This window comes from Salmo salar, chromosome 24 (assembly GCF_965601325.2).
Source record: "Salmo salar chromosome 24, fSalSal1, whole genome shotgun sequence".
NCBI lineage: Eukaryota > Metazoa > Chordata > Actinopteri > Salmoniformes > Salmonidae > Salmo > Salmo salar.
The window spans coordinates 32,405,773-32,468,290 of NC_138314.1; the positions used below are offsets into that span (position 1 = coordinate 32,405,773).

General features: G+C 41.7%; 2 protein-coding genes and 1 long non-coding RNA gene across 3 annotated transcripts; 2 read left to right on the forward strand and 1 right to left on the reverse strand.

The window, feature by feature from the left end:
- The first annotated feature begins 12,530 nt into the window (after positions 1-12,530).
- On the forward strand, positions 12,531-13,726 carry cldn26 (claudin 26). The gene has a single exon (XM_014172054.3). The coding sequence runs from the start codon at positions 12,842-12,844 to the stop codon at positions 13,505-13,507; it is 666 nt and encodes a 221-aa protein (XP_014027529.1). The 5' UTR covers positions 12,531-12,841; the 3' UTR covers positions 13,508-13,726.
- A 3,591-nt stretch (positions 13,727-17,317) lies between these two features.
- LOC106585652 (apoptosis-inducing factor 3) lies at positions 17,318-51,619 on the forward strand. The gene is made up of 20 exons (XM_014172082.3): positions 17,318-17,773; positions 33,099-33,322; positions 36,494-36,713; positions 39,471-39,580; positions 41,321-41,430; positions 41,538-41,582; positions 41,681-41,774; positions 42,424-42,536; positions 43,045-43,131; positions 43,408-43,499; positions 43,631-43,761; positions 43,979-44,094; positions 44,852-44,923; positions 45,422-45,485; positions 45,890-45,966; positions 46,271-46,388; positions 46,541-46,639; positions 47,305-47,380; positions 47,590-47,694; positions 49,743-51,619. The coding sequence occupies exons 2-20, from the start codon at positions 33,292-33,294 to the stop codon at positions 49,783-49,785; spliced, it is 1,803 nt and encodes a 600-aa protein (XP_014027557.1). The 5' UTR covers positions 17,318-17,773; positions 33,099-33,291; the 3' UTR covers positions 49,786-51,619.
- Positions 20,089-30,723, reverse strand: LOC145863998 (uncharacterized). The gene is made up of 2 exons (XR_014382600.1): positions 30,251-30,723; positions 20,089-20,625 (listed from the first exon to the last, which is right to left on the reverse strand). It is a non-coding gene; the product is annotated as an uncharacterized LOC145863998 (long non-coding RNA).
- Positions 51,620-62,518: the final 10,899 nt, after the last annotated feature.

Consider the following 62,518-nt stretch of genomic DNA (forward strand, 5'->3'; position numbering starts at 1 on the left):
CACAGGCTAGCTATTTTGACACCCACCAAGTTTGGTACTCACCAAACTCAGATTTACTATAAGAAAAATTGGATTACCTTTGCTGTTCTTCGTCAGAATGCACTCCCAGGACTTCTACTTCAACAACAAATGTTGGTTTGGTTCCAAATAATCCATAGTTATATCCAAATAGCGGCGGTTTGTTCGTGCGTTCAAGACACTATGCCAAGGGTAACGAACGGTGACGCGCCGACGCGTTTCGTGACAAAAAAAATCAAAATATTCCATTACCGTACTTCGAAGCATGTCAAACGCTGTTTAAAATCAATTTTTATGCGATTTTTCTCGTAAAATAGCGATAATATTCCGACCGGGAGTTGTTGTTTTCGTTCAAAGACTGAAAATGTAAAATGGCCTGTTCACGTGCACGCGCACACCCGTCTCATTGTTCTCAGATCGACCACTATCCAAATGCGCTACTGTTTTTCAGCCAGAGACTACAGAGTCATCATTCAACGTTCTGGCGCCTTCTGAGAGCCTATGGGAGCCTTAGAAAGTGTCGCGTTACAGCAGAGATCCTCTGTTTTGGATAGAGATGACAAAGAAGGCCAAGAAATGGTCAGACAGGGTACTTCCTGTACAGAATCTTTTCAGGTTTTGGCCTGCCATTTGAGTTCTGTTATACTCACAGACACCATTCAAACAGTTTTAGAAACGTTGGAGTGTTTTCTATCCAAAGCTACTAATTATATGCATATTCTAGTTTCTCGGCAGGAGTAATAACCAGATTAAATCGGGTACGTTTTTTATCCGGCCGTGAAAATACTGCCCCCTATCCATAACAAGTTAACAACCCTCCAGACGAGCTTCAATGCCATACAACTCTCCTTCCGTGGTCTCCAACTGCTCCTAATTACAAGTAAAACTAAATGCATGCTCTTCAACCGCTCGCTGCCTGCACCTGCTCGCCTGTCCAGCATCACTTCTTTGGACGGTTCTGACTTAGAATTCGTGGACAACTACAAATACCTAGGTGTCTGGTTAGACTGTAAACTCTCCTTCCAGACTCACATCAAACATCTCCAATCCAAAGCTAAATCTAGAATTGGCTTCCTATTTTGCAACAAAGCATCCTTCACTCATGCTGCCAAACATACCCTCGTAAAACTGACCATCCTACCAATCCTCGACGTAGGCGATGTCATTTACAAAATAGCCTCCAATACCCTACTCAACAAGCTGGATGCAGTCTATCACAGTGCCATCCGTTTTGTCACCAAAGCCCCATATACTACCCACCACTGCGACCTGTACACTCTCGTTGGCTGGCCTTCGCTTCATAATCGTCGCCAAACACATTGGCTCCAGGTCATCTACAAGACCCTGCTAGGTAAAGTCCCCCCTTATCTCCGCTCACTGGTCACCATAGCAGCACCCACCTGTAGCATGCGCTCCAGCAGGTATATCTCTCTGGTCACCCCTAAAGCCAACTCCTCCTTTGGTCGTCTCTCCTTCCAGGTCTCTGCTACCAATGAAAGGAACGAACTACAAAAATCTCTGAAACTGGAAACACTTATCTCCCTCACTAGCTTTTAAGCACCAGCTGTCAGAGCAGCTCACAGATCACTGCACCTGTACATAGCCCATCTATAATTTAGCCCAAACTACTACCTCTTCCCTACTGTATTTATTTATTTTATTTATTTTGCTCCTTTGCACCATATTATTTATATTTTAACTTTGAACTTTCTTCAAATAACAAATCTACCATTCCAGTCTTTTACTTACTATACTGTATTTACTCTGCCACCATGGCCTTTTTTGACTTTACCTCCCTTATCTCACATCATTTGCTCACATTGTATATAGTCTTATTTTTCTACTGTATCATTGATTGTATGTTGTTTTACTTCATGTGTAACTCTGTGTTTTTGTGTGTTGTCGAACTGCTTTGCTTTATCTTGGCCAGGTCGCAATTGTAAATGACAACTTGTTCTCAACTTGCCTACCTGGTTAAATAAAGGTGAAATAAATAAATAAAAATAAAAACATGCTGGTAGAAATTAGGTAAAACAAATTTAAGTCCCTGGCCCTTAGGAGAGCCGCCTCTGGATGAGCATTTTCCGGTTTGCTTATGGCCATATACAGCTCATTGGGTGCGGTCTTAGTGCCAGCATCGGTTTGTGGTGGTAAATAGACAGCTACGAATAATATAGATGAAAACTCTCTTGGTAAATAGTGTGGTCTACAGCTTATCATGAGATACTCTACCTCAGGCGAGCAAAACCTCGAGACTTCCTTAGATTTCGTGCACCATCTGTTGTTTACAAATATACATAGACCGCCACCCTTTGTCTTACCAGAGGCTGCTGTTCTATCCTGCCGAAAAAACGTAAAGCCCACCAGCTATATGTTATTCATGTCGTCTTTCAGCCACGACTCGGTGAAACAGTTACAGTTTTTAATGTCCCATTGGTAGCATATATACGTGCTCGTAGTTCGTCTGTTTTATTATCCAATGATTGTACATTGGCTAATAGGACTGATGGTATAGGCCGATTACACACTCGCCGCCAGATGAACATCTCCATCGGTGAGATGGTGCCCAGCATGCAGGCCTTTGAGTCCATGCTCTGCTACATGTACTATGGGATGTTAACTTGCCTCCGGAAGACTCTCTCTATCCTTCCCACTCAGCCAATACGTGGCGAGCATCTTCCACATCATCCATTTGTGTGCAATACAACAGTGTTTAACATACAACATTTCATGAAAAATATGAATTCCTATCACTTGGCAATACTGATATTTGTATGCAATGAATGAATGAATGAAGCCCTTGACTCTTGATAACAGCTACCTGTTCGCAGCACCATATTGCTACGGTTTCCTGAACAACAGACTACAGGCCTACTGCAAGCAGAACCTGGAGATGTATGTGATGGTGGAGAACGTCCTCCAGGTATTCTACACCCACCATTAATATCCTGTTAGTGTGTCATTGAACATGTGTGCATCACTCGTCCTCCTTCAGTTCCATGTCCTTCATTTGATCCTTCCCTTCAGATCCTAGAGGCAGCGGACAAAACTCAGGCCCGGGACATGAAGAAGCACTGCCTGCACATCCTCATCCACCAGTTCATCAAGGTGGGTGGGCTACTGGTGTCTGGAGCCATGGGGAGGTTTTGCCCCCCACTCCACAGCTAAACTAAACCCCTGAGGGCAAACTCTGTGGGGAAGCCTCTACACCAGTGGTTCCCAACCAGTGTAACTAGGACCCCTGGGGGTACGTGGCCTTTCCACAGGGGGAACTTGAGAAGACTCATGAGACCATAGGCTTACTGGTAAAATGCACATGAGGGGATACTTCTAGGGTACAGCTTGGTGGTACAGTAACCAAAAATGCTTGGGAACCACTGCTCTACACAGTGGTTAGAGGAGAGACAGTTTACAGCCAAGCATGTAGTAATATATGCCATTTAGCAGTAACAGCAACTTATCCTTCACTGTTGTCCACTCTCCTTACAGTGCCATGTGGGAGTATCTTTTGTCTTAACAAACCAAGGAAAATACTACCAGATGGGCTCCTACATCTAGGACCAGGCTGTTGACCTACTCTCTCTACCGAAGCCCTCCATGTCTGCTCCCTCCCTCATTAGTCATTCCATTACACCAGTGGGGGTTGATAAAAGGAGAAATGTGGAGGATGGGTTCTCTCCACCAGCCACCACTGCCTTATAAGTTAGGGTTAAGGCTCTCGAGTGGCGCAGCGGTCTAAAGCACTGCATCTCAGTACTAGAGGTGTCACTACAGACCCTGGTTCAAAACTGGGCTGTATCACAACCGGCCGTGATCAGGAGTCCCATAGGGCGGCGCACAATTGGCCCAGCATCGTCTGGTTTAGGGGAGGGTTTGGCCTACTTAAATAAAGGTTAAATAAAAAAATGCAAAAATAAGTTACTGTGGACCTTACATAACATTTCCTCAACCTTGTCCCAAATGTCCCTTTTTACCTATGCTGGGTTACTTTGGATCCGCTCTCTAAATGAATCATGTTTGAATGACCTGCGAGAAGAATACTGAATATTATACAATGATCACCTGAATGTGTACGTCTGGGCCAGTTTTGAGAATGCTGATATTGTGCTAGCATGAAGTAACCTCCCCCTCTCATTTAACATTTACATTTAAGTCATTTAGCAGACGCTCTTATCCAGAGCGACTTACAAATTGGTGCATTCACCTTATAATATCCAGTGGAACAACCACTTTACAATAGTGCATCTAAATCTTTTAAGGGGGGGTTAGAAGGATTACTTTATCCTATCCCAGGTATTCCTTAAAGAGGTGGGGTTTCAGGTGTCTCCGGAAGGTGGTGATTGACTCCGCTGTCCTGGCGTCGTGAGGGAGCTTGTTCCACTATTGGGGTGCCAGAGCAGCGAACAGTTTTGACTGGGCTGAGCGGGAACTGTGCTTCCTCAGAGGTAGGGAGGCGAGCAGGCCAGAGGTGGATGAACGCAGTGCCCTTGTTTGGGTGTAGGGCCTGATCAGAGCCTGAAGGTACGGAGGTGCCGTTCCCCTCACAGCTCCATAGGCAAGCACCATGGTCTTGTAGCGGATGCGAGCTTCGACTGGAAGCCAGTGGAGAGAGCGGAGGAGCGGGGTGACGTGAGAGAACTTGGGAAGGTTGAACACCAGACGGGCTGCGGCGTTCTGGATGAGTTGTAGGGGTTTAATGGCACAAGCAGGGAGCCCAGCCAACAACGAGTTGCAGTAATCCAGACGGGAGATGACAAGTGCCTGGATTAGGACCTGCGCCGCTTCCTGTGTGAGGCAGGGTCGTACTCTGCGAATGTTGTAGAGCATGAACCTACAGGATCGGGTCACCGCCTTGATGTTAGTGGAGAACGACAGGGTGTTGTCCAGGGTCACGCCGAGGCTCTTAGCACTCTGGGAGGAGGACACAAGGGAGTTGTCAACCGTGATGGCGAGATCATGGAACGGGCAGTCCTTCCCCGGGAGGAAGAGCAGCTCCGTCTTGCCGAGGTTCAGCTTGAGGTGGTGATCCGTCATCCACACTGATATGTCTGCCAGACATGCAGAGATGCGATTCGCCACCTGGTTGTCAGAAGGGGGAAAGGAGAAGATTAATTGTGTGTCATCTGCATAGCAATGATATGAGAGACCATGTGAGGATATGACAGAGCCAAGTGACTTGGTGTATAGCGAGAATAGGAGAGGGCCTAGAACAGAGCCCTGGGGGACACCAGTGGTGAGAGCACGTGGTGCGGAGACAGATTCTCGCCACGCCACCTGGTAGGAGCGACCTGTCAGGTAGGACGCAATCCAAGCGTGGGCCGCGCCGGAGATGCCCAGCTCGGAGAGGGTGGAGAGGAGGATCTGATGGTTCACAGTATCAAAGGCAGCAGATAGGTCTAGAAGGATGAGAGCGGAGGAGAGAGAGTTAGCTTTAGCAGTGCGGAGAGCCTCCGTGACACAGAGAAGAGCAGTCTCAGTTGAATGCCCAGTCTTGAAACCTGACTGATTAGGATCAAGAAGGTCATTCTGAGAGAGATAGCAAGAGAGCTGGCCAAGGACGGCACGTTCAAGAGTTTTGGAGAGAAAGGAAAGAAGGGATACTGGTCTGTAGTTGTTGACATCGGAGGGATCGAGTGTAGTTTTTTTCAGAAGGGGTGCAACTCTCGCTCTCTTGAAGACGGAAGGGACGTAGCCAGCGGTCAAGGATGAGTTGATGAGCGAGGTGAGGTAGGGGAGAAGGTCTCCAGAAATGGTCTGGAGAAGAGAGGAGGGGATAGGGTCAAGTGGGCAGGTTGTTGGGCGGCCGGCCGTCACAAGACGCGAGATTTCATCTGGAGAGAGAGGGGAGAAAGAGGTCAAAGCACAGGGTAGGGCAGTGTGAGCAGGACCAGCGGTGTCGTTTGACTTAACAAACGAGGATCGGATGTCGTCAACCTTCTTTTCAAAATGGTTGACGAAGTCATCCGCAGAGAGGGAGGAGGGGGGGGGAGGGGGAGGAGGATTCAGGAGGGAGGAGAAGGTAGCAAAGAGCTTCCTAGGGTTAGAGGCAGATGCTTGGAGTTTAGAGTGGTAGAAAGTGGCTTTAGCAGCAGAGACAAAAGAGGAAAATGTAGAGAGGAGGGAGTGAAAGGATGCCAGGTCCGCAGGGAGGCGAGTTTTCCTCCATTTCCGCTCGGCTGCCCGGAGCCCTGTTCTGTGAGCTCGCAGTGAGTCGTCGAGCCACGGAGCAGGAGGGGAGGACCGAGCCGGCCTGGAGGATAGGGGACAGAGGAAATCAAAGGATGCAGAGAGGGAGGAGAGGAGGGTTGAGGAGGCAGAATCAGGAGATAGGTTGGAGAAGGTTTGAGCAGAGGGAAGAGATGATAGGATGGAAGAGGAGAGAGTAGCGGGAGAGAGAGAGCGAAGGTTGGGACGGCGCAATACCATCCGAGTAGGGGAAGAGTGAGAAGTGTTGGATGAGAGCGAGAGGGAAAAGGATACAAGGTAGTGGTCGGAGACTTGGAGGGGAGTTGCAATGAGATTAGTGGAAGAACAGCATCTAGTAAAGATGAGGTCAAGCGTATTGCCTGCCTTGTGAGTAGGGGGGGAAGGTGAGAGGGTGAGGTCAAAAGAGGAGAGGAGTGGAAAGAAGGAGGCAGAGAGGAATGAGTCAAAGGTAGACGTGGGGAGGTTAAAGTCACCCAGAACTGTGAGAGGTGAGCCATCCTCAGGAAAGGAACTTATCAAGGCATCAAGCTCATTGATGAACTCTCCAAGGGAACCTGGAGGGCGATAAATGATAAGGATGTTAAGCTTGAAAGGGCTGGTAACAGTGACAGCATGGAATTCAAATGAGGAGATAGACAGATCTCTTTCTCCCCTGATCAGGGTCAGGGGAGAAAGAGAGAATGTCCACTTGGGAGAGATGAGGATTCCAGTGCCACCACCCCGCTGGCTCGATGCTCTAGGGGTATGCGAGAACACGTAGGCAGACGAGGAGAGAGCAGTAGGAGTAGCAGTGTTCTCTGTGGTAATCCATGTTTCCGTCAGCGCCAGGAAGTCTAGGGACTGGAGGGTAGCATAGGCTGAGATGAACTCTCATCCTTGTTCAGTTAGCCTGATTTCAGTTAGCATGGTTTATAAGTACCTTTTTCATCTACTTATTCCCTCATATATTCATTTTATAATTTCATAAATGGTATATAAAAAAACATGGATCATGGTTAAATGTTGATTCTCCTGCATAGTAACGCTACATACTGCAGGGTTACCCAACTGGCGGCCCATGGTTGATTTTATTTGCCCCCCCCCCCCCCCCCCCCAAGTTTTCTGAGCAAAAACATTACAGTCGTATGAAAAAGTTTGATCTATTAAATAACTGATGGACACAGTAATATTTCAGTAGTGAAATTAGGTTTATTGGATTAACAGAAAATGTGCAATATGCATCAAAACAAAATTAGACAGGTGCATAAATTTAGGCACCCCAATAGAAAAATCACATCAATATTTAGTAGAGCCTCCTTTTGCTAAAATAACAGCCTCTAGACGCTTCCTATAGACTCTAATGAGTGTCTGGATTCTGGATGAAGGTATTTTGGACCATTCCTCCTTACAAAACATCTCCAGTTCAGTTAGGTTTGATGGTTGCCGAGCATGGACAGCCCGCTTCAAATCATCCCACAGATTCTCAATGATATTCAAGTCTGGGGACTGGGATGGCCATTCCAGAACTTTGTACTTGTTCCTCTGCATAAATGCCCGGGTAGATTTTGAGCAGTGTTTTGGGTCGTTGTCTTGTTGAAATATCCAGCCCCGGCGTAACTTCAACTTTGTGACTGATTCTTCAACATTATTCCCAAGAATCTGCTGATATTGAGTGGAATCCATGCGACCCTCAACTTTAACAAGATTCCCAGTACCGGCACTGGCCACACAGCCCCACAGCATGATGGAACCCCCACCAAATTTTACTGTGGGTAGCAAGTGTTTTTCTTGGAACGCTGTGTTCTTTTGCCGCCATGCATAACGTCCCTTGTTATGACCAAATAACTCAATCTTTGTTTCATCAGTCCACAGCACCTTATTCCAAAATGAAGCTGGCTTGTCCAAATGTGCGTTTGCATACCTCAAGCGACTCTGTTTATGGCGTGTGTGCAGAAAAGGCTTCTTCCGCATCACTCTCCCATACAGCTTCTCCTTGTACAAAGTGCGCTGAATTGTTGAACGATGCACAGTGACACCATCTGCAGCAAGATGAGGTTGTAGGTCTTTGGAGGTGGTCTGTGGGCTGTTTTTGACCGTTCTCACCATCCTTCGCCTTTGTCTCTCCAATATTTTACTTGGCCTGCCACTTCTGGCCTTAACAAGAACTGTGCCTGTGGAGAGTCAAAGAGAACAACAACTTGCAATTGGCCACCTTAAATACCTTTTCTCATGATTGGTTGCACTTGTCTATGAAGTTCAAGGCTTAATGAGCTCACCAAACCAATTGTGTGTTCCAATTAATCAGTGCTAAGTAGTTACAGGTATTCAAATCAACAGAATGACAAGGGTGCCCAAATTTTTGCATAGCCTATTTTTCACATCTGATTTAATTTCATACAACTTAATATTGCTACACTAAAAATCTTTGTCTGGACAATACCCCAGAACTCAGCTTTTATTAGAAAATGAATGGCATGCCACTGTGATCATTTTCTGTGACGACAGAGTAAATTATTATGCAGCCTCAGAGGGGTGCCCAAACCTTTTCATATGACTGTATATACAGTGTATTCGGAAAGTATTCAGGCCCCTTGACTTTTTCCACATTTTGTTACAATACAGCCGTATTCTAAAATGTATTCAATTGTTTTTTCCCCTCATAAATCTACACACAATACCCCATAATGACAAAACAAAAACAGGATTTTTGAACTGTTTAAAATACGGAAACATCACATTTACATAAGTATTCAGATCTTTTACTCAATACTTTGTTGAAGCACCTTTGGTAGCGATTACAGCATCAAGTCTTCTTGGGTATAATGCAACAAGCTTGGCACAACTGTATTTGGGGAGTTTCTCCCATTTTTCTCTGCAGATCCTCTCAAAATATCCCTACAGCATGATGCTGCCACCACCATGCTTCACGGTAGGGATGGTGTCAGGTTTCCTACAGATGTGACGCTTGGAATTCAGGCCATCAGACCAGAGAATCTTGTTTCTCATGGGTAAAAAGTCCTTTATGTGCCTTTTTAGGAAACTCCAAGCAGGCTGTCATGTGCCTTTTACTGAGGAGTGGCTTCCGTCTGTCCACTCTACCATAAAGGTCTGATTGGTAGAGTGCTGCTGAGATGGTTGTCCTTCTGAAAGGTTCTCCCATCTCCACAGAGGAATTCTGGAGCTCTGTCAGAGTGACCATCAGGTTCTTGGTCACCTCCCTGACCAAGGCCCTTCTCCCCCGATTGCTCAGTTTGGCCGGCAGCCAGCTCTAGGAAGAGTCTTGGTGGTTCCAAACATTTTCCATTTAAGAATGATGGAGGACACTGTGTTCTTGGGGACCTTCAATTCTGCAGACATTTTTTGGAACACTTCCCCAGGTTTGTGCCTCAACACAATCCCATCTCTGAGCTCTACAGACAATTCGTTCAACCTCATGGTTTGATTTTGATCAATGGAAACAGGATGCACCTGAGCGCAATATCCAGTCTCATAGCAAAGGGTCTGAATACTCATGTAAATGAGGTTTTCTGTTTTATTTTTAATAAATTATTCTAAAATTGAATTTCCTCATCAATCTACACATAATACCCCAAAATGACAAAGTGAAAACAAGTTTTTAAAAAGTTTAGCAAAGGCTGTAATGTAACAAAATGTGGAAAAAGTCAGTGGGTCTGAAAACTTTCTCAATGCACTGTGTAAATATATATATATATTATTTATTATTATGGACATAAAAGACTGTAAAAACACCAGGAAATCAGCTCCAAGGGATTTTAATTGAAGAAATCTGTTTCTAAGTATTCCCATGCATAATAGAGAGACACGTATACAAGTGTCTACAAATGATTTGTAATTATGATCCGGCCGCCCCGACTATGCTCTCAAGAAAACATTGGCCCATCGCTGAATCTAGTTGATGATCCCTGACATACTGTATGCATTATATATGTGTGACATAGAAGAACTCTTTATAGTTGTACTATATTTAAGCCATGATGCACAACGGGGTGTGGTATATGGCCAATATACAATGGCTAATGGCTTTTCTTAAGCACAGCACAATGCGGAGTGCCTGGATACAGCCCTTAGCCTTGGTATATTGGCCATATATCACAAACCCCCTGAGGTGCCTTATTGCTATTATAAACTGGTTACCATCGTAATTAGAGCAGTAAAATAAATGTTTTGTCAAACCCGTGGTATACGGTCTGATATACCACGGCTGTCAGCCAATCAGAATTCAGGGATCGAACAACTCAGTATATAATATAAAATGTGTTTCAAGAAGAATTGAAGATGTGGTCATTATTCTGAGGGAATAATTAATTCCTTAGCAACTAAATCAATAATTGCTTCCTTAGCAACTAAATCAAACAGGATGGGAAATGTATCACCGAAAGTATTTGCTCCTCTCTGCTGATCAATTATAAAATAAAAACATTTGGACATTTTTAACATCACAGCATATAATCAGTATCATTTAATTCTGAATGGTTTCAGATGAGCTATGGCATGTCTAGTACTGTAGAGGTGTTTGTTTAAGCTTGGGAGAACCAGGTTTTGTTTAATATTGGTGTTTGAGTTGAATGGATGTTTGACATTGGCAAACACAGGACCATATTGGAAAATTCTCTGTTTAACCAGCTGCTGTACAGTTTGCAGGAATATGAACCTGCTCAAATCCTCTGTTTTGTGTTTTGCTATGATGACATGCTACGGAGTCAAATGTTTCTCACATTGACTGCATCAAAGCCTTAATAAATGACCTATGGGCTCCTGAGTGGCGCAGCAGTGGCTCACAATTGGCCCAGCGTCGTCCGGGTTTGGCCGGTGTAGGCTGTCATTGTAAATAAGAATTTGTTCTTAATTGACTTGCCTAGTTAAATAAAGGTTAAATAAATAAAATACAAATGTGAAATTCATCACTTAGTCTATGTACTTACACCCCATCCTGTCACTCTATATAGGTTGGCTTTGTGTAAATTTTTGTTTTGCTGAGAACTGTCACGGGGATTGTTATCAATGTCATTTTGCAAATTGCAAAGATGTGATTGCTTATAGAAAAGGCTCCAAAAACCACATTAAGCAACAATCTGAAGGTAGACCACTTTTTAAAGAAGAAAAACGTTCTGATACAGTTTGATTGACTACCAGGTCTCTCTTTCTCCTGCTGTGTGCTTTGTCTACCCGTCCCTTACCTGAAACGTAATAGTAGAAAAGAGACTGAGTGACCTGATTACAGCACAATGGATCTCTTTCTCTCTGACACACCGTCTTCCAGAAGTGTGCAACCGACACTGCCTTCAGTCGTTGGGCTGCAGCAAGCTGGCATTAGAAACGTGAAAGTATTTTACTTTTTCAAATTCAGCAGATGATGTTGAATCAGTGGACCGCTTGAGGGAAATGGAGCACATGTCAGCTGCTGCACCAGCAGGTGGCCAGGGGGAATCAAAGCTGAAGGAGAAGTCCCAAGTCTACGCAGGTTAATCCTCGACCTTTGTCTCTACACATGAGCAGTTTCAGGTTCCACTGATATGTGTAAGATAAGCTTGCACAATGCACCTTTCAATAGAGTGGGCGAAATCCTTCCATTTAAGCAAGGTTATCAGACCTTATACCTTATAGGTTTTTCCTTTTTAATATTTATTTATTACATACTGAATGATTAATGAAAGATATTTAGATATTTCTGTATACCGGTAGTCAAGCTTACCATTCATTTTGGATTGTCAGCGTATAGCTGGGTCTACAAAACAGATTACCTGGGATGTGTACAAAATACAAATGTTCACATCTGAAAACAATTGATAAACTTTGATTTTGCAGTGGAATGTTGACTCCTTTCATCTGATTCCATTTAATTTCATGTAACATTTAAAATAAGATGCTTTCCCTGAAGTGAACGAATCAAAGACTCGAGGGCTGAATGGCCAGATAGGATTTGATGTTTCCTGCCAGCTACAAACCCAGACCTTTAAAACCTCAATGAATACCTCACCAAGTGTTGAGGTCTTTTGTAAGTAGTATTGCTTTGAGCACTATTCCTAGTCTTAACACTTGAGACATTTGGCAAATCAACTGATTTTCTATAGATTTCTTCAGAAAAAGAAAACTTCACTCACATGAAGAGCTAATCTCATAAGCTCTTATCAATAACATCAGCACATGGTTTCATTTCAAATAATTAGCCGTGGCCAATCAAAGAGTCCATAGAATCAGGCCACTGGACACCCTTGGGAGAGTTTTTGGCCCTTCCTCTTTTTGTTTGTTCCCCCATGACCAACTTGCTCATGTTTCTCTGTTACCACACTCAGTCCCAGGATCCCACTAGACATATCTGGTTTACATATATGGTTTCATCACAAAACAGAGCCCATTGTTCCCTACAATGATATTTAAAACTACGACAAACAATATGTCTTTTGTAATGCCTCAGGACCTGGGATTATCTCCCAGTTATGCATTCTATTATAAAGCTGGATGAGGCAGACTGGCTGGGTCGGTCCAAGTGCTACCACAGGAGAGGGGGACGGGCTTCCCAGTCACTCACTAGCTGTTCTTCAGCCAGGACAGAGAAGGATAGAGAAAGGAGCAGAAAGAGTGCGAGGAGTGTAAGCAACGACAACGGACACTGAAGATGGTGCTCCTGACTGCCAAAATCATGGAGAGGACTGCGCTCTTTGTGATATTCGGGGGTCTGGTCACTACTCTGGTCACCACCTTCATTCCCCTGTGGAAGACCTTGAACTCAGAGCTGAACGAAGTGGAGAACTGGTACTCAGGCCTGTGGCACATCTGCATCTTTGCCGAGGAGGTTGGGATGCAATGTAAAGCCTTTGAATCCCTCATGGCCCTGCCCATGGACTTGCTGGCTTCCCGGGTGCTCATGCTGGTGTCTGTGGGTACTGGGGCCCTAGCCGTGGTGGTGGCCTTCCCAGGCCTGGAGGGGGTGGAACTGGGCTCTGGAAGGCAGCAAGGGTTAAAGAGGGGCCTCCTCATTGTCAGCGGGGTGCTGTCCTGGGTGTCGGGGCTCACAACACTGGCCCCCGTCTCCCTGGTGGCCTACGTGACCCTGGTGGAGTTCTGGGACGAGAACCTGCCTGACGTCGTTCCACGCTGGGAGTATGGCGAGGCCATGTTCTCCGGCTGGTTTGCGGGTCTCTTCCTGGTCATTGGAGGCTCTCTTTTCTTTGTGGCTGTGTGCATGGCGGATCACGACGGGCAGCAGCGAGTGGCCAGTCTCCCAAACACCCCCCAGGAGAAGCCAAGGAGTCAGTACTACTTAAAGACAGAGGTTTTATAGTCTCATTTTCACTTAATGAATGGTGGTAGCTTAAAATGCCTAGTTTGAAGGAGAATGATAAAGTTGAATTCAGACTGCGACTGCCTGGGTTCATTTTGAAATATGAAAGGTCACGTTTGAAATGTTTGAAAGATATATTTGTATATTTCAATATTGTTGAACATGGATCAAGTGCTGTATTTCCGATGGAAAAGTGCAATGAAAACCTTTTGTCTGTAACTTGTTTGCAGCCTCTCATTTATTAATTACATGAGACTCTGGTCATTGTAATTTGAGTGCCTACTTTGTTCCTACACAGTATGTCTTGTCTCTTGATATGCATCAAGCTGGATCAGTGGTCTCTGTCGCACTGTGAAGGTATTCCTACTGGTGAAGATAATACAACTCCTTTCAATTAGGAATTTTATGTTAAGAGAAAGGAAAAGATCACTGTGATTTTCCACAATCACTAAAGCTCTTAAAGGGATAGTTTGCCACAATATGCCATGATATAAGTGGAGCTACTTGTTTTGTAATGCCAACTCTGCAGTTGTTTCCCTTAGTGGAGCTCAGGGGGCAATTTTAAAGGATGAGTTCTGTTTTTTACAATGTAATGTCAGATGGTTACTCATCCTGAAAGTAGTCTTTGGGTCAGTGAAAACTGTAGTCCATGGTTTGGTTTTCTTTAAACAGCCACTGTAAACTTAGCCATTGCTAGCTAAAAATCAATGGGAGTGGTAGGGGCATGCAGTACCTTTGTAATTTGTTTTGTTGCCATATCACCTTGAAATAACATCAAGCTAAATAATTTAGTTGATTTGGCCATAAACATTTTAATAGGTCTTTACCACTCTCAGTGATTTTAGCTAGCAGTGTCTAAATTTAGCTGAAGTTTGTAAACCAAACCATGGATTACAGTTTATCTGTGCCCGAAGACTGCTTTCAGGGTGAGGGACAATCTATCGTTACGTGTTGTAAAATACAGAACTTCCCCTTTAAAGGGAAAGTTCTAAATATTTCAACTTCATCATCTCCACACCCCAACATCAACATACAGAGCCTTCAGAAAGTATTCACACCCCTTGAATTTTTCCTGATTTTGTTGTGTCACAGCCTGAATTTAAAATTATTTAAATTGAGATTTGTTGGTTTCTGGCCTACAAACACAGATTCAACCACAAAGACAAGGGAGGTTTTCCAATGACTCGCAAAGGTAGATGGGTAAAAAAAAATACAGACATTGAGCAGAATTAGTGGAATGGTATCAAATACATCCAACACATGGTTGGGTGCCATTCCATTTGCTCCGTTCCAGCCATTATTATGAGCCATCCTCCCCTCTGCAGCCTCCACTGGTGAGAGAGAGATGCATTCCAAAGCCCCACCTCTTCTGAGATGTATTTCGTTTTGGGGGAGGGATTTAGCCACGTGAGGCGGCCTGAGATCTTAATGCACATTTTGGCTCAGGGACGCTACTGTATGTTGTACATATATAAATAGACGTTTGTTTGATGAAAGACTGTAGCCTACTGTAAATGTAAAAGGGAGACAGCCAAACAGTCATATCTATCACCAATAAGAGTAAGGTAAAATGAGTCACTCTCTGTGCCAATGTCAGTGAAATCAGATGGTTAGTATTTACACAGTGTAGTATTGCCCAGAGAGTAGTAAAGGGGTTAAGCCTACACTTAAAACATCTGACATTAACATTTGGAGATCATAGCACATAAATGAGGCACCCATGTGGCACACTCCTTTAATCTGGGTTTTTGGAGTGCGTGTGCGTGGCTGGCTGTGCGTGGCTGGCTGTCCCTGGGGCATGGGGGGATTGGAGTACTACTGTAATTAAATTCAACTGAGGGATGTATCAGTGATGTCATGTTGTGACCCTCCTGCCCTTGGAGAGAGACGATAAGTAATCTTGCCGCCCTTATAGTAACAATAACACAGACACACATGTATACACACAAACACACACACACACACACACACACACACACACACACACACACACACACACACACACACACACACACACACACAGAAACAGTGGTGCTGTTCTTTCACTGTGTGACCAGCAGAGGATCTTGTGAGCAGAGCAGCAAGACAAGCGAGCTCAAATTATGCTTTTTTGCGTTGGTTGAGCATTACAGCCAAAGCTGTAAGGACAGCTCATAATAATGGTTGATGTATTTGATACCATTCCATTTATTCCACTCCAGGCATTACCACAAGCCCGTTCTCCCCAATTAAGATGCCACCAGCTTCCTGTGCTTCACTTATTCTAAACTATTCAGAAAACATTTTCATGTCATGAAATACACAATCTATACCCTGAGATAGATACATCTAGGTTGTTCTTGAATTGCTCTAACATTTGGGCATGGTATTAAACAATTAAAGAAGTACATTTTTCTAGATGTGTATTTATTTGTATTTGGGTATCGTCCCATTCTAAATCAACTAATATGACAGCTTAATTACTATAAATATTTTTTTGCATTATGATAACATAGGTATTTTAATAGCCTTCTTTTTTTCTATTGATCTATATATGAAATACTTTCTAGCATTCAAAATAATAGATAAATATCTCTAAATCCACAAAACATGTCACAACAACTCATCACTACTGGTAGATTTTCTTTCCCCTAGTACTTTAAACAATGCATATAGATAAAGTTTTGCTGTTTAAAGGACTTGCATTATGTTGTATCAGTCATAAACAGTATAACAATATAAACAAAAACCTGTATGATGTGTAACTGTCATTTAAAAGTATTTTCATGGTTGCGAAGCTGAGAGACTGCAATTCAAGAATGACCCATCTGTATCTTGGTGCAGTATTACTATAAAATAAATTCCTTTCCAGGGCATATGATATGAGGTACTGTATTGCCATTGTCAGAAGTTACAGAGGGGATTTGACAATCAATACATAATTTAATCCACACCAGAGCAACCAGCATACCTATGCCCCATTCCCCAAATAAATTATGTCAAGGACATCTTATCAGTGTGCCCCGTTCTCATTCCATCCACCAAGCAAAGGGGATATATAGAATTTTGACCAATGTAGATAGACAGCCAGCTGTCAAGATTTAGCATGGGAAGTCATAATCTTGTCATTTTCTGGTTGTAAACTGTTTTTCTATTGGTAAAGACATCAGAAACCAGATTACAACCAGGTGAAGACATATTTATTAACTGGTCAGATAACCAGATTACAATCAGTTCAACCATTACAACCAGTTCTTCTGGTCACTTCCTTTAACAGCCAATATACATAATGTTACTTAAGAATGTCATTGCAATTCGTTTTGCCCACTAGGCAGTCAAGCCAGCCAGTAGCCAGTAAAATAGGCATTTACAGTAGGCAGACAATCCTTCACACAAACAGGCAAGCAGGCATACAGTAGAGCACACATGCATGCATTAAGCAGGCAGGCAAGCAGGCAGACAATCAAAGAAAGCCGGCAGACCAGGCAGTACAGGGGGGATCCCAGTCAATCTTTGATCAGATTTAACTGGCCAGTCAGGCCTTTGGCATCTGAAGGCAAGGCTGAAAGGATCTGACCAGGAAGGGGACTGGTGTGTGTGTGTGTGTGTGTGTGTGTGTGTGTGTGTGTGTGTGTGTGTGTGTGTGTGTGTGTGTGTGTGTGTGTGTGTGTGTGTGTGTGTGTGTGTGTGTGTGTGTGTGTGTGTGCGTGCATGTCTGTGTCTGTGTGCGTGCATGTGTGCATGTGTGTGTGCATGTGTGTGTATGCGCACGTGTGTGGGAGAGAGAGAAAGAGTGAGAGAGGGGGTAGAGAGGGGTGGAGTGGATTGGAGCGAGCGATGGAGGGAGGAGAGGGAGGAGAGCCGAGCACTGTGAGAATTCCTGCTGTGTTAGCATCCACCCAGCAACTCTGTCAATACTGCATACAGCTAAGAAACAGGCAGAGGCCCCTGGTGCTGCATTTACCGGCTCCGTCAGTGAGAGAGAGCAGCTTCCACAATCCCCCCAATCCGTGTGCTGCTCGAGAGGTTTCTCCCAGGGATAACACACACACCAGAGCCCCGGCCGCTACTGCTGCGTCGGAGGGAGAGGAAGAGACAGGAGGAGAGCTGAACAGTAGATACGGAGTGGGAATACTCTAGAAGAGAGAGACAATCCTGGGGGAGGGACAGGATTCTTGGAAGACTGGGTGTGATAGTATTCTAACGTGCTCCACAGGAAAGGCTGAACACTGGGGCATTTGACAGACAGGCACTCAGCGGTGCACCTGCTCCACACTAGCTTGTTGGGTAAGATCCTTTTCCTCTTTTACAGTCAGTAGGCCAAGGGCTGATTTTATGATTGTGCTTGTTTCTGCTGGTATGATATCTTAATGTGATGCTCAGTATATCACTAGACTTTACTACTTTCTGTGGTCTGTATGTGGTACAGCACTATGGCCATTCAGCATTATAGAGCCAAGGAAGTAACTCGGTTCTGGGCCAGTTCCACAGATTTCTGCAGTCCTGCTTAAAGAAGTGGAGCAATGTGGTGCAGTAATATACTCAATACTCTGACAAACAGTACACCAATGGACACAAGGCACTTCACAAACAAGCACATTCTTACACAGTGGCAAATGTACAGTAAATTACAGTAATCAAAATAAACAGCCATATTAAGTAGAGGAGGTAATTGAGAGATTTTCTGACCTCAAAACAATGAATGGCCCACTAAGGGAGATTGATCATTTATTTGTTTAGCTTAATTTTGATATGTGTGTGTGTGTTTTTGTGTGTGTTTGTGTGTACGCACGTGTGCGCACTTCTCGGAAATTGGTTGTTTAATTCGTTATTTCTGACCATGGAAACATTGGTCCCCTGCAGGAGTGGACACCCCTCTGTAAAAGGCTATTCTGGTTTTCCATGACATCACAATTCCTTTGGCCTAATTGGGAGGCAAACGCTGAAAGCAGCACCAAAACACCCTGACACTACATCTCGCTAGTGTTACTGCCTGCTACTCAGCGTAACATCTCTTTAATTCTCCATTCTTTGTCATATATCTGTAAACTTCAAATTTCCTAATCAGACTCAATGTTTCATTTCAGTAAATTCAGTTCAGTTTGATGTTTGGAGTGGCATTACATGGTTAACACAACTAATTGTAGGTCGCTAGAACTTGTGTAGTATCACGTGGTATCCCTGCCTTATCCCATCAAGTGTACTAATGGTTAGCCTCTGAATTCCACAACAAGTTCAACGACCAGGGGTCTCTTCACAACCAGGGGTTTCTTCACAGTCCCCAAGTCCATAACAGACTCCTGGTAACACACAGTACTACACAGAGCCATGACTTCATGGAACTCTATTCCACATTAAGTAACTCATGCAAGCAGTAAAATCAGATTTAAAAACAGATAGAACTACATCATATGGAACAACGCTGACTGTGAAGAGACACACACACACGTGCATAGTCACACACACACACACTAGCACATGCACTCTACACACGCGTACATTTTAATATTGTTGTATGGTGGTGTTAAACACTGAGTCTACAAAACATTAGGAACACCTTCATAATATTGAGTTGCACCTTTTTTGCCCTCAGAACAGCCCTAATTAGTCGTGGGCATGGACTCTACAAGTTGTCGAAAGCGTTCCACAGGGATGCAGGCCCATGTTGACTCCAATGCTTCCCACAGTTGTGTCAAGTTCTTAATACACACAGGAAACTGTTGTGTGTGAAAAAAACAGCAGCGTTGCAGTTCTTGACACACTCAAACCAGTGCGCCTGGCACCTACAACCATACCCGATTCAAAGGCACTTCAATCTTTTGTCTTGCCCATTCACCCTCTGAATGGCACACATACACAATCCATATTGGGGCGGCAGCATAGCCTAGTGGTTAGAGCGTTGGACTAGTAACCAAAGGTTGCAAAATTGAATGCCCGAGCTGACAAGGTACAAATCTGTCGTTCTGCCCCTGAACAAGGCAGTTAACCTCCTGTTCCTAGGCTGTCATTGAAAGTAAGAATTTGTTCTTAACTGAGTTGCCTAGTAAAATAAATACAAATATCTCAATTGTCTCAAGGCTTAAAAATCCTTCTTTGGCCTGTCTCCTCCCCTTCATCTACCTTTACTGAAGTTGATTTAACAGGTGACATCAATAAGGGATCGTTGCTTTCACCTGGATCCACCTGGTCAGTCTATGTTGTGGAAAGAGCAGTGTTCCTAATGTTTTGAACACTCAGTGTACATTTGTGTTGTAGATATGTAGAGGTGTAATGAATGTACTGTTTTATAGGTTTTTTTTGTTTGTGTATTTTGTGATGTGTTTAATGTGTCTGGACCCCAGGAAGAGTAACTGGTGCCAAGGTAGCAGTTACTCTTCCTGGATCCATAATAAATACAAATACAAAATAACCTAACTGACCTCCGCAGCCTGATCATGGTAAAAACACATTTCAGACAGCAAACATTACATTCCAGACTTAGCAACTTTCAGCACCTATTGCATGGAAACTTCACTGTCTATTAGCCACAGTAGCTACCTGGAACCTTGTCCCTCTTGGACATATACAGCTCTGGAAAAAATGAAGAGACCACTGCAAAATGATCAGTTTCTCTGGTTTTAAAAATGTTGTTTATTCAATAAACTACTGACAACATTTCTCCCAAATTCCAAATAAAAATATTGTCATTTAGAGCATTTATTTGCAGAAAATGACAACTGGTCAAAATAACAACAAAAATGCAGTGTTGTCAGACCTCAAATAATGCAAAGAAAATAAGTTCATATTCATTTTTAAACAACACAATACTAATGTTTTAACTTACAGTAGGAAGAGTTCAGAAATCAATATTTCGTGGAATAACCCTGATTTTCAATCACAGCTTTCATGCGTCTTGGCATGCTCTCCACCAGTCTTTCACATTGATGTTGGGTTACTTTATGTCACTCCTGGTGCAAAAATTCAAGCAGCTCAGCTTTGTTTGATGGCTTGTGACCACCCATCTTCCTCTTGATCACATTCCAGAGGTTTTCAATGGGGTTCAGGTCTGGAGATTGGGCTGGCCATGACAGGGTCTTGATCTGGTGGTCCTCCATCCACACCTTGATTGACCTGGCTGTGTGGCATGGAGCATTGTCCTGCTGGGGAAAAAAATCCTCAGAGTTGGGGAACATTGTAAGAGCAGAAGGAAGCAAGTTTTCTTCCAGGACAACCTTGTACGTGGCTTGATTCATGCGTCCTTCACAAAAATAAATCTGTCCAATTCCAGCCCCAGATCTTCACCGATCCTCCACCAAATTTCACAGTGGAAGCAAGACACTGTGGCTTGTAGGCCTCCCCAGGTCTCGCACCCACTGTGAAATTTGGTGGAGGATCAGTGATGATCTGGGGTTTCTTCAGCAAGGATGAAATTTGTCTTTGTGAAGGACGCATGAATACATTTTACACTGGAGAAACAACATTTAAAAAACAATGTTAGATTTTGATCTTACCTTATGGACAAACAAACTTAAACAAGCAAGCAAGCATGTACAAGACAAACAGGGGAATGCACTTAGTCACAATGTATGGTGATTGTTTCACATGCTTCTAGAGCCTAGTATTGGGGAATGTATAATACATTCACAGTGTAAAACTGGTAGCCTCTGGAAATAATCAAAACAGTAATACAAAGTAACTGTCCAGTGTTTCCAGATTTCTATGAAATAGGACCTATATCTAACAACAATATGAGTTAAATAGTTTTCCTTCCAAAGAAATGGTAATTAAGTATGTTAAAAAGCATATTTTCTGTCTTGGAATGGTGTGGGCATACCCCAACAACAGACTGGTGTGGGTGTATACCGGTCATTAAAAAGATTCAAGTGAGTAAACCGGCTCAGCCAATGAGTCAACATGACATCATGTTCTATTAGGAAATAGCAAGAATTTTTGGAATGGTCTGTTTGAGATGCAAGTTTGAGGTGGGATTTCTTTTCACATTTTTTTTTCTCACCAATTTGTGCTTTTGCCACAAATACAAGTATAGGATGAGTTAACAAAACTTCTTTCCACCCCTTATGAATTAAATACAGTTTTATTATTTCATCAGCTTTCCAGGGCTTGTTTTTTTTAGTAATTAAAGCTGAACAACAAGCTAAGTATTTGATCAGCATTGCAGGTTTTTTAACATAACAAGAACATTCAAAATGAGGTTAACTCCACAGGCTTGATTAGGCTCAGGACAAACATTGTAAATGCAGCTGTTAAATGTCTCGGACGAAAAAGGCTGTTGTTCAAGCGGTGGTTAACACAATCTTAGGACGATCAAGTTTATCTTGTATTTCACGAATCTGCAGTAATGGGGGATAGGTGTTGTGCTACTTTGTCTTGTGTGGTGTTACTTTGTCCTTGGTCCTTATCAGCCGTGGATCTAGTCGAGCGGCCTGATTTACCTGTGGAACAGGTGTTAGGTGCATGAGATGTTAAATAACCAACTGAGATGTTAGTTAAGCAATAAGGCAAGAGGGGTGTGGTATATGGCCAGCCAATATACCATGGCTAAGGGCTGTTCTTAGGCACAACGCAAGGCGGAGTGCCTCGATACAGCCCTTAGCCGTGGTATATTGGCCATATACCACAAACCCCCGAGGTACCTTATTGCTATTATAAACTGGTTACCAATGTAATTAGAGCAGGAAAAATACATGTTTTGTCATACCCATGGTATATGGTCTGCTATACCACGGCTTACAGCCAATCAGCATTCAAGGCTCAATCCACCCAGTTTATAAATGTAAATAACCAGTTACCTATGCTCGAGGGACAAATTATCATGTTGGTTCATGTACAGCATAGACCACATGCTTACAGACAAAAACATACACTCTTGCATTACTGGTGAAGATCTGACCGCATCTACTTTCAAGGTTTACCAGATTAAGGTGAAAATGGAACCATTTACATTTTAGTCATTTAGCAGACGCTCTTATCCAGAGCGACTTACTGTAGTGAATGCATACATTTCATAAATTTTTTCTCCGTACTGGTCCCCCGTGGGAATTGAACCCACAACCCTGGCGTTGCAAACACCATGCTCTACCAACTGAGCTACACGGTTGGTTGCTTGTGCCACATGCTTGAGGAACCACAATCATTTCTGATACATATTTACTGAAGCTACTGGCCCATAATGTCACTAAATGCCTGAGGCAGTGAGGAGTTTATTAGCGTATTGTTGTCTCTGTAGGGATAAGGGTCATCTACTGCCTGGCCTGAAGTTTCTGTTTGTGTATTGTCACACCCTGATCTGTTTCACCTGTCTTTGTGATTGTCTCCACCCCCCTCCAGGTATCGCCCATCTGCCCCATTATCGCCTGTGTACAGTGCCTTGCAAAAGTATTCATCCCCCTTGGCGTTTTTGTTGCAGTACAACCTGTAATTTAAAATGATTTTTATTTGGATTTCATGTAATGGACATACACAAAATAGTCCAAATTGGGGAAGTGAAATGAAATTGTTTTACTTGTTTCAAAAAACTGAAAGAAACTAAAAAAGTAAAAAAACAAAAACAACTGAAAAGTGGTGCGTACCTATGTGTTCACCCTTTGCTATGAAGCCCCTAAATAAGATCTGGTGCAACCAATTACCTTCAGAAGTCACATACTTAGTTAAATAAAGTCCACCTGTGTGCAATCTAAGTGTTACATGATCTGTCTGTCACTTCCTGACCAGTAAAAGGGGTTATTTGTTATTGTAGTTTGGTCAGGGCGTGGCAGGGGGTGTTTGTTTTGTGTGGTTCGGGTTTTTTGGTTTATGTTCTACATTTTCTATTTCTATGTATTTATCTAGTTTTTCTATTTCAATGTTGGGGTTTTGGTTGGACCTCCAATTAGAGGCAGCTGGTTGTCGTTCCCTCTTATTGGATGCCATATTTAGTTGGGTTAGTTTTCTCTTGTGTTTTGTGGGTGGTTGTTTCCTGTATAGTCTGTGCACCTTATGGGACTGTTTTCATCGTTTGTTTTGTTTAAGTGTTTTCCTTTAATAAATAAGAAGATGAGCACTTTACCCGCTGCATTTTGCTCCACTCCTTACGACACCTGTGACACTGTCACATGATCTCAGTATATATGCACCTGTTCTGAAAGGCCCCAGAGTCTGCAACACCACTAAGCAAGGGGCACCACCAAGCAAGTGGCACCATGAAGACCAAGGAGCTCTCCAAACAGGTCAGGGACAAAGTTGTGGAGAAGTACAGATCAGGGTTGGGTTCTAAAAAAATATCCGAAACTTTGAACATCGCATGGAGCACCATTAAATCCAGTATAAATAAATGGAAAGAATATGACACCACAACAAACCTGCCAAGAGAGGGCCGCCCACCAAAACTCATGGACCAGGCAAGCAGGGCATTAATCAGAGAGGCAACAAAGAGACCAAGATAACCCTGAAGGAGCTGCAAAGCTCCAGAGCGGAGATCGGAGTATCTGTCCATAGGACCACTTTAAGCCATAAACTCCACAGAGCTGGGCTTTACGGAAGAATGTCCAGAAAAAAAGCCATTGCTTAAAGAAAAAAATAAGCAAACACGTTTGGTGTTTGCCAAAAGGCATGTGGGAGACTCCCCAAACATATGGAAGAAGGTACTCTGGTCAGATGAGACTAAAATGTAACTTTTTGGCCAACAAGGAAAACGCAATGTCTGGCGCAAACCCAACACTTCTCATCACCCCAAAAATACTATCATCGGCAGGATCTGGGAAACTGGTGAGAATTGACGGAATGATGGATGGTGCTAAATACAGGGAAATTCTTGAGGGAAACCTGCTTCAGTCTTCCAGAGATTTGAGGCTGGGATGGAGGTTCACCTTCCAACAGGACAATGACCTTAAGCATACTGCTAAAGCAACACTCGAGTGGTTTAAGGGGAAACATTTGAATGTCTTGGAATGGCCTAGTCAATGCCCAGACCTCAATCCAATTGAGAATCTGTGGTATGACTTAAAGATTGCTGTACACCAGCGGAACCCATCCAACTTGAAGGAGCTGGAGCAGTTTTGCCTTGAAGAATGGGCAAAACTCAGAGAGGTTAGATGTGCCAAGCTTAACATACCCCAAGAAACTTGCAGTTGTAATTGCTGCAAAAGGTGGCTCTACAAAGTATTGACTTTGGGGGGGTGAACAGTTATGCACGCTCAAGTCTTATTTCTTGTTTGTTTCACAATAAAACATATTTTGCATCTTCAAAGTGGTAGGCATGCTGTGTAAATCAAATGATACAAACCCCCCAAAAATCTATTTTAATTCCAGGTTGTAAGGCAACAAAATAGGAAAAATGCCAAGGGGGGGGGGGGGGGTGAATACTTTCGCAAGCCACTGTATTTATACCTGTGTTCTCTGTTTGTCTGTTGCCAGTTCGTCTTGTTTGTCAAGCCAACAGCATTTTTGTGTCAGCTCCTGCTTTTCCCCAGTCTCTCTTTTCTCATCCTCCTGGTTTTTGACCCTTGCCTGTCCTGACCCTGTACCCACCCGCCTGACCACTCTGCCTGCCCCTGACTCTGAGGCTGCCTGCTGTCCTGTACCTTTGCCCCACCTCTGGGTTACTGACCTCCGCCTGACTTGACCCTGAGCCTGCCTGCCATCCTGTACCTTTGCCCCTGTTGCTGTAATAAACATTGTTACTTTGACACGGTCTGCATCTGGGTCTTACCTTGATACCTGATAGTGTATGGGCTTTATCATGACCTGGATGGTACTACATTGTCTTGGTGGTTTGACCTCATCTTTCTGGGGTGTGGTACCAACCCCTCAGCTGTGCCACAGCGGTGATCAAATAAGGGCTATTCACTGTGGTGCAGTGAAATGTTTGCGCAACTGGAGTAGTCTGTTTAGAAACACAGTGTGTTTACCTGGGCTGCTCAAAGAAAAGTAAAGTCCCTTTTCTGAGTGATTGATGTGGCTATCGGAATTGATTCTGGTCCTCTGAGTTTAACATTGGTTTCACTCAGATCCATTCTTGGGGTGGGTGTGTGGGGGGAAACTACCTAAGGGTTGTGCGACAATGGCTAATTCCCTGCTACATTCCAGTAAAAAGTATTACATTTGTGGAGAAAAGTGAGTGAAACTGACAGCTTGTTTGCAGGAAGGATTATTAGCACTGCTTGGGGACAGGCCCAACGGTGAGCGAATGGAATCTGCGTCATATGTTGAGGACCAAATCTGCTTAACCTGACTTTGGGTTAGTACAAAATATTTCAGGCTTGCTGGAACCTCTCAACGGCAGCCTTTTTGATGCAATTTCAACGTTCATTCAATTTTAATTTGTATTGTAATTATTGATATGGGAACATAGAGAAGATAGAGTGCACTTACGTCTTTATGAAGTGTTTAACCTTCATTGATTTCTTCATAGGGAGACATTCTCATGACAAAATGGCATTTTGAAATGTGTTTGTTGTTGGTGGGTCATTGAGATTGGTGAAGCTATAAAATTAGTGTAGAAAATAATTAGTGGCTGCCATGACATTTTCACAGTTCGTGTAGAGAAAAAACAGATGCCCACATTCTGCCCAAAAGAACTAGTCTATCCCAGTTATTTAGCTTGCTCCGGTTCTATATTACCTTTAAAAAGATGACTAAAGTGACTCTTGATAATTCCATGCTGCAAAACTTTAAACTTCTTGAATGTTTTTGTGATCCTTTTGAATTGATTTTATTGTGAAGTATATACACTCATATACTTTCGATGTAGCAGTATGACAACGAAGACATGACACAGACATTTCTTACTGTGTGAAATGTTTCATGATTCAAAAGAGAGATCTTTCCATGTCTCACTTGGTCTCTGGAACTTTAACCACTTTTCCATTAAAGGTGCAAGCGTCTTTTATTAACCTCAAGGACATTAAGATGTGCTCTGAATATCAAGTACTTTCTTTGGTGCACCCCCGAAGGGTGGCTTGCTTTTGCTAACGAATCCCACTGCGTTGCGTAATACACCTGCCATCCTGTGAATGCTTGTTACTGTAGTACTGCTCTCATATTCATATCAACAGCTGTATTGTTTAGCAACACCAAGTGGGTTGAAATATCACAAGCTCTGGCAGAGGTGTGTGGGCAATGTGTGGCAGCAAAACAAAAGTGGTTTTGAAACTCATGGGGCCTCTGCTTCCATTCAAAACACAGTGACATGAACGTTAAAGGTGCAAAGGCTGTTAATGGTTAACAACACTTACAGTGCCTTCAGAAAGTATTCATACCTCTTTACTTATTACACATTTTGTTGTGTTACAGCCTGAACTGTTAAAACTGTAACTCAGCCACTCAGGACATTCACTGTCTTCTTGGTAAGCAACTTCAGTGTAGATTTTATCTTGTGTTTTAGGTTATTGTCCTGCTGAAAGGTGAATTCATCTCTGAGTCTCTGGTGGAAAGCAGACTGATCCAGGTTTTCCTCTAAGATTTTGCCTGTGCTTTGCGCTATAACGTTTCTTTAATCCTGAAAAACTCCCCAGTCCTTAATGATTACAAGCATACCCATTACATGATGGAGACACCGCTATGCTTGGAAATATGGAGAGTGGTACTCAGTAATGTATTGTATTGGATTTGCCCCAAATATAACACTTTGTATTCAGGAGAAAAAAAATATTTGCTTTGCCACTTTTTTTGCAGTATTACTTTACTGCCTTGTTGCAAACAGGATGCATGTTTTGGGAATATTTGTATTATGTATAGGATTCCTTCTTTTCACTCTGTCAATTAGGTAAGTATTGTGGAGTAACTGCAATGTTGTTGATCCATCCTCAGTTTCTCCTATCACAGCCATTAAACTCTGTAACTGTTTTAAAGTCACCATTGGCCTCATGGTGAAATCCCTGAATGGTTTCCTTCCTCTCCTGCAACTGAGTTAGGAAGGACGCCTGTATCTTTGTAGTGACTTGGTGTATTGATACACCATCCAAAGTGTAATTAATAACTTCACCATGCTCAAAGGGATATTCAATGTCTGCTTTTTTATTTTTACCCATCTACCAACTACAGTTGAAGTCGGAAGATTACATACACTTCGTTTGGTGTCATTAAAACTTGTTTTTCAACCACTCCACAAATTTCTTGTTAACAAACTGTAATTTTGGCAAGTCGGTTAGGACATCTACTTTGTGCACGACACAAGTAATTTTTCCAACAATTGTTTACAGACAGATTATTTCACTTATAATTCACTGCATCACAATTCCAGTGGGTCGGAAGTTCTACACTAAGTTGACTGTGCCTTTAAACAGCTTGGAAAATTCCAGAAAATTATGTCATGGCTTTAGAAGCTTCTGATAGGCTAATTGACATCATTTGAGTCAAATGGAGGTGTACCTGTGGATGTATTTCAAGGCCTACCTTCAAACTCAGTGCCACTTTGCGGGACATCATGGGAAAATCAAAAGAAATCAGCCAAGACCTCAGAAAAAAATTGTAGACATCCACAAGTCTGGTTCATCCTTGGGAGCAATTTCCAAATGCCTGACGGTAGCACGTTCATCTGCACAAACAATAGTACACAAGTATAAACACCATGGGACCACGCGGCCGTCATACCGCTCAGGAAGGAGACGCGTTCTGTCTCCTAGAGATGAACGTACCTTGGTGCGAAAAGTGCAAATCAATCCCAGAACAACAGCAAAGGACCTTGTGAAGATGCTGGAGGAAACAGGTCCAAAAGTATCTATATCCACAGTAAAACAAGTCCTATATCGACATAACCTGAAAGGCCGCTCAGCAAGGAAGAAGCCACTGCTCCAAAACTTCCATAAAAAAGCCAGACTACGGTTTGCAACTGCACATGGGGACAAAGATCGTACTTTTTGGAGAAATGTCCTCTGGTCTGATGAAACAAAAATAGAGCTGTTTGGCCATAATGACCATCGTTATATTTGGAGGAAAAAGGGGGAGGCTTGCAAGCTGAAGAACACCATCCCAACCGTGAAGCACGGGGGTGGCAGCTTGTGGGGGTGATTTGCTGCAGGAGGGACTTCACAAAATAGATGGCATGATGAGGCAGGAAAATGATGTGGATATATTGAAGCAACATCTCAAGACGTTAGTCAGGAAGTTAAAGCTTGGTTGCAAATGGGTTTTCCAAATAGACAATGACCCCAAGCATACTTCCACATTTGTGGCAAAATGGCTTAAGGACAACAAAGTCAAGGTATTGGAGTGGCCATCACAAAGCCCTGACCTCAATCCTATAGAAAATGTGTGGGCAGAACTGAAAAAATGTGTGCGAGCAAGGAGGCCTACAAACCTGACTCAGTTACACCAGCTCTGTCAGGAGGAATGGCCCAAAATTTACCCAATTTATTGTGGGAAGCTTGTGGAAGGCTACCCGAAATGTTTGACCCAATCTAAACAATTCAAAGGCAATGCTACCAAATACTAATTGAGTGTATGTCAACTTCTGACCCACTGGGAATGTGATGAAAGACATAAAAGCTGAAACAAATCATTCTCTCTACTATGATTCTAACATTTCACATTCTTAAAATAAAGTGGTGATCCTAACTGATCTAAAACAGGGAATTTTTACTAGGATTAAATATCAGGAATTGTGACAAACTGAGTTTAAATGTAATTGGCTAAGGTGTATGTAAACTTCTGACTTTAACTGTATATCTTCGCGAGCCATTGGAAAACTTCCCTGGTCTTTGTGGTTGAATCTGTGTTTGAAATTCGCTGCTCGACTGAGGGACCTTACAGATAATTGTATGTGTGGGCTACAGAGATGAGGTAGTCATTAAAAACCACTATTATTGCACGCAGGGTGAGTCAATGCAACTTATTATGTAACTTGTTAAGCAAATTTCTACTCCTGAACTTATTTAAGCTTGCAATAACAAAGGGGTTGATTACTTATTGACTCAAGACATTTCAGCTTTTCATATTTAATTAATTTGTAAAAATGTCTAAAAACATAATTCCACTTCTACATTATGGGGTTTCGTGTGTAGTAAAATCTTAATTTAATCAATTTTAAATTCAGGCTGTAACACAACAAAATGTGGAAGAAGTCAAGGGATGTGAATACTTTCTGAAGGCCCTGTATGTATGTAACATTAACCTGTTGGGGCTACAGGTTAGCAATGAACCCCGAGTCGGGATTGCTAACAAGGCTGGAAATTCAAAACATCAAAAATCTAATAATTTCAATTTCTCAAACAATCAACTATTTTACACAATTTAAAAGATAAACATCTCCTTAATCTAACCACATTGTTCGATTTTCAAAGAGGCTTTACGGCAAAAGCATAAAGTTAGATTATGTTAGGACAGTACATAGCCACAAAAGTACAAACATCCATTTTCAATTCAAGGTCAGGCGTCACCAAAAGCAGAAACCAGCTAGAATTATGCACTAACCTTTGTCAATCTCCATCAGATGACACTCCTAGGACATTATGTTATACAATACATGCATTTTTTGTTCCATCAAGTTCATATTTATATCCAAAAACAGCATTTTACAGTAGCGTGAAATTCAGATGTTTTTCTTCTCTGAAATGCTTCCGGTGAACATAACAAAATTACTATTCGAAAACATTGGTAAATTATAATATTGTCATTCAAAGAATAATATATTATCATCTCGTAATTGCTACCGAATGGCCAGATCTCAAAATAACTTTACTGGGAAATCACATTTTGCAATAAACGGGGTGCTATGCTAAGAACAATAAGCTATGCTATACAGTTAGCATCATCTAAAAAACGATAATAACATTGTAAATATCCCCTTACCTTTGATTATCTCCATCAGAAGGCAGGCATCCCAGGTCCGGAAGGCATCCCAGGTACGGAACAAATGTGGTTTCTTTTGACAAAGTTCATAATTTATGTCCAAATAACACCAAGTACTTAGCGTTCATTATGCTCCCACAAAACGTGGTGGGGGGAGTGTAAAATCACGCCGAAAAGCAAAAAAAACCTAGTAAATAATCTATTTACGTTCGTTCAAACATGTCAAATGTTGTTTAGCATTAATCTTTTGGTCCATTTTTAACGTTAAACATCAGTAATATTTTCACACAACCTATCCTATGTCTAGATAAACAATGATGACAAACTCACGCTTCTCAGATTTATGTGCAGGCGCAAAAAAATGAAGTGATGACATGTCAACTTCCTTGGATTCTAATTTGCTCTCTGTTTATCATAGACGCTTCAAACAACTTTATAAAGATCGTTGACATCTAGTGGAAGCCGTAGGTGTTGCGAAATGAATGCTTTCTCACTATGGTATCTATAAAACAATGACACTAAATAGTACAGTCACAAAATTCACATTTTTTTTCGATCTATTTTTCACAGGTTTTTGCCTGCAATATGAGTTTTGTTATACTTACAGACACCATTCAAACTGTTTTAGAAAATTCAGAGTGTTTTCTATCCGAATGTGTTAATAATATGCATATCCTAGCTTCTGAGTTGGTGTAGGAGGCGGTTAAAAATGGGCACATATTTTTTTCAAAATGTCTCAATACTGCCCCCGAGCCCCAACAGGTTTTAAGTAACAATATATATCGAAAATTTGATCAATTAACATGATTAACACTATTACCTTCTCTTCAAGGGCATTTGTACACAAACACACATGCATGCACACACACACACACACACACACACACACACACACACTCATTAGCTTCATAGTAGAGAGACAATAAGTGTTGGGGAGGAGTGAACTACATGTAGTTCAACTAGTAATTTAACTGCATTTTGAAGTAGCTTGGTGGTAGTTTAACTCAATTCAAATCTAGGTAGTGTTTTCAGTAGTTAATTACTTTTTGCCATATAGGGGTGTAGCTAACTATTGTAAATACGCACCACTTTTTTTACTAAAATAAATATGAGTGAAGTAGGCAAGAATTTACTTTCTTTTTCAGCATTAGACCTGCATAATTCTCACTTGAAACATAATTTTACTTTTAATAGGCTAAATTACACATTATGTTAACATCTGACTCCAGAGTGATCTGGTCATGCAATTGTAGTCTATGAAATTTCTGATTTAGATATGATAATTTTTCACTAAGTAGTTTGGATGTGGTGAACTACGTTTTCAAAGTGACTTTAGTTCAGTAAACAATATTTTTCTTAAGGGTAGCTCTACTGTAGCTTAACTTCTTCCAGTGTGAAGTAATTGGTAGCTTTGTAAACTGTATTTTCAAAGTAGCTTCCCCAACACTGAAGACAAGTGTAGAAAACAAGTGACAACCTTTTCTCAGCCAAGTGTTGCTGGAGGGCAGAGCACACAGGAATAGTGTTAGAAGCTGCTTAGTTCTATACCACCTCAGAGAACCAAGTTAGGGCCACATCATTTTCCTGCCTCATCTCACAAACATGGAGTTCTCTTCTCTGATCTGTGTACAGTTCCTACAGGTTGACGGACAATTACACACCCTCTCCTTTTCAAACGGCAGTTTTTGTGGTGGAAAACAAATAGTCAACAATGCCATTGAGAGCACTGTGGATGGTGCTGTGAATGCTAATGGTTGTTAATGAGTGTTAGGCTAGCCCTTTAACGACCACAGTGGCCTTTCCAGGACTTTGTCCATGTTTCTCAGCATCATGAATGGCATCATGAATGCATAGTAGTTCATTGTACCATTTCTAAGCCATGGTTGATATAAGTGGCTAATCCTCACGTGATATTATCTCAATTACTTCGGAACATTATGAAAATATAAAGTTTTCCTAATGTTGATATCAACTATTTGGTATCCTTAGGCAAACTCACAAACTGTATGTATTTAAATGACTAAAATGGGAAGTGGTTCACAAATGCAAACACACCACACACACACACACACACACACACACACACACACACACACACACACACACACACACACACACACACACACACCACACCACACACACACACACACACACACACACACACACACACACACACACACACACACACACACACCACTCTATACAGAGGAACTCTAAAAAACACAAGTAGTCATGTGAGAAACTTATAGAACTGTGTAGTCAGCCTGGTCTCATAGACTAGACGTAAAATGATTATGACATGTCACGTTTGGTATGGCTGCATAAGACAGAAGGTTACTTAAGGCAAAAACGAAAGTAGGGTGGTTGGTCGGGGTGGATGGGTGAGTGTATAACGTGAACGTTTAGCAACCCAAAGGTTGTGTATTAATTTTAACTAATTGGCAAATTTAGCTAACGTTAACGTTAGCCACCTAGCCACCTAGGTAAATTTAGCGACAACAAATTGGAATTCCTAACATATCATAGGTTTGGCAAATTTGTAACATATTGTACGAATTGGAATTTATTACATATTGTATGAATTGCAATTTGTAACATATCATACAAATTCTCATTCGTAACATATCATACAAAATGGATGATGGACATCCACAAATTAATGCATACCATATGAAACATAACATATCATACTAATTTACATTTACTATGTTAAGTCTACCCCTGAGTCCAGATTGGTGTAGTGGTGCTGTTTGATGGTTGGGCTTTTGTAATCTCCCGATTTCTCCCTCGACCAGCCTCCACTGGGCTTTTCAGCCACTCAGCTGTTGTTCACTCTTCCTCCTCCCAGGTGGTGATGTGGGAGAGCTGATGTCTACAATGGCTGACCTGGATCTGCACCTGCACATACTGATACCCCCGTTTCAACACTGTCGTGGTTACCTCCCGACCCAGCAGCCCAACCCCAGGATCTGACCTTGTCTCTTCCTCACCTCCCCTGGGCTTCCTCCAGCCAGGCCTCCTGGCTCTACCCTGGGCCCATAATGGGAGGATGCCTCTCCAAAAGCAAGCCAGGTGAACACCATCTCCACCAAACCACTGTTCTCCTTCCCTCCGTCCTACCCCCCATCCTCCTTCCCTTCGTCCTACCCCCTTTCTCCTTCCCTCCGTCCTACCCTCTGTTCTCCTTCCCTCCGTCCTACTTCCTGTTCTCCTTCCATCTGTCCTACCCCTTTCCAAATCCTGGAATAATTGGCATTTGTTCGCCAGCTATACAGTATATAGGTCATACAAACCCCTCTCCTGACTGCCTTTGTAGCATGGCGATTTGTGGAGGAGGAATTTTAATGCTCTCAATTGCATTGCCTTCAAGAGGATTACATAGTCAAATTTGAGTTTTAAACGTATGGCACAATGTATGACTGTTTCAAAGCAAAAATATCACTGATGCAATGCAGTCAGCTTGTTGAAGGCTGTGGTAAGTGCTGTAATTAAGTACATTACGTTTTTTATATCTTTGCTTGCTCCTAAAGCTTTGACTTAATAGTGTTTTAGCTCTTATGGAGAGCGGTTTAAAAAACCAAAACAAATTAAACATAATTTTCACAAAAACAACCACTGCAATACCACACTAGCAGCTAGTATGAATAAAGTGGAGGGGATAGGGAGCTTGTCTCCAGTTCTATAGGGGCGACTTTAGAGGGTGCTGTGCTGGAACAGAGGCCCCTCACTGTAAAATGTCTAATTAGTCAGAGTCTTTAGGAAACAAGTGGGACCCTGAATGGAACCTTGGACACAGCAGGGATGACCACCAGTATAGTTATGTTTTTAATATAGAATACAATATCACACCATCATTACTGTGTAATTATTCCTGTAAGTACAATGTAAAAAGTATTGTAATTACTTAAACTGTACCTAGCGCTAAGGTAAGGGTTAGGGTTAGGGCTAGGGAAAATCCAGAGAAAAATTGAAATCATAAAGCAATTACATGAAGATGATAATAATTATTCAAGTGTGTTGCCTGATGTGATACTGAACATTTCTGAAAAGCATGGGCTTAGTCAAAACATTGATGCACACTGTGAGTTTCTGCAGTCAGTGAAAAGCAGATTGGTACCTAATTTGACTAATACATTTTACATGATCCCTACAGAGCTGACCACTCAATTTGATCCAATAAAATATTTTAGCAACATAGAGTCAAGTAAACAGAATAGTTTCTAAGACTAGGAATAATATAAAGCCATCAGTGCCCACTCAAAAGGATTAAGCACATGATGCCTCTGAATGGAAAAACAGAAGGGAGAAAAGAAAGGGGAATGAGTGTGTGAGAGAGGGGGATGAAGTGGTAACATATGGCAAAGTGAGAGAATGCAGTAGGAGTATCTCTTCCTCACTTGACAAGTATGTTTCTCCTGAGGTGTACAAATTCACTCAGTTTTGCTGTCAATGAGTCATATTGGTCTTTGGTGCATTGGATAATCTCAGTGGAGAGATTGATCCCTTAACTAGGCAGGAATAATCCAAAAACAAAGAAGCTTGCATTTCTAGAAGAAGTGGTGCTATATAGAACCACAAATCAGCTTTGTTTTTTAGCAGTGTGTATGAATGTAAAATTACACTTTGTACATGTAATGTACAGTACAAAAGTAAGAGTAACTACACGTTGTGGACAAATACCCTCAGTTAAAGGTAATAGGTTTTTGGACAGAGTCATCTCACATAGTTTGCAAGTCATTGACAAATAAACCCCTGTCCAGGAGAAGGTGAGGTGAACCAAAATATACACTTTGCTTTTTTAATGATGATTTAAAAAAAATGCTCATGTACATGAATGGGTGGTGCTGCTTACTTTAGATTCAGTGAATTAACAAATTATAGAATTTATTAATTCATGTTCAATTATCATGCTAGTCTTCATTTTATATATACAGTGAGCTCCAAAAGTATTGTGACAGTGACACATGTTTTGTTGTTTTGGCTCTTTACTCCAACACTTTGGATTTGAAATGATACAATGGCTAGGAGGTTAAAGTGCAGACTGTCAGCTTTAATTTGAGGGTATTTTCATCCATATTGGGTGAACCGTTTCGAAATGACGTACATTTTTGTGCATAGTCCCCCCATTTTAGGGGACCGAAAGTATTGGGCCAAATTCAGTTATATGTGTATTAAAGTAGTCAAAAGTTTAGTATTTGGTCCCCTAAAACAGAGAGACTAGAGCCAAAACAACAACAAATGTGTCACTGTCCCAATACTTGGAGCTCACTATACATCAATCAACATTCTGACTTCAGCATGGAGCATATGGTTGAGTAAGCTATCAATTTATGGATTCAGAATTGCCCCGATCAGTGGATGTGATTTTATGATCTGAGAATCAAAAGAGAAGAGAATATCAAAATATAAAATATCCCTATAACAAATCTAATACACAATGTGAATTCTCTTACATAAGGTCCTAGTTGAAGATCTCTCCTTTGAAAAAAAAAAGATCCCATATGAGTCTGGGGATGGATGCCTCTACCCCTTTCCTCTCCTGTGATTGCAGTCACTCTCATGATTTTCCATTGATTTTAATTAAGACTCGCTCAGCAGGTCAAAATTCCAGCCAGATTATCGTGTAGGAACCGGAGGGTCAGCACATTTCTACAGCCGAAGAGATAAATCTGGCTGCAGTGAAAACGGGTTGCACAACCACCTCTTCAAATGCAGAAATACAAACACCAGAGGCAACTTATTAGATGTCATCAAATGCCTCAGGGTGCCTCACAACAAATAAACACAAACATCCACTTAGGCCTGTCCTTGTGTATGTGTGTTATTTCAGCAAATATCTAATGCATGTGGTAGTGATCCTAAATATATGTCATGAAGCTCTCAAGATTACCACAGCAAATTTGCCCCACGTTTTTCTTAATCTTATAAAGTATTTTCATGGTCATGTCAGTTTCATTCGATACAGAACTCTTCTCCGTGGGGAGTCTGACGCTGAGTGCTGCAATCAAAGGAAAAATTAATGAGTATCAGTGGCTGCTGGTGCCTTAAAGTTGAGGAGGATGATGGGTAAAAGTTATCAACAAGTGAATATTTTTTTTTTTAAATGTAACTGACTGGGCAAACATCAGCCTGAAAAGGGTGTTGTTTTCCTAATGGTCTGTGGTCTGTATTCTGCAGTTTTGCTAATGGTCTGTGGTCTGTATTCTGCAGTTTTGCTAATGGTCTGTGGTCTGTGTCCTGCAGTTGAGGTGAAAGTGGAGCTAACCCTTCTGGGCAAAGAAAAGGAAGCAGGTGTGAAGTCCGCTAATGGAAAGGCGAGCCCCTTTTCTGACTGCAGACCCAACGGAGCACTGGAACACTGCTCCGATGAGGATTCCGCCGCTGCCGCCCCCCTCAGGCTCTACAAACCCCGCGATTACCTGGAGGCCTCCGTTTGTCATGTCAAGGACCTGGAAAATGGACAGTAAGGCCTAACAAAAGACAATGTACAGTGCATTCGGAAAGTATTCAGACTCGTTGACTTTTTCCACATTTTGTTACGTTACAGCTTTATTCTAAAATGGATCAAAATGTTTTTCCTTATCAATCTACAAACAATACCCCATAATGAAAATGCGAAAAGGTTTTTAGATTTTTTTAAAAATGTATTAAAAATGAACAGAAATACCTTATTTACATGGGTTTTCAGACCCTTTGCTATGAGACTCGAAATTGAGCTCATTCAGTTTTGGTGCATCCAGTTTCCATTGATCACCCTTGAAATGTTTCTACAACATGATTGGAGACCACCTGTGGTAAATTAAATCGATTGGACATGACTTGGAAAGGCACACACCTGTCTATATACTGTAAGGTCAGAGCAAAAATCAAGCCATGAGGTCGAATGAAATTGTCCATAGAGCTCCGAGACAGGATTGTGTCGAGGCACAGACCTGGGGAAGGGTACCAAAACATTTCTGCAGTATTGAAGGTCCCCAAGAACAGAGTGGCCTCAATCATTCTTAAATGGAAGAAGTTTGGAACCACCACGACTCTTCATAGATCTGTCCTCCCAGCCAAACTGAGCAATCGGGGGAGAAGGGCCTTGGTCAGGGAGGTGACCAAGAACCTGATGGTCAATCTGAAAGAGCTCCAGAGTTCCTCTGTGGAAATGGGAGAACCTTCCAGAAGGACAACCATCTCAGCACTCCACCAATCAGGCCTTCATGGTAGAGTGGCCAGACGGAAGCCACACCTCAGTAAAAAGCACATGACAGCCCGCTTGGAGTTTGCCAAAAGGCACCTAAAGACTCTCAGACCATGAGAAACAAGATTCAATGGTCTGATGAAACCAAGATTGAATTCTTTGGCCTGAATGCCAAGCGTCACGTCTGGAGGAAACCTGGCACCATCCCTATGGTGAAGCATGGTGGTGGCAGCATCATGCTGTGGGGATGTTTTTCAGTGGCAGGGACTGGGAGACTAGTCAGGATCGAGGGAAAGATGAACGGAGGAAAGTACAGAGAGATCCTTGATGAAAACCTACTCCAGAGTGCTCAGGACCTAAGACTGGGGCGAATCAAACATCTGAAATCAAATCAAAATCAAATAAAATTGTATTGGTCACATACACATGGTTAGCATATGTTAATGCGAGTGTAGCTAAATGCTTGTGCTTCTAGTTCTGACAGGTGTGAACAAGCAGTGGATCGGGTGGTTGTTGTCCTTGATGATCTTTTTGGCCTTCCTGTGACATTGGGTACTATAGGTGTCATGGAGGGCAGGTAGTTGCCCCCAGTGATGCCTTGTGCAGACCGCACCCCCCTCTGGAGAGCCGTGCAGTTGAGGGTGTTGCAGTTGCCATACCAGGCTGTGATACAGCCCGACAGGAGGCTCTCGATTGTGCATCTGTAAAAGTTAGTCAGGGTTTTGGGTTACAAGCCACATTTTTTTCAGCCTCCTGAGGTTGAATAGGCGCTGTTGCACCTTCTTTACCACATTGTCTGTGTGGGTGGACCATGTCAGTTTGTCTGTGATGTGTACGCCCAGGAACGTAAAACTTTCCACCTTCTCCACTGCTGTCCCTTCGACATGGATAGGAGGGTGCTCCCTCTGCTGTTTCCTGAAGTCCACGATCATCTCCTTTGTTTTGTTGACGTTGAGTGAGAGGTTGTTTTCCTGACACCACACTCTGAGTGCCCTCACCTCCTCCCTGTAGGCTGTCTCGTTGTTGTTGGTAATCAAGCCCACTACTGTTGTGTCGTCTGCAAACTTGATGATTGAGTTGGAGGCGTGCATGGCCACGCAGTCATGGGTGAACAGGGAGTACAGGAGGGGGCCGAGTACGCACCCTTGTGGGGCCCCAGTGTTGAGGGTCAACAAAGTGGAGATGTTGTTTCCTACCTTCACCACCTGGGGGCGGCCCGTCAGAAAGTCCAAGACCCAATTGCACAGGTCGGGATTGTGACCCAGGGACTCCAGCTTAATGATGAGCTTGAAGGGTACTATGGTGTTGAATGCTGAGCTGTAGTCAATGAACAACATTCTTACATAGGTATTCCTCTTGTCCAGATGGGATAGGGCAGTGTGCAGTGTGATGGCTATTGCATCATCTGTGGACCTGTTGGGGCGGTATGCAAACTGAAGTGGGTCTAGGATGGCCGGTAAGGTGGAGGTGATACAATCCTTGACTAGTCTCTCAAAGCACTTCATGATGACAGAAGTGAGTGCTACAGGGCGGTAGGCTTTTAGTTCAGTTATCTGAGAGAGACCTGCCAATAACTGGAGAGACCTGAAAATGGCTGTGCATAGACGCTCCCCATCCAACCTGACAGAGCTTGAAGGGATCTGTAGAAAAAAATGTGAGAAACTCCCCAAATACAAGTGTGCCAAGCTTGTAGCTTATACCCAAAAATACTTGAGGCTGTAATCGCTGCCAAATGAGCTTTAAGAAAGTACTGAGTAAAGGGTCTGAATACTTTTTTATACATTTTCAAAAATTTCAAACACCTGTTTTTGCTTTGTCATATTGTGGATTAATTAGAACAAACAATTTAATCTTTTTTAGAATAAGGCTGTAACGTAACAAAATGTGGAAAAAGTCAAGGGGTCTGAATATTGAAATTTGTATGGCTGGAACCTGTCATTATTTCCCCTTGCCTCACAATTTTTGTCCCTTCCTGTGTGTGTGTGCGTGCGTTCGTGTGTGTGTGCGTCTGTGTGTGCTCTTATTCCTGCTTAGGATGCGAGAGGTTGATTTGGGAAGTGGCAGAGCGCTGCTCATTAAAGAACATGGCGAGTTTTCTGCAATGGGGCACAAGTGCCCACATTATGGGGCACCACTGGTCAAAGGTGAGTCCCGTTTTGCATTGTTTGCTATTTTTGTGGAATATTGGTATGGAAATTCATATTTTTGCAGTCTTATGTCATAATCAAGTCCTGAGATGGATTGGTGAGTGATACAGTGGGATGTACAGTACCAGTCAAAAGTTTGGACACACCTACTCATTCAAGGGTTTTTCTATATTTTTACTATTTTCTATTGTATGTAACATACTAGCGAAGACATCAAAACTATGAAATAACACACATGGAATCATGTAGTAACCAAAAAAGTGTTAAACAAATCAAAATATATTTTAGATTTTAGATTCTTCAAAGTAGCCACCTTTTGCCTTGATGACAACTTTGCACACTCTTAGCATTCTCTCAACCAGCTTCACCTGGAATGCTTTTCCAACAGTCTTGAAGGAGTTCCATCATATGCTGAGCACTTGTTAGCCTCTTTTCCTTCACTCTGCGGTCCAACTAATCCTAAACCATCTCAATTGGGTTGAGGTTGGGTGATTGTGGAGGCCAGGTCATCTGATGCAGCACTCCATCACTCTCCTTCATGGTCAAATAGCCCTTACACAGCCTGGAGGTGTGTTGGGTCATTGTCCTGTTGAATAACAAATCATAGTTCCACTAAACGCAAACCAGATGGGATGGAGTATAGCTGCAGAATGCTGTGGTAGCCATGCTGGTTAAGTGTGCCTTGAATTCTAAATAAATCACATACAGTGTCACCAGCAAAGCACCCCCACATCATCACACCTCCTCCTCCATGCGTCACGGTGAGAACCACTCATGCAGAGTTCATCCATTCACCTACTCTGCGTCTGACAAAGACACAGTGTTTGGAACCAAAAATCTCAAAGTCGGACTCATCAGACCAAAGGACAGATTTCCACCAGTCTAATGTCCATTGCTCATGTTTCTTGGCCCAAGCAAGTCTCTTCTTCTTATTGGTGTCCTTTAGTAGTGGTTTCTTTGTAGCAATTTGTCCATGAAGGCCTGATTCACACAGTCTCCTCTGAACAGTTGTTGTTGAAATCTGTCTGTTTCTTGAACACTGTGAAGCATTTATGTGGGCTGCAATTTCTGAGGCTGGTAACTCTGAAGCAACGTATCCTCTGCAGCAGAGGTAAGTCAGGGTCTTCCTTTCCTGTGGCGGTCTTCATGAGCCAATTTCATGATAGCGCTTGATGGTTTTTGCAACTGCACTTGAAGAAACTTTTAAAGTTCTTCACATTTTCCAGGTTGACTGAACTTCATGTCTTAAAGTAATGATGGACTGTCATTTCTCTTTGCTTATTTGAGCTCTTTTTGCCATAATATGGACTTGGTCTTTTACCAAATAGGGTTATCTTCTGTATACCACCCCTACCTTGTCATAACACAATCGATTGGCTCAACCGCATTAAGAAGGAAAGAAATTCCACAAATTAACTTTTAACAAGGCACACCTGTTAATTGAAATGCATTCCAGGTGACTACCTCATGAAGCTGGTTGAGAGAATGGCAAGAGTGTGCAAAGCTGACATCAAGACCAAAGGGTGGCTACATTGAAGAATCTTAAATATAATATATATTTTGATTTGTTTAACACTTTTTGGGTTATTTCATGATTCCTTACGTGTTATTTCATAGTGTTGATGTCTTCACTATTATTCTACAATGTAGAAAATAGTAAAAAAATTAAGAAAACCCCTTGAATGAGTTGGTCTGTCAAAACATTTGACTGGTACTGTATATCTTTGTGTGTTGCAGGTATCTTGTCCAAAGGCCACGTGCGTTGCCCCTGGCATGGAGCTTGTTTCAACATCGTTACAGGAGACATTGAGGACTTTCCTGGGCTAGACAGCCTGCCCACCTTCCAGGTGACCTTCCTTGTTCGGTTCGCAATGCCATTCACATTCCCTGCCTTCACATTCTCTCTAAGCATCGTCAAAACCGTGTACACATCGCTCATGTCTGTTTGCTTCAGGTCCGAGTTGAAAAGGACAAAGTGATAATTCGTGCTAACAAACAGGTAAAGACACTCTGGGACTATTTAGAATAGATCATTGTGCTAAATCAACTGATCCCCCTTTGATGACCTGTGACCTGGCAAACATTTCTGTCTTCCAGGATCTTCAGTCACAGAAGAGGTCAAAAGCCATGGCCCGATGTTCAGCAGTTAACTCCAGCACTGGCTTCAGCCAGGTCCTTATCATTGGATCAGGTGAGTTGGCCATTGAGCATCTCCTTACACTCACACTCAGGGATGGAAATTAAGCTAGCCCGCTAGCCCGTGTTTAGTCGTTTTCAGACCGGGCTAGAAGAAAATGTGTTCAACTAGCACGCCGGCAACTGACATTTTGCCTTTTCAAATATCGCATGACACAAATTTTCGACCCGGCTAGTAAAAAATGTCAGTCTACTAGCCCGGCCGGCCAGTGCCCAAAATACTTAAGTTCCATTCCTGCATGCACCGCTGGTAAATAGAAGTCTGTTTGTTTATGTTCAAACTGTCGACTAGGACTTGAACCATACAGTATATGTACAGTTCATTATAGGTCCTGAGTATTCCAAAGAAGGATAGATGATAGCAGCTCCCAAGAATTATTGCAACAACAAGGATTTTAGTTCATAGTGTATTTGTACTACAGTACATGTTTCAACTGTATGCTTTTAGTTTTAACACGCTTCAAAGCATTTTGTTTATCATCAAAACGCTCTAAGATTGTGTCTGGTATGCCAAACTCAATCCACTCTCCAATTCACCACTACTATTTCACTCAATAGTTATGGTAAAGGGAGCATGGATTCAGTTTGGATAGCAAGGATCTAAGATCCTATATAGACATTAAACAAGTGTCTTGTGTCTCCAGGTCCAGCAGGGCTGGTGTGCGCTGAGACGCTGCGACAGGAAGGCTTCACTGATCGCATTGTCATGTGCACCATGGACAAACACCCACCCTATGACAGGCCTAAACTGAGTAAGGTTTGTACAGAGATCCAGAGCACACCACAGAGATGGTAAAAGGACTATCTCCATAAGGACTTAGTGACCATGAGGGTTCTTTAAGTTGACCATTCTTCTGGATACAAACATTGTTGAAATTGCTGATGAAGGACTACCAGTTATGCTGTACTGTATTTCGTAGCAGATTGAATATTCTTCCCAAAATACTTCCCATTTTGTTATTGCTAGTATTATTAACCCATCTTGAACCCATCTTTAGTCTGTAATCGTGGGATAATATTTGTGCCAGCCAATGTAGAAATTTGCCCATGATATCTATGAGAAAATGGTTTGCTGACCTTGAGTTTCAAATTGTGATAAGGTTAAAAATGAAACCAAAAAATGTATGTTGCTTTAGCATCGTAAAAGTGGCATTTCTTCACTGAATGTCACCAATAACATTTCAACTTAACAAACGTCACCCCATAAACTCCAACCTGTGGTGTACTGTGCTGTGGTGCGGCGTAACTAACCATCTCCCCCTCAGTCCTTAGAGAGCACAGCAGAGCAGCTCCGGCTACGCTCCATAGACTTCCTCCAAGCCCACGACATCGAGTTGCTCACGGAGAAGGAGGTAAGACCTGAAACACTGATTATATTGGCTGAGTTTGAATCTACATCAGGGCTGTGTTCAGTGGGCAGTCTTCAAACAGATTGAAACAGGGAGTTGCTACCTGGTCGAACTTCTTCCAAGAAGATTTTAGTTTTTTTTTCCGTTGCAAACTTTTGTTACAGTGTGCCCTACTGAACACGACACTGGTCTCAGAGCAGCAATGAAGTGGTATGGATTCCCTTGGTGACACCCTGGTCCTATGTTCTCTTTCTAACTGGGATGTTTGGATGTCAATAGGCTGTGGCAGTGGACGTTAAGATGAGGGCTGTGACTTTTCAAGACGACTCTAGGATGGAATACAGGAAGCTTTTCATTGCCACAGGAAGCAAGTGAGGAGTAACCGTAAATTGTCTTTGGTTGAATGCAATAAAATGGAATTCAATTCTCTTCTTGTTGATATGACCAGTTGTGACTCATTGTTCTGTAGACACTGATATACCCGTATTTTGTCTCTTGTAAGACCCAAGCTGATGAACTACAAAGGCCAGGACGTTAGGAATGTGTTTCACCTCCGAACCCCTGAAGATGCTAACAGCGTAGCCAGGCTGGCCAACAACAAGAATGCTGTGATTGTGGGAACATCATTTGTTGGTGAGAGAGATGACAGGCATGCAGTAGATAAAACAGTCACATATTCTTTTTTCGAAGGAATGTTGATCTATAAGCCTTAAAGGGTTTATGAAGGCTACATTAAGTTGTACTTTGTTGAACAGTTGTTTGGAACCTTTGTTTTGATAGTACTACTGTAATTGTAGCACGTCTATCTGTAAATGTGTGCATGTGTAATCATCTGTATTCTCTGCATTAGGTATGGAGGTGGCTGCTGCTCTCACCGACAAGGCCCACTCTGTCTCCATCATTGGGATAGAAGCCATCCCTTTCCGGAAAGCTCTGGGGGAGAAAGTAGGAAAAGCCATAATGAAGGTAGGGACCCACCCCTGAGAAATCAGGCTCTGTGTCAGCCCTACTACCTCTAGAACAGCTTAATCTGCATTTCTACTCAGAGAAACGTATATTTGAAATGTGAATCATGTTCATTGGGCTCAATTCACCAGGCACCACAAGGGAATATTTAGAATATATTCTTATCCGTGCTCATGCACTTATTTAGACAATCAGGTAGATATTGCCCACTAGTCCTGTTTTTTCAGGGGAGATTATACTGTGTGTGTGTGTGTGTGTGTGTGTGTGTGTGTGTGTGGTGTGTGTGTGTGTGTGTGTGTGTGTGTGTGTGTGTGTGTGTGTGTGTGTGTGTGTGTGTGTGTGTGTGTGTGTGTGTGTGCGTGTGTGTCTGTGCGTGTGTACATAGGGTCTCAGCATGATAGGGTCTCAGCATGGTAACACTGCATGTTCCCTGCTGTTAAGATAAGGCAGAGGGAGACTGTTGATACAGTCATACCTTGTAATGCATAATGTGTTAATAATCCATTATTAAGAAAGTATTCATAAGAAGCGTTACTGCCTACCCGCCAATTGACCATTGGCATTAATAACAGGCATATGGAAGATTTTTTTTAAATAAAGAAATATATTTGTAGCTGAATACAATTAAGGCTAAACTTAATAAAAGCTCAACTCTTTGAGAAGTAGTTTTGACCTTTGAACCTTGACCCAGTGCTATCTCTCTCTCTCTCTTTCTCTCTCACCGTGTCTGCCTGTCTATCTGCCTGTGACTTTTCAGCTGTTTGAGACAAACAGGGTGAAGTTCTACATGTTGAACGAGGTATCGGAGATGCTTGGCCATGATGGACAGGTATTCCGAAAGTGAGAGAAACAGCATAACATGCACAGATGGCTCTCTCCTTCCTTCTCTCTGCTGGCCAGTCAAGCCCACTTTTAGGCTTCGCCCAGATTCTCTACCATGCACACTTCCGTTATTGATTTCACCATGGTGGAAACTCCCTCTGCGAATTATTACTCAAATCCATGATGGGAAGTGTGCAACGATACAATTGGGGAGAAGGGTGGAGAATGGGGATGCAGCCATTGAATGCTGATGAATGGGTGTGACTGACCCTGATGTACCACAGCGTGCCAACAAAAAGAAAGGACAAGCAGCCAAGATTAATACCAATTACAGCCTCCATTTGGAGTGTGGCTCAGTAAAAAAGACTTGACAATACTGGTTTTGCAAAAAATATCTGAACTTTGTATTCAGGAACGGAAGTAGTAGAACTGAGGGTAATCTATTGGTAATATTATGTGTGTGTTGCCTCACTGTTTTTGTCAATGTTGTTTTTATGTTCCACAGTTGAAAGAGGTGGTTCTGAAGAGTGGGAAAGTACTAAGGGCGGACGTGTGTGTCATTGGCACAGGTGAGGCGCTAGCTCAGAGACACAAATGCTCGTTCAGCAATGGCCTCCACTTTAGCAAACTCACTCCTATCAGTGGTGGGGCAGGAGTGTAAAGTAGAGTTGATCCAACTCACTCTCAGTCAATCAAATCAATCAAATGTATTTATAAAGCCCATTTTACATCAGCCAATGTCACAAAGTGCTGTACAGAAACCCAGCCTAAAACCCCAAACAGCAAGCAATGCAGATGTAGAAGCACGGTGGCTAGGAAAACCTCCCTAGAAAGGCAGGAACCTAGGAAGAAACTTAGAGAGGAACCAGGCTCTGAGGGTGGGCCAGTCCTCTTCTGGCTTACAATAGCCATTGTTACTCTGCTTCCTGATGGTGAATTAATGGTGGACTCTATCTATGTGGGACCCCTGCAGGGTCAGGCCCAGCCACTGGCTTCCTGAAACAGAGTGGAGTTCACATGGATTCCAAGGGTTTCGTCCCCGTCAACAAGGTAGAAACTACAATTGGGACACACGGCACGGCATGCACAACAATTATAATAACACACAAATACTTTGAATGTACTCATTTAATTTCAAATGCACTCATTTCATAGAAACAAGTAATTTCAGTGCCACTCTATTGCAATGTACAAGTGTTACTGTGTTATTCGCAGAGCTAGAGGCCTGAGTTTTTCCTGACAGGGAAAATTGCAGTTATCCTCTAATTTGTCAGGTGGCTTGTCTACAAGTAAGAGATCCTCCTGATTTCCACATTGGCTCCTGTATTCTTCTGGATAACCCTCTAACCCTCAGACAATGCAGACCAACGTTGATGGTGTCTTTGCCGGAGGAGACATTGTGACGTTTCCTTTTCCGGGGCGGAGCAATAAGAAGGTGAACATCCCACACTGGCAAATGGCCCATGTGCACGGTAAGTGTTCATTTTTAAGGGCTAAGTATTACAATGTTACGTGTTAAAGTGTGAGTTTTTCCCTACGGGGTCAAACACTCAGCTGCATGTCTGGGGCTGGATTTGCAGTGTTGGTTTTTATGGGACCTTTTCTGTTTGTTTGGGATTGACAGGGAGAACGGCAGCACATGGCATGATGGGAAGACCCACTGAGATCAAAACAGTGCCCTATTTCTGGTCGGCCATGTTTGGGAAAAGCCTACGCTACGCAGGTAAACAACGCCTCACTCCACAAGTAATATCATTTAATACCGGTAGGGTTATTTAGCAGATTATATCCGAAGCACATGGCAGAACTGTCAAAATGGACAGTGACACATCCATTCCTTACATGTGGCCTGTGCATGTATCCAAACCTCCACCATGGGGTCCAGCATGGAGTTGCCAGCACCATGCACAGTCTAGCCCACTGACCCATTGGTCCTGTGTGGCTCAGTTGGTAGAGCATGGTGTTTGCAACGCCAGGGTTGTGGTTTCGATTCCCACGGGGGACCAGTATGGAGAAAAAATGTATGAAATGTATACATTCACTACTGTAAGTCGCTCTGGATAAGAGCGTCTACTAAAATGTAAATGATGAAACTTTTTCACACACAAGTTATACAAGTTTTGTTTATGTACTGTGTGAATTGTTTGGGAAGTAATCTTAAAATATTGAGTTGGTAAGACTACTACCAAAATTGCTCTCCTCCAAATGTCTCTGTTGAGATTGTAGCTCCAGTACTGCCACCTAGCTGTGAAGTCAGACACTGAGGGTTTTCAGTCATCATAGGATTCAGAAGTATGCCATCATAATGGGTGTGGTGGTGGTGATGTGATGGTATGTTTACTCTTTTTACAAACCTACTTAAAAAAGTGGTTTTATTCTATTACCAAGGTTACGGGGATGGCTTTGATGATGTCATCATCCAAGGAGACGTGGACGAGCTGAAGTTTGTGGCATTTTATACCAGGTATGTGTCCAATCACAATTGTGGCTATCTACTGAGATGCATTCAGCCATTGGCTCATGTTGTTTTGTAAAGAAAATCCTCTGTTTTGTTTTTGTCATGTTTTGTTTGTTCTTATATAATCCAGGAGTGTTCATCATTACAACAGACTAAACTCTAGTAATCCTAGAGTTTTCCCTAAAAGTTCCTTGGTTAATCTCTCCTACCTATAGGGGTGAGGAGGTGGTTGCCGTGGCCAGCATGAACTATGACCCCATTGTATCCCGTGTGGCAGAGGTCTTAGGGTCTGGAAAGACGATTAGAAAGCGAGATGTGGAGTAAGTGCATGTCTATGGTCTTCAGTTGGGTCTGGGTGACAATGAGGTTATGTTCTTTACATTTTCCGAGGTTCACTATGAGCAAACACTGACCTCTATAAATGTTACCACATGATAAGTGATAACAGTGATAGACTTTTCCAATGTTAATAAGTAAATGAGGGTTTACATATTTTCCCGTGGGTGTCTGCCAGTTTGCTTGAAGGAAAGTTTTATGTATTTAAATGTTTTAATTTTCATTAGTCCACTGTTGATACAACGCACGTCAGCGATCAAGTTTTCAAAATATAGGACTTTCAAAAAGCAAATTGTCACTTGCCACATCATCATGATGATATGATACGTTTTTTTTGTGGATTTTTCCTTTAAGATACAGTACTGTAATGCTTTACTGTAAACCAGGGGTGTCAAACTCATTCCATGGAGGGCCTAGTCTCTGCAGGTTTTAGTTTTTTCCTTTCAAATCAGCCCTAGACAAACAGGTGTGGGGAGTACCTTACTAATTAGTGACCTTAATTCATCAATCAAGTACAAGGAATGAGCGAAAACCCGTAGACACTCGTCCCGCCGTGGAATGAGTTTGACATCTGTGCTGTAAACAATATCTTACTTTCTCTAATGTAGATCCTTCATTTTTAATCGTGCATTCATACAATGAAGGTTGTTAACCCGACAACGCAAGTACAAAAACTAAGATGCATGTCTTTCTTAATCTCCGTCTCCACTAACAATCCCTTCATGTGCAGACAATTACATTGATAGAACCCACAATATGCTGTATCTGCAATATTAAAGCTGATATAGCCCCAAAAATATATACACAAATAAATAAAAATAAATCCCTTCATGAAACACTATACGATACGGCTGTGTGTGAAACGCTCTGTCAGAACACACAATGATCAGCCTCAGCATGCTTATGCTATAATTAAGCAATAAGGCATAAGGGGGTATGGTATATGGCCAATATACCACGGCTAAGGGCTGTTCTTACGCACAATGCAACGTGGAGTGCCTGGATACAGCCCTTAGCCGTGGTATATTGGCCATATACCACAAACCCCTGAGGTGCCTTATTGCTATTATAAACTGGTTACCAATGTAATTAGAGCAGTAAAAATAAATGTTTTGTCATTCCCGTGGTATAGTCTGATAGATGACCTGGAGCCAGACCCACTGGCTCCAGGTCATCTATAAGTCTAGGATAGGAAAAGCTCCGCCTTATCTCAGCTCACTGGTCACGATAACAACACCCAGCCGTAGCACGAGCTCCAGCAGGTATATCTCACTGTTCATCCCCAAAGCCAACACGTCCTTTGGCCGCCTTTCCTTCCAGTTCTCTGCTGCCAATGACTGGAACGAATTGCAAAAATCGCTGAATCTGGAGACTTATATTTCCCTCACTAACTTCAAACATCAGCTATCTGAGCAGCTAACCGATCACTGCAGCTGTACATAGCCCACCCAATCTACCTACCTCATCCCCATATTGTTTTTATTTACTTTTCTGCTCTTTTGCACACCAGTATATCTACTTGCACATCACATTCTGCTCATCTATCACTCCAGTGTTAATTTGTTAAACTGTATATAGACTTTTTTTTCTATAGTACGCTTGTTTATTCCATGTGTAACTCTGTGTTGTTGTTTGTGTCGCACTGCTTTGCTTTATCTTGGCCAGGTCGCAGTTGTAAATGAGAACTTGTTCTCAACTAGCTTACCTGGTTAAATAAGATGAAATAAAAAAATATATAAAATATATATATATATATTTATATATATATATATATATATATATATATATATATATATATATATATATATATATATATATATATATATATATATTTAAACTACGGCTGTCAGCCAATCAGCATTCAGGTCTCAAACCACCCGGTTTATAATGACATGTAGTTCACTTCCAGTTTTACACTCTTGTTTTCTGTTGTTCAGAGCCTAGACTACATTATCCACATAATTATTGTCTAAACTGCATAATATGCACTCTGAGTGATGTTTTTTGTTGGTTTGTTTCCTCCGCATTGCAGGACAGGGGACATGTCTTGGTTGATAGACAAAGGGTCGCAGTGAGCGAGCCTCCACATCTCAGGCTCTCCGTGCGTCTGGGGTCTGTTGGACACTAACTATGGATACTTGTGGTGCTGATGAGATGCTGTGCCAAACTGTAGACATACAGCAGAAGACCCGTGTCTGGGACTGTTGGAGTTGCTCCCCTGGAATCGAGACTGAGACGATGCTCCAATACCGTAATGGAAGATCTGTGTCCTCATGCGACTTCACAGTGAAGCAATCCTGGATGCAGTCTCTGTGCTTCTGCATTATGTATCTACCTGTACACTTTTTTATAAGGGGCCAGATAGGGGTATTGAATTTTTTTGTACATGCAACTTTGTACATAGCTATAATTCTCAATACACTGTAAACAAAACAGTTTTAAACTGGAGTTTTCTAAGGTTGAGATGAAACTAATCTGGTTAAGTATGCTCATGTGGGCTAAAACAGGCAATGTACAGTATATCTGGTAGTTGAAATAATAGGATTTCTAATAGATTGTTCAGCCCCAACTTATAGAAGCAAAGACATTGTTACCTATAAAAGCCACATAAAAAACAATGCTTAGGTTTGTCAGCTTTGCATTTTGACCCTTAACTGCACAATGTTTGCCTCAAAGCCATGCAAACAGCCTGTTCTTATAGACTAGACATAACATAGTATATGTAAATCCGGGATATTCAAATTAGTATGATATGTTATGTACGTTAAGTATAACGCTTTTAGCATTTTAGCAACTTTACAAGTACTTACTACTTTTTAGCTACTTTGCATGTTAGCTAACCCTTCCCCTAGCCCTAACCTTAAAACCACTTAACATAACACCCAACCCTAACCTTAAACCTAGCTAACGTTAGACACCCAGCTAACGTTAACATTAGCCAACTAGCCACCTAGCTAATGTTAACAACAACAAATTGGAATTCGTAACATATCATGCATTTTGAAAAATGTGTAACATATTGTACAAACTGCAACTCGTAACATATTGCATGAATTGCAATTCATAACATATCAAGCGAATTGTAATTTGACATCCACAAATTAATATATAGCATACAAAACGTAACATATCATACTAATTAGAGTGTCCAGGATTTACATGTACTATGCTACATCTACCCCTGAGTCCAGTGTGATGCAATGTATCATAACAAGATAAACTACACCTAATCCATAGTTGTACCTTTCCCCACCTGACGCATAAATGCACGGACGCACGCACACACACACACACACACACACACACACACACCAACAACAACAACAATGAAATCCTCACAAGATGCTCACAAATCACTCCTTTAAGGATGACCATGTACCTCTATTTATTGGTGGTGACCTTTGTTGGCAGGCTCGTAGATTGCATAAATGAGAAATTGAAATGTACTTTAATCTATGTTCATGCTTGCGCAATAGAATAATATGTCTGTGCTTTCTAAAAGGTAAATGACTGTGGTTCTTTTAGATATGGTCATGTCATAGTTGCTGAAGGCTATTTTTGGTAGTTGTCACCTCTAAATGCTCTTTGTTACTAACTCAGGGAACTGAGGTTTGAGGCCTGGTCACATTGGGATTGGTCCCATTGCAAACACATATTAATTTGTTTATTTTATTTTCTTACCATATATTAGTTCTCTGTATTTGAAGAGGTCTTGTTTTCAGAACTTGCTTATAATTCCCTTAGATGTGTAGAGGAGAAAGCATTCCCATCTCTATTTTGGCATGTTGAAGATTCCAAAATACTTAAGACCAGAGGTGAAAGACATTTTAAAAAAATATTCTTCATACAGGGAAGATTATAATGATATTTTTTATAATATAAACTTTGAAATAAAAGTCTTCAACTATTTTTTCTGTACTACTCTGCATGTTTTGGAATTAAAGCTGCATGTGCAGTGGGGTCCATAATTATTGGCACCCGTTTTTAATAATCTAGCACCCTCCCCTTGCGAGGATAATGACTCTGAGCCTTTTTCTAAAATGTTTTATGAGATTGGAGAACATGTTTAGAGTGAGCTTAGACCATTCTGCCATACAGAATCTTTCCAGATCCTTGATATCCTCTTGTCTGCGCTTATGGACTGTCCTCTTCAATTCAAAACACAGGTTTTCAATAGGGTTTAAGTCCGGAGACTGAGATAGCCATTGGAAAATGTTGATTTTGTGGTCAATTAACCATTTATTTCTGGATTTTGATTAGTGCTTGGAGTCATTGTCTTGCTGGAAGATCCACTTGTGGCCAAGTTTTAGCCTCCTTGGTAGTTCATGATGCAGTTGAGTAGAACTGGGAATTTCCAGGGACCTCGTGATACGATATTATAACAATCCTTAGGTGCCGATACTATATGTATTGCGCTTCTCAGGTTTCTATATGTATTGCGATTAGATACTCTGATTTTATTGCGATTCGATGTTCCAAACATATTGCTCGCCATATGTCTGCTGAGTTTTGATTAGTCATAGAAATAAAAGTGCTGAAAACAAATTGTCTCCCTATTTAAAAAGAAGATGGAGGACAAGCTATGGATGAAAAATACTGGAGTTTTGGCAAAGGTACAACCAACAAGCGCAAAAATAATATTTCAATATTAACAAAACGATATGATACAATATATTGTCAAATTAATAACAATAATATGTAACTGTATACATTTTTTCCCCCATCACTACCGTTGACCTTAACAAAGGCCCCAGGACCAGTTGAAGCAAAATTGCCCCATAACATCAAAGATCTACCACCATATGTTACTGTAGGTATGATGTACTTTTTTGCAGATGCTTCTGTTTTTCAACACCAAAACCACCACTGGTGTGCGTGGCCAAAGAGCTCTATTTTCATGTCATCTGACCATAGCACCGGTTCCAATCCAAGTGCCAATGCCATTTATCAAACTCCAGGCGGTGCTGTGATCTGATATAAATACATGAAAAAATGACCTGGTTGCCTTTGCCAGGAGGCTGACACTGCAAGTGGATCTTCTAGCGAGACAATAACCGCAAGCACACATCCAAATCCACAAAGAAACGGATAATTGACCACAAAATCTACATTTTGAATGGCAATCTCAGTCCTCTGACTTGAATCCCATTGAAAACCTGTAGTTTCAATTAAAGAGGGCAGTCCATAAGATTTCCAATGGACCCCCCCCCCCCCCCCCCCCATATCAGAAGTCAAATTCAGCCGCACACAGCGCGAAATACTCCTTGTATAGTTTCCCCTGTAGGAATAGGTTGAGAATGGTATACAGATTACATGTACACAGTAGCACATGTCATGCCTGAGGAATACACTACACATACAAAAGTATGTGGACACCCCTTAAAAAATAAGTGCATTCGGCTACTTCAGCCACACCTGTTGCTGACAGGTATATAAACTCAAGCACATAGCCATGCAATTGCTATAGACAAACATTGGCAGTAGAGTGGCCCGTACTGAAGAGCACAGTGACTTTCAACGTGGCACCGTCATAGGATGCTACCTTTCCAACAAGTCAGTAAGTCAAATTTCTGCCCTGCTACAGATAACCCTCCCACTCTGTCTGCCGAATTCTTTCTCTTTGCTCTTTTTTTCCTTAATAGGATGTTGGTGGGCAGAGCCGGGAGGGTCATCAGAGGAAATGGGACACACCAAGGCTCGGGTGTGTCCCGTTGATAAATACACCTTCCCCCAGTCATTCAATCTAGACTCTCTCAATGCAGACACGCTGTTGGATTTTGGCTGTGGCATTTTGTGGTTTGTTTCTTTGTGTTCTTTGTTTTGGCACCTCTCAACACCCGTCATTATCACCATGTATGCAAGCAACTACTTACTTACACTACTGATTAATGACTACACACACACCATAGTTTACTTTATTTAATAAATATATTTTTGTTATTCATTATCTCCGGGTTGTCTCCCTCTTTGTTACGGGCTATGAGCCTGTTCGTGACATAAGTGCTGTTTTTTTCATTTGTATAAACTTGCAAAAAATTCTAAACCTGTTTTTTCTTTGTCGTTATGAGGTATTGTGTGTAGATTGATGAGGATTTAAAAAAAATCATTTTTAGAAAAAGTCTGTAATGTAACACAATGTGGAAAAAGTCAAGGTGTCTGAATGCTTTCAGAAATGCACTGTATATCAAAACATTATACAACGGGTGGATCTAATCCTGAATGCTGATTGGTTAAAACACGGGTTCCAGCCGGTGTCTATTCCACAAGTTGCCATCGGCTAAATATATGATGTTAAAATGCCTATTTCAAATCAAATCAAATTTTATTCTTCACATGCGCCGAATACAACAGGTAGACCTTACTGTGAAATGCTTATTTACAAGCCCTTAACCAACAATGCAGTTAAAGAAATAGAGTTTATAAAATATTTACTAAATAAACTAAAGTTTAAAAAAATTACAATAAAAATGTAATCATAATGTAACACAAGAAATGTACATAACAATAACGAGGCTTTATACAGAGGGTACCGGTACCGAGTCAATATGCTGGGGTACAGGTTAGTCAAGGTAATCTAGATACCATCTGTGGTCACCTTCGCCATAACCTCGAGAGAGGACAGACCAGATCAACAGTTTAGTTAAGGGCATTTCCGATTCAGGAAATCCAGACAAATTATTTACTGTATGACAAATTATTACTACTACCAATATTCTTTATACGGATTTCTAAAACAAATCTCAAAGAGAATAAGAATACACAGTTTAAACCATTTTCCACCAAATTGGCTTATACTTCTCTATCATCTTGGCGATCTCACTGCAAAGTTACAGGGTCAGGGAGTTAGAGGGCCAATCCTTAGAGAGACATCCCGACCATACAGCAGACCCAATTTGATGAGATTTGTTATGGAAGCAAGACAGCAACAAACAAACAACAACAACAGCAATACACTTCTTCATATAAAAGTAGAGGCGGGGGAAAACAATACACATATCACTCGAGATGGGAAAAACTTAAATCCATTTAGAATAACTGTCAACCATTACCAACATAGCTTTTTCCCTTTTTCAGGCAGGCGTGTGAAGAAAATCTATTTGCATATTTATCAAAAGGCCCCAGGAGACCAGAAATTGAAACAACAACACTGCCTGTTCAATCAAAATTAAATGAATTAGAATAACAAATCAAATTAGAATTACAACTTTTCATAACTCCATAAGGAAATAATTGTTTCCCACAAGGTAATGGTAAAATAGACTAGAAACAGGTATCCCTCATTCAGGGGCAACGCGCTCTCTCGCCTTCTCGTGTCTGAATCACACATAGGACTATTGCTAAATTATAAACTTCTTCCTAATTATTAGTGTTTACATAACCCATTTAAATCTCACCCAATGTCTCCAGTCTTTCTAGTGAGAATGATCAGAACAAAGGTCATTCAACCCCATTAAGTGTTTTCTTTCCCTTTTTTTCCTGTAGTTAAGAAATGATTTAAAAACATTTCCATCATTCTGCGTACCCAGTTTACAACCAAATTAAAAAAGACCCCACACAATAAATCTAACAAATATTCATAACCGGTGGGTTGTGTGTGCGTGCTGGTGTTTGTGGTAAAACATAGGGCAAAAACAAACAAAGAGAATGGCCAGGCCTAACTTATCTCGGAGCTCCCTCTACAGCCGGATCCATACACATTTATACTTTATAAAACAGCAGAATTTCACTAACTGCTCTTCCAAGGCAACAACCCCCGAAACATTTGAAAGGGAGAGAAAATAAACATTTAGTTAGTTTTCACTTTGCTAAATCTTAATCAGTCCAAGCAATTCAAATTATTTCCTATTAACTGACTTTACCAGGTGAACAAAATGTTTTAAATTACAGTCAAAACAAACATGATAACTTCTGTTCACAGGGAGGCAACTATCCTCCCTTCACTCATTAACCGTCTTTGTCTTCTTGTGACTCCCCTTCCTTTCATCAATTCTATACATCTATTCAGAATAAGACAAAATAAAATGTCTCACCAGACTAAAACCCCTACGGTGTTCCTGCATTGTTCCTACTCGAAACCCCCAAATATGTTATCTCTGTCACGCCTGTTCCCGCTCCCCCTCTCTGGCGCTCAATGGGGCCAGGCTGCCCATCATTACGCACACTTGTCACCATCATTACGCGCATCTGTGCAATATTGGACTCACCTGGACTCCATTACCTTGTTGATTGCCCCTCTATATCTGTCTGTTCCTCAGTTTGTTCCCCGTGTCAGCATTGATGTCATTATATTTTTCCCCTGTCCAGACGCTGTCCTTGTTTGTTTCTTGTCTGTTATCCATTAAATGTTCACTCCCTGTACTTGCTTCTCGTCTCCCAGCATCTGTCCTTACAATCTCTTGCTTCACTTGTTGTACTTTCCCATATGATGCTTTGTGATCCTGCTCTGTCAAATAGTTTACTAATGTGGAGATGTCTGGCATATGAGTTTCTTTGTCTTTTTACGCCAATAACAAATGTGCTACATACTCTACCAACACAGAACCCTCAAATTTACATCCTTAGCGATTGTTTCAACGCGGCGTGATACAATGTTGGACTATTTGTAAACATTGTTCGTGCTCTCGCCCATATATACTGCCAATTTTAATATGTTACCTTTTAGAATCCACTGTCTTTAATTCTCGCAAGGATTATACAACCCCAAAATAATTTCCACACCCATGTGTGGAACTGTTGGTTAGCTAGCTTGCTAGCTTCTTCCAGACACAAGTAAGAGAACACCTCACTCTGACCATTTTACTCACCTTAGCAGAGCTGGTTAGGCTTTTTTCATGTTATCCAAAGCGTTGGTGACTAACTGTGACGTTCTTTTCCCCCAATGTTTATTGACACCGGCCATATTCAACGGGTGTTGAGCGTTCGTAAATTCAACGGTTATTCTGTGTTCTGGCACATTCAGACGAGAGTGCTCTGAAATCGGAGCAGATAGCCAGAGCGAATTTACGAAACACCCAAATTACAGCTATACCATTTAGCTAAGCTAAGAATGACGTGAACAATCAAGTCAATAACCGTTGGGTAGTTAGATAGCGTATAGTTAATATACTAGCTAGTTTGATGTATTAGTAGCCAACTAACGTTAGGTAGCTAGCTAACATATATTACTGGTTCATACTGCTGTAATGATATGCTATGCGGTTCATAAGGATAGCATAACTAACCAATTGTCAGCCAACATAACGTAACTTATTTGAAAAGTTATTAATTTATAACATTGCTCAACATTTCCTTAACATTTGTCATAATTAATTAAATCATTGAATTTGTATCTTCAGACCAATATGCACACTACATACTCAATTTAATTCACAAATAGTGCAGTTATACTGAGTACATATACTAATCTTGGTTTTATTGGTTTTTCTTTTTTTGTTGATAGAACGCTAACATCAAAATGCTGGTGTATTGAGCTTCTGATTTTCCTTTTATATAATTGTACCAATTCACAATAGCATCTCTGAATACTTTATTAGATTGGAATTTTCCATCAGCAGGGAAATGCTGCTCAATTTTATCCATGATTAGATTTTTTTCCCATATTCGAGCCGAATTGGTAGAATGCTCTTGCGCTTCTTTTAGTGACTCTGTGGCTTTGCTATAGTTTACCTCTTCTACAATAGTTATTTCTGCGCCTCTCTCAATGGTGTCCAGAGTTTCAGATTTCCTCACTCATGGTTTTAATATAAGCCAATGTTAACAATTTTCCAAGGTAGTGATACCCACTTACCCGGAGAGTAGTTATGGTATTTCTGCCTTTTAATAGAACCAATACTGAAGCGTCTGCCAATTTACTACTTGAGAATATTGGAGACCTAATGTCTTATACCAGTATCATGCTTCACATATCACTATTGTTGACAACACATATTACCAAAATTAGGGTCCATCGTCTGTACATAATATAAATATTTTGTCAATACACACACACTCAGGAAACAAAAACAAACACACAAAACAAAACAAACAGTATTTGGTTAGGAACATCTTCCTTTCTTATAATTTAAAAATAGTAATTTCTTCTTCATCAAAATATTTTTTCATTACTCAATGTAATTTTAAATGTTGTACCCACATGGTAGTTCCTATGCACATTTCCGTGTAGGATTTAAATTTATAGCTGGTTTCCCAAATATAACCAACTGTTTTACCAGTACACTGACTAATTCATTGTTTTTTACAATGTTTTTCTAACCTGCAGGAATCATTTTTAATTCTTCAGGACCAAGTCCTGGAACACTTTCAACAGGACCTTGTCCTGTTATCTCTTAATATAGCTCATGCATCTACATCTTACGATCGTAACCTATGGAATATTACTTCAGGCCTTTTGTCCTGGTATCTCTATAATACCTCTGGATCTTATTCTTGAATTGCTTTCATCAGGACTTGTCCTGGTATCTCTAACACGCATGACCTGTTCCTAGAACAGGATTTTTTTAAAGTTAACTTTCACCAATTCAAGGTTGTATTTTAAAAAAATCAGCCTCACCCTTAACTCCTATGTTCGGAATGGCGTATCCAGTCACTGACTGGCATCTCTAACACGCATGACCTATTCCTAGAACAGGATTTTTTTTAAAGTTAACTTTCACCAATTCGAGGTTGTGTTTAAGAAAATCAGTCTCACCCTTAACTCCTATGTTCGGAATGACATACAGTGGTTCCTCCTTTAAAAGTTGCGTAATACTACGGCACACCTTGCGGGCTACCGCAGCATTCTGTGGCACTTCATTTAATTGTCAGCCATTTTTTCTGTTAATGCAAGTTGGTGCTAGTTTGACCACCAGAGAGCATCTTTGAGAAGCATTTGATAGTCAATCAATCAATCAATCAATCAAATGTATTTATAAAGCCCTTCTTACATCAGCTGATGTCACAAGGTGCTGTACAGAAACCCAGCCTAAAACCCCAAACAGCAAGCAATGCAGATGTAGAAGCACGGTGGCTAGGATAAACTCCCTAGAAAGGCCGGAACTTAGGAAGAAACCTAGAGAGGAACCAGGCTATGAGGGGTGGCCAGTCCTCTTCTGGCTGTAGCGGGTGGAGATTATAACAGAACATGGCCAAGATGTTCAAATGTTCATAGATGACCAGCAGGGTAAAATAATAATAATCACAGTGGTTGTAGAGGGTGCAACAGGTCAGCACCTCAGGAGTAAATGTCAGTTGGCTTTTCACGTCCGGTGAACAGGTCAGGGTTCCATAGCCGCAGGCAGAACAGTTGAAACTGGAGCAGCAGCATGACCAGGTGGACTGGGGACAGCAAAGAGTCATCAGGCCAGGTAGTCCTGAGGCATGATCCTAGGGCTCAGGTCCTCCGAGAGAGAGAAAGAATGAAAGAAAGAAAGAGAGAGAAAAAGAGAGAGAATTAGAGAGAGCATGCTTAAATTAACACAGGACACTGGATAAGACAGGAGAAATACTCCAGATATAACAGACTGACCCTAGCCCCCGACACATAAACTATTGCAGCATAAATACTGGAGGCTGAGACAGGACGGGTTGGGAGACACTGTGGCCCCGTCCGACGGTACCCCCGGACAGGGCCAAACAGGCAGGCTATAACCCCACCCACTTTGCCAAAGCACAGCCCCCACACCACTAGAGGGTCCCATGTGGCTCATTTGGTAGAGCATGGTAGAGCATGGTGTTTGCAACGCCAGGATTGTGGGTTCGATTCCCATGGGGGACCAGTACGGGGAGAGAATTTCTTTTAATGAAATGTATGCATTCACTATTGTAAGTCGCTCTGGATAAGAGCGTCTGCTAAATCACTAAAATGTAAATGTAAAATATCTTCAACCACCAACTTACCATCCTGAGACAAGGCCAAGTATAGCCCACGAAGATCTCCCCCACGACACAACCCAAGGGGGGGGGGCGCCAACCTAGTCTTCCATATTGTTATTACCAGAGACGGGGTGTGCATGCGGGAGACTGGGGTTCAATTCTCCGACGGGAAGAAATGAGTAGGCTGTCCTTGTAAATGAGAATTTGTTCTTAACTGATTCCATGTGTTATTTCATAGTTGTGATGTCTTCACTATTATTCTACAATGTAGAAAATAGTAAAAATAAAGAAAAGTACAAGAATGAGTAGGTGTGTCCAAACTTTTGACTGGTACTTGCTTAATTAATTTGATTAATATTCTGGTGTTTCTATTCCAAGAAAAAAAACGAAAAACCCTCTGGGTTTCCGTTAGGATGGAACAGAAAATATGGCGCTGTACAACGTGACTGTCGGCAGTACAGTGCTGGGCTATTGAGCTAAAGAGTCCCTGTGTCCAATCCCCTGACGGGAGGAAGGAGTAGGCTGTCCTTGTAAATAAGAATTTGTTCTTAACTGATTCCATATGTGTTATTTCATAGTTGTGTTGTCTTCACTATTATTCTACAATGTAGAAAATAATACAAATATAGAAAAATCCTGGAATGAGTAGGTGCGTCCAAACTTTTGACTGGTACTTGCTTAATTAATTTGATTAATACTATGGTGTTCTATTCCATGAAAAACAAAAAACCCTCTGGATTTCTGTTAGGATGGAACAGAAAATAGGGCGCTGTACAACGTGACGGTCGGCAGTACAGTATTAGGCTATTTAACTAAAGAATCCCTGTTTTGTTTGGACAGGACGGGAGACTGGGGTTCAATTTCCCGACAGGGAGGAAGGAGTAGGCTGTCCTTGTGAATAAGAATTTGTTCTTAACTGATTCTATATTTGTTATTTCATAGTTGTGATGTCTTCACTATTATTCTACAATGTAGAAAATTGTAAAATAAAGAAAAATCTTGGAATGAGTAGGTGTGTCCAAACTTTTGACTGATACTTGCTTAATTAATTTGATTAATATTATGGTGTTTCTATTCCATGAAAAATGAAAAACCCTCTGGGTAAATTCAGACTGTTTCGCTCTTGGAGCGTACACTGGACGTTCGGGCCGAGGAGTAGGGTTGATTTGAGCATTCTGGCCTTACAATGGCAGTCAAGCACCCAAGCTAACGTTGGCTGGCTTGCTAGCTACTTCCAGACACAAATGAGACCACTCTGACCATTTTACTCGCTCTAGCAGAGCTGTTTAGGCAGTTTTTGCGTTAACCAGAGCATTGGTGACTGTAACTGTGCTGCTGGAAACAATTTAATTACGCTTTTTTGCCGACACCGGCCATATTCAACAGGTGTTGAGTGCTTGTAAATGCATTATTATGCGCTCTGGTCCACTCAGATGAGAGTGCTCTGAAATCGGAGTAGATAGCCAGAGCGAATTTACGAAAGCACCCGAATGTCCATTGAGAACGCACAACGACTATACCATTTAGAAAAGCTAAGAATGATGGGAATAATCAAGTCAATAAACGTTGGGTAGTTAGCCTATAGTTAATATACTGTCAAGTTTGATGTATAACTACTAACGTTAGGTAGATAGCTAACATACTGGTACATACTGCTGTAATGATATTCTATGTGGTTCGTAATGACAGCGTAGCTAACAAATTGTCAGCCAACATAACGTGTAAGGTAACTTATTTGAAAAGTCATTACTTTATTACATTGAGTAGCAAGCTACCGCGAGGATGCGCTCTATCGACTCTGCGGCTTGAGCATTCTTTTTGTGCGCAGTCGATAGCGCGCTGCACTTCGGGCAAGAAGGTTGAGGGTTCAAAACCTGCTCCCTGCTTGTTTAATTTGAAGTCGTGCACAATAATCAGTTTGTTATTAGGTTTATATTTCCCATTCATTGTCAGTTAGACACAATAGTGCATTGGGACCCAAAAGCATAATTAGTACTCTAACTCTCCCTTGGTCATTAGGGCAAATCTGGTCTGTGATAGGACGGGGGGTTTTCACACCTAGCTCGGCTATTAGATTATTCTTTAGTAAAGGTTGAATAGTCTATTGTTCAGCTATTAGCCCCACTCCCCAACTTGCAACAAATGGAAGGTCTTTTTGTTGAGAGCAAAACTTTATTTTCAATCAAAAATAACTGTTCTGAAAGCAAAAACAAGGCTTCAAAGTAGAAACATTTTTTTGCAATCAAATATTTTGTAATAGAGCGCAAAACTTTATGCATTTTATTCCACCAAAATATTTTGAGAACCAAAAATATATTTGAAAACAAAACTTCAATTTAATTTCGCTATCAACCACCCTCCATTTTGGCAATTTTTTGAGTGTCATTTTGACTACAACCAATACTGTTCAGCCTTTCTTTCTGACACAAAGGAAGTCATAGCAGACATACTACGAAGGACTGTGTGATGATGGCATCTCAGGTAAGCAGCACTGGGCGTTCTTCCGTCCAACTTCTACATAGCTAGTAGTTAGCTCCTACGATTCAGTGTCGGTTCATAACATTCTACTATATTACATAGATACATACATACCATAGAATGATAAATCATGCAATTATTATTCTCAAGCTAACCAAAAACATTTAGCTACGAATGCCTGTTATCGCCATTTTCAGTTGAATTCATCTAACTTTCTTTCATGGCAACTCATAAGTAGGTGTAGATATTTTAGATATTGCCAGATGTATGTTCACTGTCCGAGGAACAGGCCGTGGAAGCTTTATTGTGGGCAAAAGTGTCCATACCCAGAGGTAATTAAACTGTTATGTGTTATTTTTCTCTCTTCCTCTCTGACTGTCTTGTTGTACATGGAACCTGTCTCACATGCATTCATTTAAAAACCCTTAAGATGTCAACTGCTAATTTTAAGATTTACACCACATAAACACTCAGCCATTT

Bases quoted from the DNA above. Each gene is read 5' to 3' on its own strand.
- LOC106585652 (XM_014172082.3), top strand. From the start codon at position 33,292: ATGGGAGGATGCCTCTCCAAAAGCAAGCCAG. The intron at 44,924-45,421 runs GTATTCCGAAAG...TATGTTCCACAG, and splicing joins TGCTTGGCCATGATGGACAG to TTGAAAGAGGTGGTTCTGAA. The intron at 47,381-47,589 runs GTATGTGTCCAA...TCCTACCTATAG, and splicing joins TTTGTGGCATTTTATACCAG to GGGTGAGGAGGTGGTTGCCG.
- cldn26 (XM_014172054.3), top strand. From the start codon at position 12,842: ATGGTGCTCCTGACTGCCAAAATCATGGAGAGGACTGCGCTCTTTGTG.